We start from the raw sequence: 72,089 nt of genomic DNA, 5'->3' as shown, positions 1-72,089 counted from the left end.
TTTTAAGATATTTGATCTCGTTCTCTGGTTTTCCATAATTTTTTCTAGTTTTCCAATATTTTCATCTTGTTTCTGTCATTAAATGGTGCTTTAAAAAAAATCTAAATTTAACTTTAAATTAAAAAACGGCCAATTCACCTGACATGCATGTTTTTGGAATGTGGGAGGAAACCGGAGTGCCTGGAGGAAACCCACGCAAGCACGGGGGGAACATGCACACTCCACATAGGAAGGTTGGTACCTGGATTTGAACCCATATATATATATATATATATATATATATATATATATATATATATATATATATATATATATATATATATATATATATATATATATATATATATATATATATATATATATATATATACACAGTGCATCCGGAAAGTATTCACAGCGCTTCACTTTTTCCACATTTTGTTATGTTACAGCCTCATTCCAAATTGTATTAATTTAATCTCTTACCTCAAAATTCTACACAAAATACTCCATTATGAAAATGTAAAAAAGTTTTTTTTTTTAACTTTTTTTGAATTGATTAAAAATAGAAAACTAAGAAATTACTTTTATATAAGTATTCACAGCCTTTGCTAAATACTTTGTTGATCCACCTTTGGCAGCAAATACAGCCTCAAGTCTTTTTGAATATGATCCCACAAGTTTAGCACACCAATCTTTAGGCAGTTTTGCCCATTCTTCTTTGCAATAAGTCTTAAGCTCAATCAGGTTGGATGGGAGACGTTTGTGCACAGCCATTTTCAGATCTCTCCAGAAATGTTCGATCGGATTCAAGTCTGGACTCTGGCTGGGCCACTCCAGGACATACACGGAGTGGTTCTGAAGCCAATCTTTTGAGATCTTGGCTGTGTGCTTTGGGTCGTTGTCCTGCTGAAAAATGAACCTTCGCCCCAGCCTGAGGTCAAGAGCGCTCTGGAACAGGTTTTCATCCAGGATATCTCTATATATTGCTGCATTCATTTTTCCTTCTATCCTGACTAGTCTGCCAGTTCATGCTGCTGAAAAACATCCCCACAGCATGATGCTGCCACCACCATGCTGCACTGTAGGGATGGTATTGGCCTGGTGACGAGCGGTGCCTGGTTTCCTCCAAACATGGCGCCTGGCATCCACACCAAAGAGTTCAATCTTTGTCTCATCAGACCAGAGAATTGTGTTTCTCATGGTCTGAGAGTCATTCAGGTGCTTTTTGGCAAATTCCAGACGGGCTTTCATGTTCCTTTTACTAAGGAGTGGCTTTCGTCAGGCCACTCTACCATACAGGCCTGATTTATGGATTGCTGCAGAGATGGTTGTCCTTCTGGAAGGCTCTCCTCTCTCCACAGAGGAATGCTGGAGCTCTGACAGAGTGACCATCGGGTTCTTGGTCACCCCCCTGACTAAGGCCCTTCTTCCCCGATCGCTCAGTTTAGAAGGCCGGCCAGCTCTAGGAAAAGTCCTGGTGGTTCCAAATGTCTTCCATTTATGAATAATTGAGTCCACTGTGCTCATTGGGACCTTCAAAGCAGCAGAAATTTGTCTGTATCCTTCCCCAGATTTGTGCCTCAAGACAATCCTGTCTCGCAGGTCTACGGACAGTTCTTTTGACTTCATACTTGGTGTTTGTGCTCTGACATTCACACTCAACTGTGGGACCTTATATAGACAGGTGTGTGCCTTTCCAAATCATGTCCAATCAACTGAATTTACTGCAGGTGGACTCCAATTAAGCTGTAGAAAGATCTCAAGGATGATCAGTGGAAAAAAGATGCACCTGAGCTCAATTTTGAGCTTCATGGCAAAGGCTTGAATACTTAAGTAAATGTGATTTCTTAGTTTTCTATTTTTAATAAATTCAAAAAAAGTAAAAAAAAAACTTTTTCAAATTGTCATAATGGAGTATTTTGTGTAGAATTTTGAGATAAGAGATTAAATTAATACAATTTGGAATGAGGCTGTACAAAAACAAAATGTGGAAAAAGTCAAGCGCTGTGAATACTTTCCGGATGCACTGTATATATATATATATATATATATATATATATATATATATATATATATATATATATATATATATATATATATATATATATATATATATATATATATATATATATATATATATATATATATATATATATATATATATATATATATATATATATGTATGTTCTCCCCGTGCTTGTGTGGGTTTCCTCCGGGCACTCCGGTTTCCTCCCACAGTCCAAAAACATGCATTTCAGGTGAATTGGCCGGTCCAAACTGTCCCTAGGTGTGAATGAGCGAATGAGTTGTCTGTCCCTGTGTGCCCTGCAATTGGTTGGCAACCAGTTCAGGGTGTCCCCTGCCCACTGCCTGGAGATGGCTGGGATGGGTTCCAGCCCCCCCGCGACCCTAATGAGGATAAGCGGTACGGCTAATGAGATGAGATGAGATGAGATGATATATATATATATATATATATATATATATATATATATATATATATATATATATATATATATATATATATATATATATATATATATATATATATATATATATATATATATATATATATATATATATATATATATATATATATATATATATATATATATATTATATGCCAATATATTCATGATTTCATTTTCAATTTTTTAATAGTTTATGTTGTTTCTGTACTAAATGTACCCATGCGGGTGATATTGAAAGGCATAGCAAGCTTCATTTATACAAAGCAACAAATGATAGCAATTGTGGATAGCGGTAAACCATGACCTGCAGCCAAGAGGCTATAGTGGGTGGCAAGAGAAGCAAACAGTGGAAAAAAAGTAGAAGATAACCTCAATTACTACACTCGATGACAATCACATGCAGCGCTCAGCTGTGGCACGTGAGTTGCCTTTTAGTGCTAAAACCAGGACAGGCTATTCAGTAATTGCTATGAAAAAACATTCTTTTTCTTTTTCTTTATTGAATTTTTCCTTTTATGAAATGTGACAGTGATGGTGACAAGGCGTGTTTCTGACGTGACACCATCTCGCCTCAATAAATAAATATCAGTTCCTGTTGTCAATCTGCCATCGCACCAAATTTAAATGGTAATGAGACCGACCCGGTCGTGATTTTTACACAATTAATCCCTGTACGAATTAATCTCGTTGACAGGATTTATCAAAACGAAAAAACAAGAAAAAAAAAATAACGTCAGGCAGTTCTTGTCTGATTGGCACGATTGCTCTGTGAACTTTTCTTCACCTCTTAATTTTCCCTTTTAAAGTGGAGAACGTTGCGCCAAGGGAAATAGATCTGTCTAGAAAAGGGTCACAAAAATACGTCCCGGGGCCAATTGAATACTCGTAGGTGGCGAAATAAAGAGGCAGCTGAGATCATTGTCAGCCATTTTGCTGCTCCGGGTAAGGTTGACGTGGTTCAGTTGTAACACACTTTGCTTCCTCTCTCCCCATTTCAGAATATTTTGTGCTAGTCCTCTCAAACATTTATATATGGTAGACATCAATGCTCGAGTGCTAAGAAGCTACAAAAGTCTGTGACGGTCTCTCCAATAGCTGATTATCGGGCAAGTCGATTATCAGCACTGATATTTAAGAATTTGACGAATATCGGTATCTGTATTTTTTTCCCGATTATTTTTAAGTGACAGACTTTCGATCTTGTTTCTAAAAGCCATCTTTCCTACACTTCCCTCCCATCCTAACTACCTACCCCACGCCTTCTGATTGGATAAATGACTGGGGGTGGAGCCATTACATCACGAATATTAGAGCAATAGCTCTTGCGGACGATCGTTCGTTAGTTGAATTTGTTCGTAAGTTGCTTCAGTGCTAAAACCTACACGAGGGCAAGGAAAAACTTCAAAACCAAAAATAAACGTTTTATAGAATAATATGCTCAATCAAGATAAATAAAGTTCAGTTAAACTTACCTTTGGAAGATGAGCTTCAACAGTTAGGCCATTTCCTCCTCCGTGGTAAAAAAGTGGCCAGAAAAAAAGCCTTCCGACCATTTTCTTAACCGCATCAAGCTTTCTCATTCCACTTTCATTTCAAAAGAAACCGCTCGCCGCTTCTTTATTGCTGAGCATAATTTTTTTTCCTGCACTCTTCCTTTTTATTTAAGTGAAAGATTAGTCATGTTAGTTATGTTGAAATTGTAATTTTTTTCATTATTAAACATTTCTTACGGCAATTTTTACACGTTTATATCAAACAAATATGGTCTCCAAATATTAGTCATCAGCCTTCTCTTAATACTAGTAATCAATATTGGCCCTGAAAAACCCATATCGGTCGATCCCTAATACACAGTGTTACAACCGTACCCAGTAAGCTACCGGGTATGGTTGGACCACTACTAGTGTACAGTTGCAACTGTGTGATTTATTATTACAAATAAGCTTCATATAGTCCAATATTCGAAGAAGTCAAGTCAAGTCATGTTTATTTGTATAGCCCTTAATCAAAAAGAGTCTCAAAGGGCTGCACAGACCACAGATTATTGGAAACCACAGATTATTATTACACTATCCCCTGATCTAAAACCTACATGAGGGCAAGGAAAAATGCAAAAACCTCAACATGAGGAAAATGAAGAAACCTTGAGAAGGGACCTGAGGTAATCCCTCTTCCAGGATGACCAGGCTGCAGTGGATGTTGCAATAACAAATAATAAATAAATATTGTCAACATAAAATATAGGTTATTCATATGATATAGAATAGAAGTGTGTTTTAAGCTTGGATTTAAACATTTCCACTGAGGTTGCAGATCAAATCTCAGGGGAAAGAGCATTCCACAGCGCGGGGGCCCGAATGGAAAACGCTCTCGAACCTGTGCATCTCTTCTTGCCTCTTGGGATCAATAGTAGACCAGTATTTTCAGAGCGAGGACTACGGACCGGGACATAGTGGGAAATTAAATCTGAAAGATATGAGGAAGCAAGTCCATGCATGATTTCATATACTACCAACAGAACCTTAAAATCAAATCTTAAGCTAACAGGGAGCCGATGGAGCTTAGCTAAAATTGGGGTTGTGTGATCAAACTTTCTTGTCTTGGTGAAAAGCCTGTTTGCAGCATTTTGTACCAGCTGAAGGCTCTTGATTTTGGGGAGACCGGATAGTAGTGCATTACAGTGATCGAGACGGGAGGTAAAAAAACGCAAGAATTATAATCTCTGCATCCGACTAAAACAGCATGGGGCAAATTTTAGCAATGTTACGAAGATGGAAAAAAGCTGTTCTAGTAATATTCTACACGTGTGTTTGAAAGGACAGATTGGGGTCAAATATGACACCTACATTTTTGACTGAGTGATATTACATTTTTCAATGTCCAGAGCAGCTTTTGAGAACAAGTCACGGCATTTAGATGGACCAATAACTAACATTTCGGTCTTTTCAGAATTAAGGTGCAAGAAGTTGAGTGACATTCATTCTTTTATCTCAGTGAAGAACTCTTTATTTAAAGAAATATATATGGCAAGAGCATGTGCTTGTGTCTTATCCATCCTTTTGTATGGACAGCGTTGCTGATCAGAGTCTGACAAGCAGTGGCAGATGTAAGGCAAATTGCTTGCAATCAAAACACTGTACCCACTAGTCTTTTCTTTCTTGTCCTTTGCCGTTCCATTTATCCATACAGACTACCCAGAAGTTGTTGTTTTTGGATGTGTTACAACTGTCCCTGTCCCTATTAGCCATCATTAAGCTACCATTTTCCCGATGTGGTTGGTAACCAGCATGAAAAAAACAAATAAGATTGAAGCCAAGAATGTGGACATTACAGAAATGTGCCAGATATCTGAAACTCTTTAGCATATTTGACATTAAACTAAAAACAGTGAGGAAGATCAAATTTGAAATCATACCTGAAAATTAGTTTTCGGACCATAAAATTGACGTCATGTCACTCAGGGTCTTGAAATGTCTTAATTGAGTGAACAATGGAAAGGGGAGTACAGGTATCTATATTTGTGGCATCAATAAAACTCTCTTTCAGTTACCTATACCCGGTCTCCCTTACCCCTAAAAATGTTCTTTACTTGAATATTTGTTATCTTTTTTTCTGTTTTATGCTTTCTCTTTGCCTTTTCTCTCCTTATTCTGTTTTTACTTTTTTCTTTTCTTTTCTTTCTTTCATTTTTTTCTGCATGTTTCTGTTTTTCCTATTTTATTTTGTTTTCGTTTTTAAAAAAAAAATCCTTTTTTTTCTTTCTATCTTTTTTCCTTTTTCCCAGATTTTTTCCTCTTTTTTCCATCATTCCTTTCCTTTCATTGTTTTTCATATTTCTTTTCTTTTCTTTTTTAGTTCAGTTAATCAGCTGTATCACAAACCAAAACCAGGCCAGCATTTTGTATGGCGTCAACCAATAGCAGACAGACATCTTAGGGATGAAACTTTGCATACGCACGAACACAGCAAAGTTTAAATTGTATATTGTTCAGTGAAATAATTTTTTATTGATTTCATATATAGCAGTAGGGAAAATGCGGTAAAGAGAAGGCGGAAAAAAAACAACATATCCAACATCACAAAGTGAAAATTTTGTCAGGCTGGGTCACCATATCTTGGAGGTCTTCTGTATTACACACTGAAATAATTTTAGAAATTATGTGAACATTGAGTTTTAGAGATACTTGAACTTTCAAAATAATTTGCACGTACATAAAATTCAAACCATATACAGTATTAGTGATTGCAATTCAATCAATTTATACAGTATTGAATACAATAGGTATTGTTTACCAGGACTTCGCATAGGATTAAAAAAAAACATTTCACTTAATGAATATCAAAAATCAAGTACCAATAGTAAGACGCATTATACCAACATCAACAGTGGCCAGATGATGGAGGTACTGTATCTGAGTCAGTTCAGGAGGCTTCTCCCGTCACTGGTAACCATAGAATCCAGTACTGTCTCATGTAGGGAAGCAAACCCCTAGCCCAAAAATAACTACCTGGAGACTGATGGGCGCCGCCAGGCTGTCTCTGCCCAAGACACACCACAGAAAGGGTGCTCCTACGACACAGGGATCCGTAAACCACGAATGGCGGGTGTAGACATCCTAAGGTGGGAATGCCATATCCCTGGGCCTACTGTATTATACTACTGTTTTGAAGTTTTTCCTTGCCCTCATGTAGGTTTTAGATCAGTGGATGGTGTAAAAATTGTCTGTGGTTTGCAATCATCTGTGGTCTGTGCAGCCCTTTGAGACTCTTTGTGATTAAGGGCTATACAAACAAACATGACTTGTTGACTTCATATAGTAGGGGAAATGTCGCAAATAAGGGCCCAAAAACATCTTAATAGAATATTATCTGCTGTATTACACAATTGTGTGTTGATGATGTATAATGGGTAAAAATGCCTCAAACAGGGGCAAAAAAAAGCTTATTCTGCATCATAAAGTGAAAACATCATAAAGCTGGGACATAGTACATCGGGGGTCTACTTTATTGTACAATTGCAAAAAGTATGTTGAATTCGTAAAAGAGGAGAAATGGCATACAGACGGGCCAAAAAACATCTTATTTGACCTTGAAAAGCTTGGATTGCCGTATCCCTGGGGTCTATTGTATTTTCCAATGAAATACTTTTGAACATTTTGTCGACATTCTGGGTTTCAGACGACCTTGAAATTCCAAGATTACTTTCCCTTTATGCAAGTTTGGCTAGCTGTTTGACTTCCATGTGTATATTAACACCAACACGTTTACTGGTAGAAAATACGCAGAGGTAGTGTTTAGCCAATCAGAACTCAGAACACAACATATAATATAAATTAATAAAGTAGTAAAAAAGTGAACTGCGTTGTGGAAAAGGTTCTCTCTACCTACAACAGAGAAATGAAACCGTCTTTACATTCTGGACCATGTCGGAGACAGATAATTATGTTATAATTTCATGCTGTCTTCACTGATTACAGATACATGGCCGACTGATAAAACTTTGCCGGACGTTGCAATAGGAAAAAAAAAAAAAAGAAAAAAAAGAAACGCAATATGCTGCACTAGCACTTGTCCGGTAATAACCCTCCACAGGCCCAGAAGACTTTTTGCTGGGATTATTTGAAACTTTCTCCTTGTAAAATGACTTTATTAAACCTCCCATTGGGTTTGTTTCTCAGGAAGAGCAATAATGTCTCCGGGAAGATTTGAACCGTTACCATAAAAGTGTTGTAAAAGAAAAAAATGGCATTATTAACTTGATTACAGTGAGAATGATCAACTTTTTTTCCTCCTTTCATTTTCTTTTTTACGGTATAACATTTCAGCGATTAAACGTAAATGCACCCTGTAATACAGTAGTAGGAATGCACTGTAACTTCTTTTCGTACTGATAGCCTATAAAATCATGCTTTGGGGACCGTAACGATTACATTTTTGGTAACTACATTGTACAATTCGATTACAGTAACAAAAATAAACATGTGCAAAATCCAAGTATTTTACTGTGTTTCTTTATTTTTTGTTTACAATTACAATGACATGATACAGTTTCGCTAAACACAAGTAGTGTTTGAGAGACTAGAGCAATGGTCTTCAATGTGGTGCCCGCGGGTACCAGTGTGCCCCCAGAGGACAGCTGAGGTACCTGTTCAGAAAATATCTTACCATTTTTTGCTTTCTGTCTTCCACACCTCTTCCTTTCTCTCTCTTTTTCTGTTTCTTTTCTTTCTTTCTTTCTTTCTTTCTTTCTTTCTTTCTTTCTTTCTTTCTTTCTTTCTTTCTTTCTTTCTTTCTTTCTTACTTTCCTTCTTTCTTTCTTTCTTTCTTTCTTTCTTTCTTTCTTTCTTTCTTTCTTTCTTTCTTTCTTTAAAACGTCATGACTTGGCAAAGAAAAATATGTCCTGTATTCTTATCAAGTGCCATTATCATAGCAGCGATAAAATAACAGATTGGCAGCGATAAAATAACAAAATACATATACAAATTCAGATGAAACTATATTGAGTAAATTTAACGTTTGGCCAAATATGGCTGTACAAGTCTCTCACAGCTGCGTTAGTGAAGCAAATTTATTGATTTAATAAATGAAAATCAAAATATACACTAATGAGGAGCAAAAATGCTTAGAATTTTCCTAACAAGTAGGGTCAGCTGATTTAACTTCATAACATTGCATCAAGTGACTTGTAAGTTTAAAATATGCCACAGCTTATATTTAGTCATGACTAGATAATTTCTTCATTCGTATTTTTATCATTTATCTAATCGTGATTATGTCTCTTCAGCTGTGTTGTATTTTGTGGCTTTGGGCTTCATTGTTAAGACTATCACCTTATTTGCATGAATTAAAGATCACATCAACTGGAACTTTTGTCCCTGTTTACAGAATAGAATTGATTCCTTCAGGCAAAGGTTAAGCGGCTCGAGCAAGACTCACCCAAAAGGTGATGAAGTTATTGTGAATACAATAGTGCTCTATTCACCTGTATGATCCCATCAATGTTTAATTTTTAACTTTGTAATCGACTTACAATAAGCTTGAGGACCACCTTTTTTTATATAAATATGACGGTAAGCCACAGTTGCATTTGTAAATGTATACAGCCATTGTCTGTAGCTTCATCATCATCCACCCCAAGATCTGCCACTCCATCCATCTTCTAAAAGGCATTCTCAAGACAGCTTTTCAAGATTCTCACCACCCAAAGATCCCTTCTAATGTTTCCCTCTCAAGTGTTCTCTCCTCGGCAGCCATGTCCTTTATCATCAGAGAAGCTTTTTTTCTTTCTTGAATAAACAACCTTTGTCGAGGTTTGATCACATCCCTCTTTTACGTCTTCTTGTGTCCTGCATTTGGGTCCGTCTGAAATATTTTTCCATAGGGCGGCAGTAGCTCAGGAGGTAGAGCGCTCGTCTTGGGATCAAGAAATCGTAGTTCAAATCCAAAGTGTCCTTGGGTAAGACACTGAACCCAATGCCCCCAATAAGCAGGTTTGCGCCTCACATGGCTGCATGGCCGTTATTGGGAAATGTGAAGCACATTGTAAAGCGCTTTAGGAAGTCTTCATTGACTTGAAAAGCGCTATATAAATGCAGATCATTTCATTTCATTTCATGTGCATATCATTGGCAGTGTTGGGCACGTTACTTCAAATAAAAATTATACATACTCACTACTTCTTCTAAAAAGTAATTGTGTTAGTGACTGAATTATTCTATGGTAAAAGTAATTAGTTACCGGGGAAAGTAACTATTTCTGTTACTTTAAAAATAAGCTGTTGTACGTTGAATAGTTGTGAATTTTCTGAGCAGCATTCAAGTCAGTTAAATAGAGAAGACAGACATTTCATCTCATCTCATTAGCTGCACCGCTTATCCTCAGTAGGGTCGCGGGGGTGCTAAAGCCCATCCCAGCAATCATGGGGCAGTGGGCAGGGGACACCCTTAACTGGTTGCCAGCCAATCGCAGGGCACACAGGGACAGACAACTCACTCGCCCTTTCACACCGAGGGACAATTTGGACCGGCCAATCCACCTGAAATGCATGTCTTTGGAATGTGGGAGGAAACCGGAGTGACACAAACTCCGCACAGTAGGTCCGGTAGCTGGATTTGGACCCACACAGGAGGTTCCCAAGAACTTAGAACTGTGCCTGCACACGCGCTAATCACTGCGCCGCCGTGCTGCCCGAAGACAGACATACTTTGTGATATTTTTTGCACCTCACCAGCAACATATTGAGACTACACTTGATTGCAACGAATATAAACGGCAAAAAATATAATAAATAACAATCAGCAGTAAAAAAAAGAAAGTTAGTTCGTTAAATTGAATACTCTCAAAACCTGAGACAACTGGTCATGTAGATATTGTAGACATATGCTACTATACCTTTTTGCACAACAAAAGTAAACAGTAATAGACTAGTTTCCCCCAATTGAGAGGTTAAGTATTGTGAATTTAATGGCGCCCTTACTCCTAAAATGATTGTCAGACGTTCTCCATTGTATGACGTCACCACGAACGCACCGCATTGTTTTGTGTTATTGCAGATGGTTGCTGTGTTAGCTTGAATGAGAGCTGTGTTCACGTTCGCAGTTTGTTGGTCAATAAATGTGCTAAAAGCCTGACCAAGGCTGTCCTGCTTATCTTCTTTGCACACAAGAAGACTGCACACTCTGACATAGCCCTAACATGAGACAATGTGATGATTGATATTAGAAAAAGTAACGCACCACTTTTGACCGTCAGTAACGGTAAAGGCGGAAAAAATAATTAGTTAGATTACCTCGTTACTGAAAAAAAAACACCGTTTTGTAACAGCCTTATTTAAAACGGTGTGATTCCCAACACTGGCCATTGGTTATTAGGAGCAAGACAATTCTGGTTCTCGGTGAAAAAAAAAAAAAAGTGAAAAAAAATCGATATACTGATCACACTTATTAAGCCAAGCAAAAAGAAGTGGGTCAATTTGACCTACAACATAGATCTCCTATTGGTGCTCTCGAGTCACACGTTGGGATTTTTTCTACATTTGATTTTCTAAAACAACCCCAAAAGGCACATTTTTCCACATCTTTTTGAAATGTTCAACTCCTTTGTGTTGGTTTCCTAGGAACAGAAAAAAGGCCCCAAGTCAATTTGACCCAGCCCATGAAATGGTTATATAAAAAAAAAACTTTAATCTCATCACTTTTCACTGATAATACTTCAATTTTATTTTTCCATCAGCAATTTGTTATTAAAGGTTGAATTTATTCAAGTGGATGATTGTTTAAACGCAATTTGACTTTTTTAGATAGATCAAAAAGGTCCACCTTTTGTGTCAAAGTCAAACTGAAAGTCATGAGAGAGTAAAATATATTTCTTTTAATATCACACATAGGTAATTAAAAAGAAAACAAAAAATAAATTTCTATTCAACAGAACCATATATCTTAAAAATGACGTGTACTCAATTGGGTAGTCATCAATTCCAGTACTGCTAGTACAAAAAAATGACGCTTAAATCCATGCATCTATCTATCTATCAATCCTCACTAGGGTCACAGGAGTGCTGGAGCCCATCCCAGTTATATTTTGGCAGCGGGCAGGGGACACCCTAAGTTGGCTGCCTGCAAGTCGCAGGGCTCACTGGGACAGACAACTCCCTTGCTCATTCACACCTAGGGACAATTTGAACCGGCCAATTAACCTGACAGCCAAGTTTTTGGAATGTGGGAAGAAACCTGAGTTTCCTATTTTATGTTTCTCCATAATCATATGCCTAATCGAAAACTCCCCAGGATCCATCCAAAAGACTTTCTATTTGGACCAAAAGTCTCATCTCATCTCATCAGCTGCACCGCTTATCCTCAGTAGGGTCGCGGGGGTGCTGGAGCCCATCCCAGCAATCATCGGGCAGTGGGCAGGGGACACCCTGAACTGGTTGCCAGCCAATCGCAGGGCACACGGGGACAGACAACTCACTCGCTCATTCACACCTAGGGACAATTTGGACCGGCCAATTCACCTGCAAATGCATGTTTTTGGAATGTGGGAGGAAACCGGAGTGCCCGGAGGAAACCCACGCAAGCACGGGGAGAACATACAAACTCCGCACAGTAAGGCCGGGAGCTGGATTTGAACCCACTCAGGAGGTTCCCACGACCTCAGAACTGTGCCGCACACGCGCTAACCACTGCGCCGCCGTGCTGCCCTTGGACCAAAAGTGAAAGTTGAAAAATCTTTTTAAGACTCTGAATAGACAAAATTTGGGGGACTATTATTTGACCAATTCGCACAAGGTAAACACTAAAATGACCAAATTGAGTGATATATTTTCGTCAGCTAAGGAAGCTGTGACGTTAGTGGTATAATGTTTAGAAGTGACATGTATTTTAGTTATCGGTTATTGGTGACAGTCACCCAAAGCAGGATTTTAACGGTAATCAGTAGTAAAAACATGTATCATACGTCCCTAGTAAAAGCTTCGAAAATGTAAGTATTTCAGAAGAATTAAAGTACAGTTAGTTTTGGTCACACAATAAGCCGTGTAACTTTTATTCTTGCATTAGGAAGCCAGTAAAGATTTTAAGTGCAAAGAGTCTGGAAATTGATTTTTTTTTTCAAGATTGTATAACTTGAATTATGACTTGCCTAAAGTCAAGCCTTGACTCAACTCCAAATTTCCTGGACTGGACTTGATTTGTGAAGCAGTAAGTCGAGACTTCCTTGAAAGTTGAAGGTTGAGACTTGAGAGAGAGGGATTCATAATTTAAGACGATGACAAAAATGTGACTTGTCCCTACCTCTCAATGACTTTTTTACATGCAGGCAATAATCTGATTGGAAACACAAGAATGGATTTCTACACGAGTAATCTGATAACAAAAGATCTAACACAACCATATCGATCAGAAAACACGCTGTCAGCCTAAGGTCTGAATATGATTGTTGTGCAAGTTGTCATCATGGGAATACTGGCAATAATCCAATCGGATTGCCTTCATAATTACATATGCAATGACCCAGAAAAAGTGGAAGTCAGACAAAGACACAAGATTCTGTATATTTTACTCAGAAGCGTCAATGATTGTTCTAATCATCGGAAATGAGACCCCCGGACTAACCCAGCCATTGTGATCGGAAAACTCATTCTCGAACTAAAACCTTAATCCGATTATTGCACAGTTTTACATGGTGTTACATAACTGCAAAACGCACAATAGTCTGTTTCCAATTGGATTATTGTTTGCATGTTTCTCAGAAGTTTCAACGACCATTTTAATCATCGGAATTGAGAACCCCGGACTAACACAATCATTGTGATCCGAAAACTTATAGTTTGACTAAATCTCCAACCCAATTTTTCAGTCTGTTTACATGACTTTATGTAATCGGAATACTGTCAATTGCCCGTTTCTAATCGGACTATTGCCCGCATGTTAACATACGCAATGACCAAGAAAAAGTGGTAGTCCAAGACACAAAAACGCGTCTGTATTTCTCAGAGGGTCAAGATTTTTAATCATCAGAAATGAGACCCCTGGACTAACCCAACCGTTGTGATCGGAAAACTCATAGACCCTAATCTGATTATTGTACAGTTTTACATGACGTCACATAATTTGTAAAACTGTCAGTAGACTGTTTTCAATCGGATTACTGTTTGCATGTAAACACACCCAATGACCGAGATAAAGCGAAAGTCGAGCCAAAACATAAAAAGGCGGCTATATTTCTCAGAAGAGTCAACGATCGTTTTAATCATTGGAAATGAGAACCCCGGACTTACACAACCATTGCGATCCAAAAACTGATTGTAGGACTAAGACCTTAATCCGATTATTGTGTCTGTTTACATGGCTTTACGCAATTGAAATACTGGCAGTAGCCTGTTTTCAATCGGATCATTGCCTGCATGCAAACGTACCCAATGAGTGAGATAAAGCTGAAGTCCGACCAAGACACAAAATTTCGGTCATTTTGCTCAGAAGTGTCAACGGTTGTTTAATTCATCAGAAATGAGACCCACTGAACCAACCCAATCTTTGCAATCGGAAAACTGGTATTCGGACCAGGACCTCAATCCTGGAATACTGGCAATAGCCTGTTTCCAATCTAATTTTTACTTGCATTTTAACGTACCCAATGACCGAAATAAAGTGAGAGTCGAGCCAAGACACAAAAAGGTGATTCTTTTCAGAAGCGTCAAAGATTGTTTTAATCATCGGAAATGAGAGCGACACCTCAGCAATCGGTGACACAATCTCGAGCGTAAGGGAAACTCAATTAGCACATAGGCGAGGTAATGTAATGGCACTCCTCTTTCATTCTTAGATGAAAGTGTTTTCAGTCGCTTCGTAACAACGCTCTTATTTGCCGCGCCAGCAAAATCCGACAGCGGCAAGAATCAAACACGCCACAAAATAGCCCAAAAAATTGACGTTGGACATCAAAATGCTGCTTTAATCTCGGCAAAGACGACACTTGTGCGCTGTGCGCCTTGAAATTCTTTTTCATCTTATTAGCCGAGAGACCCGAAAGGGACGTCTCTGGCTCCCCCGTCCAAAAAAAGACATCAAAAGTAACAAAATGACACTTTTCTCTGTAAAAAAAATCCCTTGCCTAAAAGCTCCAAAGTAGTGGTACAAAATGTCCGTGGAGAACCCGGTTTTCTGTGACCCTGAGCTGCAAACACATTGATCGCCTCCGTTCCTAAATTTGTCCATGATGAGAGGTGACACTCGCCCCTGAAAAGGCTTTTGATGAGATTCCACTCTTAGAGCTGAAGCAAATAGTTTATCTTAAAAGAGCCATGAACGGTGCGGTGAATAAGTATTTGCCCTGTTCATGATTTCTGTATTTTCTGCATATTTAGCACTCACAAAGATTTCAGATCATCAAACCAATTTTTGGAAACGTCTTCATTTTTTTTAGTCGTTATTATGTAACTTAAGTTTTATTTTGTCGTCAGTAGTTGTCTTGAGCGCCATTGTTAAGGTATATCACCTTAGATTTTCGAATGGAATTTACAATCACAGGCACGAAACATCCAGCATAGAAGACCACTTGAAGTAAAGTCCACCTCTTTTCCTTGTTTACGAGATACAATTGGTTTTCTCAGGCAAATGATAAGTGGCTTGAGTAATACTTCGAGTATAACGAGCCTATATATATCGTAGGATATTCCTCTATTCAACTGCGGGATCCCTTTAATGTTTAATCTTTTTCAAAGACATTCATAATCAATTTAATGTGTTTATCAATTTGTCTCATTTCGAGACGACCAGATTGCAACACTAAAACCTTTGCAAATGGTTTTTTTACTTTGGCCAACTTTTTAGACATGGAGAAAGAGTTGTAAATGTTTGACATTCTCTTTCCAGGAGTAAAATCAATGATTGTATATACTTGCGCATAATAATGGTGTGTAAAAATAAATCGCAAATTGCGTTCAGCACGCTTTTTTTGGACTGTGACTTGAATACACCCCCGGAAAATGGCATACTATTAAATTGGGGATTTTATTGGCTAACCAATCACCATTCGAATTGGTTACTAGAGGCTGAAGATATTGGGGGCTACAGGTTTTTCTTTTTCACGTTTTATCAAACAAGCCCGAATAGGCTAATGCAGGCTGTAGACCATGAAAAATAAGGCCGCATTGGCCGAGAGGGGTGTCAATCGAAAGACTAACGACCATATTGGGGATAATTTACGAGTATGTTTGTTTTAAAGGGGAGTTTTGGAGCGGAGCGAAACGCTTTGTCAGTTTTTTTAATCTCTAGGCATTATCATGTGTGTTGGAGTATTTTTTCACACAACTGTATTGTCTTTGTTGTCCGAAGCAATTTTTGCGGACATTTTAACTAATTTGATGACTGCCAGGGGACGTAAGAGTTGAAGTACGCTGGCCTTGTAGTATTCAGGTATCTTGTTTCAGACTGATCTCAACGTTTCTGTGATGAGTCCATTTAGAAACGGTCATCATTTCTTGAATCCCAAGATGTTTAGCTTTCCAGTGATATGTAACATGACGTATTTCAGTGACTGGTGACAACGTACAAACAAATCTTTTTTTTTTAATCCGTCGGAACGTTAAGGGGTTAAATTGTCCCTGGAAATCCAATTTTTCTACAATGTTAATAATGAATAGTTACATTACAGAAGAAATATCTCTTTATGCTATGGCCCGTTAATAAACGTGTTGACGGCCCACAAATGACCCCCTAATATTGAAGTTGGGACACCAAACTAATCAAATTAAAAACCGTACCGTAATTACTGCGGTAACTGAGCATGAAGTTTTGCACCACTGCACAAACTCAGAGACGCCACAATCAGGGGCATCCCTGGGCAAACAATTTAAAAAAACACTTAGCCGTAATACCTTCTCTTAAATATATCATTAGCCTCCTCGCACTTCATTAACGTAAATGGAGGGCAACGGAAGACTCAGACATCGTCTTCCTTAGAACTCCTAGCTTTCTGTGACCCGTACGAAATAGTGATTGGAATTCCGGCTCCTTGGCGAGAATCGGGTCTTTCGGCCGGCTCACTAAAAAGAGCTGGGTCTTTCAGCTCTCAAACGACTCTTAAGATTTATTTTGATGCTTAAATCCTTGTGTTAGGACTTATCATGTAACCATATGCACAAATAACTTTAAAAAATAGTAAAAGCAAAGCAGAGAACGACAAAAAATTGTCTATGCCTTTGAGCAGTATAACTTGAATTTCAACCCAACAACAGTTGCAGGAAATGTATGTATTGGATTTTGTTTTCTTCATCCCACTCCCTCTCAGGCATTGTTTTATGCATTGAAGTTATATTTACATGTGAGCACATATAAAGTAACGGCCTGGAATGGATTAATAGATAAATATAAGAAAGGAAGGAAGAAAAAAATAAAAGAAAACGGTGGAAAAAGAGAAAAATATTTTTAATCATCATTTTTTGGGGGGTTGGTTTTCTAAAGAAAAAAGATATTTGCAGGTCTATAACATATATTTGTAACAATTTTTATCCATCCATCTATTATCTGCACAGCTTATCCTCAGTAAGGTCGCGGAGGTCCTGGAGCCCATCTCAGCCGTCTTTTGGCAGTGGGCAGGGGACATCCTGAACTGTTTGGCACCTGACATGTATTTGGAATGTGGGAGGAAACCGGAGTGCCCGGAGGAAACCCACGCAAGCACGGTCTCAGAACTATCTCAGAATTATGCTGCGTACGCGCTAACCACTCATCCGGCATGCCCCCTATTTTTGGTTATTGTTGAGCTATTTGACTCTTGTTTTTTTTTTTTTTTTTGCTTTATATTATAGAATATATTATTACTCTCTGCACTATTTTTTTCTGTCCAAAGCTGTCAAATAAAGAGAAATGTGTTATTTAAACCGTCACCCTCTATGTTGGTGTCTTAAATCAGCTGTAAAATACAATAAAAACTATAATAGATAATCTTTTTTAATATCTTTAAAGATATTAATATGAACTTAGAATAATTATATGGATACATAAAAGTTTATTTTGCTACATGACTTTAATTTAGCGGCATTACAACTTATCGGATAAATACAAGTTTTTTCATTCTAATATGACTTACTGCGATTGACTTACGCCGCGATTGACATGGATGGATGGTGTCATGAGTGCACTGCAGGAAAGAGCTTTAAATATAGTGGAAGCTAGAGCTCTTGTTGGTGATAGGAATGAGTGGAGAGGTGTTGTAAAAGGATAGTGGGATGTTTAGACGCATTCTAAGGGATGGGCTGGGGACCCGTATGATGTGGCAGAGGTAAACCAGTGAAATCTGTCGGGCCCTGCTGTTGAACAGAAGAGAGTGTTGTGTCACCCCGAACCGAGTGACATGGCCGCTTTCATCTTGAGGGCCGAAAGCATGACCAATTTGGGTGCCAAGGTGCTTAACTTGTTTGGGCCTTTCGGTTGGCCATGGTCCAAAAATTTTGTGTGTGTTTTTGGCTACTTTTTCCCTTTTGTTTAATTTCTTTGTTTTTGTATGTGTTTGTCTTGCTGTCGGTCACCCCCTCAACGGATATCACCAGGGTAGATGGTTAGATGGATAATGACATACTGTATATAGAGTTAGTTTCGTTTTGACCTATAGATGTTTACTTCTAGATCAACTCAAAAAAAATCATTTTTAAATGCGTATTATTTGACACTAGATGACATTCTGTTGTTCGGTGCATGCAAGGGCCAGTAACACAGCGGACAGCGTGGGGGCAGGATACCGGAGTAGTAACATGGCGGCGACCTAAGACGGGGTTCTACTGTATAAAAGAAAAACAAATTCCTCAACGCAAAAAAACTTTTCCTACCGGCTGAGTAAAAATACAAGAGTGGCTGTGGGTCCCTTTTATCGGGATGCACGAAGCTAATAAATAATATGGCTAGCAGTAGCCGTTGGAAAACAATGCTTAAAACAAAATGGTATATAATTTTCTTCAAAACACAAACACACAATACTCTTACCGGTGCGGCGACTCAATGCTTTCAACGGGGATCTCTTTGTGGTAGTATCTCCATGTGTCAGACTAAACGGGAACTTCGCCAAACACATAGCAGATATAGTCGCTTTGAGTGCCCATAGCAGCGAGATCAGAGGTAAAACCCCTACAAGGCACTATATGACTTCAGTTTTGACTGTAGGCAGTATTTCATAATCTCGTTTTTAAAGAAAAATTGAAACTGATCCTAACCATTCAAATGTAACACTTTCAACTAAAGCATTTTTTTTTAGCGTAATCGGAAAAAAGTAATCGGCGGATTCGTTGATTATCAAAATAACCGCCAGTTGGAGCCCTCATTTACTTCAGAAAAACGATTCATTTGTGAACAAAACATCACTCGTACAAAATAAAACAGTCAGTATTTTGTGGAGCTTTCAACGTCGAAGCCGTCCAGAAGAAAAAAACGTCCGAAAACCCTTGGTCGCTTTTATTGAATCTTCCGTTAAATGTTCCGTCAGGAGCTAGCGTGTGAGCGCGTCATGAGTAGCTTACGTAAGCGGCGAGATCTCCTGCAGTCGCTCGCACGGAAAATGTTGATTTGAGCTCGCTGAGGCGTGCTAGGCCATGACAGACATTACTTCTGCTTCCTTGTACTACCGAGAGTGTAAGTACCGTTTCGATGACTCCCAAAGCAACAAAGTGCTCATAAGACTGCAATTAATTTTATATATATCTATATATATATATATATATATATATATATATATATATATATATATATATATATATATATATATATATATATATATATATATATATATATATGTATATGTATGTATATTTACATGTACATATATATATATATATATATATATATATATATATATATATATATATATATATATATATATATATATATATATATATATATATATATATATATATATATATATATATATATATATATATTCCTGGGACCGTTTCCGGTGGACAAAATTATTAGTCCATCGGCAGTCCGCCTGCGCCTGCCCAGCACCATGAGGGTTCCCCCGACGTTTCATGTTTCCCGCATTAAGCCTGTCCACCAGAGCCCCCTGGTCCCTGAAGTCCCTCCCCCCCAGCCCCTCGCTTCCTGGATGGTGACCCTATCTACACCGTGCGACGTCTGCTCCGCTCTTGTCGTAGAGGACGTGGTCTCCAATATCTCGTGGACTCGGAGGGATATGGCCCGGAGGAACGATCCTGGATCCCCACCCAGCAGATCCTGGATCGCTCGCTCATCTCCGAGTTCCACCGCCAGTATCCAGATCAACCTGCTCCTCGCCGAGGTCGTCTTAGGGGTGTCCGGCCAATGACTACATCTCCGCCGGGTCCATCATCGACTACGCCGCCTGAAGACGATGATGGAGCATCGGTCCGCTCAGAGGAGTTCTAACTGGCCAGCCTGTCGGATTATGTTCCTGCATGTCGGATTACACTTTTGCCTGTTGGATTATACTCTTGCCTGTCGGATTCTTTTTTTTTCCTTTTTTCTGGGGACTTTTGGAGCCGTCCCTTGAGGGGGGGTTCTGTCACAATCACCCGGATCGGGAAAACCTGTGTTCAGGATTTGGCGCTAACAGCCAGGACAGCTGATTGGCGCACCCTGTACATTTAAATCCCCAGCTTCCGGTAACACTTGGTCTGATTGTACTATGCGATCTGTTGCCATCTGCTCAGAAAGCCTGTACCTCCGACTCTTTGCCTGCCTCCTGTTTTTCTACCTGATTTCCGTTGCCGACCCGTTTCCGAATTTGCCTACGACCTGCCCTGCCCGCCTGACTCCTGATCTCTCTTCCGAACACAACGACGCCCTTCTTCTAAAGCCCCAACCAACAACACGACGACTATGCCTGTCCACGACCATTCCCGCCAAGCCTTCACCCGCCTGTCAAGTCTCGACAATCCGTCAAACAACGGATCTAAGGGGCCGGTCACACAGCCGTTTGCGGCTGAATCACGGCTAAAATTTTGCGGGTTTTTTTTGCCCGTGGTTGCCCGCGATGGAAAATGCGCAAAATTGGCCAACCCGCTGTTCATCAGTGGTATGCCCGCAAAACAGACGCCGGCGACTGTTCCGCTTCCTCATCGCGTCATTTCTGAGTCATTTTCTCGTGTGGACCACGGGTATGAAAGCTCCCGAGCCGGTGTTGTGCCCAAATCCGACTCCTACGCAACACAACAACTGACGTGTGCTCGGCAAATCGCGCTGTATATACGCGGAGGAAGGCGTTTGACTGTCACACGCGTAACACACTAATTTCACGTAATAACACCGCGATACAGGCGCAGAACATGCTATTACCATGCTCCACCCACGATTACCCGCTGAAATTTCCCGTCCTACCCATGTGTAACCACGCCCTGGCCGCGGCAAGAGCACGTCGTACCGCGTCATTTCCGCGTCATTACCTCGTGTTGACTACGTGTGCGGCACGCGGTTTACCACGTGCTCAAACTTTTGAGCAGCTCAAAACTTTTTCGCGCGGCCAACCGCGTGTGAATTTCCGACCGCGAGTAAAGCACTGCTGTATCTCGTCTATATGGCGGTCTCAAAACGTCCAACAGCGCCCAACAGCGTCTGCTTCACGACCAGACATTTCTGGCCGTGGTTCAGCCTCGATACGCTCGTGAAAGGCTGTGTACCCGCGCTCTGAAGAATTGAGCAGCACAAAACTTTTTCGCGCTGCCACCCGCGCGCGAATTTCCGACCGCGTGTTAAGCACTGCTGTATCTCTTCTGTATGGCGATCTCAAAGCGTCCAATGATTCAGCCGCAAATGTCTGTGTGACCGGCCCCTAAGATTCACGTCTTGTCATTCCTTCCTTCCAATAAAAACCAAGAAACGAGTGCAAGTGATCTCAGTTTTCCTTCCGTCCCGCCTGACAGAAGATGGCAAGCAATAGCTGCCTGAATCACAGATGACATGATGTCGCTTGCATGTTCAGATGTGGAAGGCGAGCAGATATAACAATAGCAAAAGCTGGCTATGGTTAGTGGCTAGAGAAAGAAACCGTGGAAAAAAACTAAAGACAACTACATCACGGAACTCAGAAACGCTCCTTTGCTTAACGGCTGTTGTACGTGAGTGACACAAAGAACAAGCAGGAGCAGCAGACAAAAACAATAGTGTCTTGTGGCAAACAATGGCCTACAGCCAAGTGTCTAAAATCAATGGCTAAAAAGAGGAATCAGAGGGGAAAAAGCCGAAAATGCCTGAAACAGGACTCTGGGATATTCGCTTGTATGAGTAGTTATGAAAGTCAAGTGACACTGAAAGGCAAATCAGGAGCAGCAAATAACAGCTATAGCAGCTGGCTGTGAGCCATAGTCTTTAGCCAAGTGGCTAATTAAAATGGCTAGAGAACAAAACAAACAGAAAGGACACAGAAACTTACATAAACACACACAAAAACAAACGGAAAAACACGAAAAAACGCCTGTAAACACCCACAAAAAATGGACTTAAATACGTACAAAAATCTATGTAAACATGTACAAAAACATATGAAAACACACAAAAATGTACTTAAATACACACCAAACCGTACATGAACACACACACACACACACACACACTCACACGAAAACGTATGTAAAAATACACAAAATTGGACGTAAACAAACACAAAAACGTATGTATTGCACTGCGTTTGACTGGCAGTAACTGAAATGGTGTGGTAACGGCGGAAAAAATAATTCATAAGATCACCTCATTACTTAAAAAATACATAATGATGTCATTCCTAACACTCGAAAAGACTGGGGATTACCTAAAATCTTCTGAATGTTTCTTCATTTTGAGTTTTACCTTGCCCTCATGTAGGTTTTAGATCAGGGGATGGTGAAATAGTCTGCGGTTATTAATAATCTGTGGTTTGTGCAGCCCTTTGAGACTCCTTGTGATTATAGTGATTATATTACAGTGCACATTAAGGCTTTGACTATTTTGCGGCCATTAAAGACCCACCCCACCCCAAAAAATGACTTTTTTTTTTGATTTACAATACATTCAAATTGTAAACCGTGTTTGACGATGTTTCTATTTTATTTACAATGTGACAGTTGTAGCAAGCTAGCAGTCTCTTTTGTTTATGCCATAAAATAAAAACAGAAAACGTTTCCTCTGCACCACACAGAGACGATAACATTTGATTTTATGGCGATGAACATTTGTTTATGAGCAATAAATAGCTACAAATTTAGCAGGTGTACTTTTGTTTTGGCTCCGGGCGGTCTACCAATGATGGGGAAAAATTTGCAAGTGATGAAATGTGGAGTTGTTGTTGAGCGGAATTCCACATCAAAACAGATTCAGATCCGTAATTAGTTTGGCGACGTTCGTCCAAATGTAAATGAGATATCTGACTTGTGATGGAGAGAAGATTCCCACGGTGATGCCTGGCAATGGAACCTTTTTGCTATTCCGCTTGCGACAGCACCTTTTTTTCCCCTGTTGTTTAAGTGCAATATTTAATTTAAAGTATTTTCCGGACTATAAGTCGCAGTTCATTTCATAATTTGGTCATGGGTGAGACTTACACTCCCCTGAAACGTATCTGTATTTCCATTCCATTCCATTTTACATGTTACTTTCACACTAAACCGCAAGCAGGTGTTCCAGGCCTGTGTTGATAATTTCAACCTCTCCTTGTTACACCGTTACTATAATTAACAGGCATGTCAGTCATTTAACGTTTGTATACCGTGCGAACTTATTCAGCCTTTTATTTTTTTTAATCTATATTAAATTCCCTTCCAAGATTACATGTATGTGAGTGTTATCAAAAACGTTTCCCCACAAAATGGGGTGCAACCTATATACTGTATGTTTTGTCCTCCACCTGGGACAGTCTGTTCACCTCTCATATTTTTGGCCCCGGCATACACACCCCTCAGGTGGCAAACAAAGGCCAAGTGACAGACCAACATCACCTGGCCTGACGACGTCCTCCCCAGATTCCTGCTTTGAGCAGACACAGTGGGACGCTTTCCATCATGAGGACCCGGCCACATTCACAGACACAGTACTGTCGTACATAAAGTACTGCATGGGTGATACCACTGTGTTGAAGACCATCCAGGTGTACACGAACCAGAAGCCGTGGATAACCAGCCAGGTCAGCTCACTGCTCCAGGCTCGTGATGCAGCCTTCAGAACTGGCGACAGAACGCTCTACAGCACAACTCCAGAACATCGTTGGGAACTTTGCAGACGAAACAGCGGTGGTGAAGCTGATCACAGGGGGTGACAAGGCGGCCTACAGGGATGAGACCCTGACAGTTAGTGAGTGGTGTGCCCTCAACAACCTGGTGCCGAACATTGACAAGACTAAGGAATTCATTCTGGACTTCCGTCGGAATTTATTGTCAATATTTTCTTATTCCTATTTACACGTACACTTGTGGTGGAGCTTAAGTTTTGTTATACTTGAATAATGACCTAAAAGACATTCAATTCAATTCAATTTAATTCCTTAATAAGGCATGTTTTGGCTGGTGCAATTTATACTCTTATACTCCTTTTGTTTACTCTACTTTGCCTCAATTTACTATGTTCCACTGTACTTCAGTGTTCACTTTGCTTCACTTTATTACACTTTACTTTGCTTCACTTTACTTAAGTTCCCTTTATTCTGTTTCTCTTTAATCTTTTTCACTTTACCTTGTTTTCCTGTGCTTCAGTTCCTTTTAATTTGTTTCCATTTAATTGTATTTTTTCCCCCTTGATGTCACTATTACCTATTGCCCTCACCTGTGCCCGCTCGTTTGGCGCCAGCTGTTGCTCGTTGCCTTATTGATTCCCCTCCTATTTAAACTCAAAGCTTCCATTCACTCCTTGTCAATCTGTCAACCTCCGCTCATACAAGGCAAGCACTATTTGACTCTGGCTTCCCGATTGTCTCTGGCTCCCTCCCTGACTTTCTCCCTCCTTCGACAATGCTCCCGACCCATTTTTGCCCACCGACCCTGCTCTGATCTCCCGTCTCGGCAACTCAACTCGTTTCCGCCTTCCGACCACACTCCGATCCCGTGGTGCTTGTTTTCCCATATCCTAACTTCTCAGCTTCCGCAATAAAGTTTGTTGTGAAACCTTACACGTTTGGGTCTACCAGCTGTTCTGATTCTGACACTATACATCAGTGCACTTGTCATTGCTCCATTTCACTTTTTTTATTTCATTTTACTTTGCTTCAATTTACTCACTTTGCTCCATTTTATTATTTCTTTAATTCAGTTTATTCAGTTCACTTTGCTTCACTTTATTACACTCTACTTTGTTTTACTTTACTTCAGTTCCGTTTACTCTGTTTCCCTTTAATCTGGTTCGCTTTACCTTTTTCCCCTGTACTTTAGTTCGCTTAACTTTATTTCAGTTCCCTTTAATATTTTTCTCTCCAATCTGGTTCACTTTCTCTTTACTTTGGTTTCCTTTCATTTTTCCCATTTACTTCAGTTCCCTGAAAATTGTTTCCCTTTACTTCAGTTCAAGTTCCTTTGCTTCACTTTACTTCACTTTATTTCACTTTGCTTCACTTTACTTTAAACACTTGGCTCCATTTGATTATTTGTTCACTTTACTTCAGTTTTCATTTACTGCAGTTCACTTTGCTTTACTTTACTTCACTTTATTTCACTTTACTCGGCTTCACTTCACAATAACTTTATTAAGTATTCCCTTTACTTCAGTTCCCTTTACTTGGTTTCATTTTACTTCAGTTCACTTTAGTTTAATCACTTTGCTTCATTTTATTATTTCTTTACTTTATTTCATTTTACTTCAGTTCACTTTACTTTAATCACTTTGCTTCATTTTATTATTTCTTTACTTTATTTCACTTTACTTCGCTCCACTTATATTTACTTTAATCACTTACCTTCATTTTATTTTTCTTTACTTTATTTTCTTTACCTTACTATATTTCACTTTACATAGCTTCGTTTTACTCAACTTTGTGTCCCTTTGCTTCACTTCACTTGGATTAACTTTTTCGCTTCACTTAGATTCACATTGCTTCATTTAGCTTCACTTTACGATTCACTCTACTTGTCTTCACTCTACCTCCCTATATACTTCACTTCACTTAACCTGCTTCACTATAACTTCACTTAGATTCACTTTACTTCACTTGAATTTGTTTCACTCTACTTTGTTTTAATTGGCTTAACTTTACTTTACTTAACTTTATTTTAATTCAATTAATTTATTTCAATTAACTCTTCATTGCTTCACCAAACGTACCTTCACTTTGCTTCACAGAATATTATTGCTTAAGAGGCCACCAACCGGAAATGTCAAAGATAGCACCAGAGCCTAATCGGCCACTAAATTTCAATTTTCTTGTAAGAAAAGGAAATAAATGTTTACGATATTATATATGGACTACGTATATTTACCTTGCAATAAAAATAATCACAAAAATAAATAAAAACAAAATTCTGGCAGTTTATTAAATTTATAACAAGATTATTTTAAGGTTAAAATGCACCACCCCAAAAGTACACCATCCCTGAAAACATGATTGATATCATTGTGTATGCAAATATTAACCAATGATAAAGAATAATCATAATAGTGTTGTAAATATATAAGATACATGATTTATCTCCAAATACATTTGAAATTCAGAGAGATCATAAAAAGTTGACACACTTCTAAGCAATTCGTTCCCAAAAGTGTTGGGCATGTTACTTTAAAAAAATATAGTTACTCACTACTTTTTCCAAAAAGTAATTGGGTTAGTAACTGAGTTACTGTGTTGTAAAAGTAACTAGTTACCAGGGAAAGTAACTATTTCCTTTACTTTAAAAAGAAGTTGTATGTCAAAAAATTTGAAATTTTCTGAGCAGTACTGGAGTCAGTTCAATAAAGAACAAACAGGTACAGTAGTTGCATTATAGAACCTTGTAATATTTATTGAATTTCAACAGCAACAGATTCAGATTCAGATTCAGATTCAGATCTACTTTATTGTCATTCTAGTACACGTGTATACAGAACGAAATGTCGATGCATCTGACCCCCACAGTTTCCTTGAATGTACAGATATAAATAATGTTGTATTGTATTTTGGCTACGTGTAGTATTTTACCATAGTGCCGATAGTGCAAGAAGAGTAGCTAACCAGATGTGCAAAATGGGCAGTCAGGTTAACAAGTCAGGTACACAGTAACATTAACACTGTAACAACTGTAACAATAACAATAACGCTGTAATTACAATAGTGCAGATTTATCCTACGCTTGGAGTGCAACAAAAAGAAACATATAAAGTGAGTTTTGATGATTATATCTAACTCGAATGGTCCGTGATTAAACTGGGAATTCCGATGTTTTTAGAGAACCGGCGTTTTTAGCTTGCCTCACTAAAAAGACGGCTCTGTCCGGTCCCAAATGGCTCTTCAAGTTATTTTTTTGTTGTTAAATCTATCTACTGTATTACTATTTATTATGTGTTATTATGAATCACATGTCAAGTCAAGTCAAGTCAATTTTATTTGTATAGCCCTAAATCACGAAGAGTCTCAAAGGGCTTCACAGATAATTACACTATATTACACAGACTATTTTTCAGCCGACGAGAAGAGTAGGTTATTCATATGCTATGGAGTAGAAGTGAGTTTTAAGTTTAGATTTAAACATTTCCACTGAGGTTGCAGATCGGATCTCAGGGGGAAGAGAGTTCCACAGCACCGGTGCCCGGATGGAGAACGCTCTCGAACCAGCAGAACACTTCTTTGCTCTTGGGATCACCAGAAGACCGGCACTCTCAGATCGTAGGCTTCGGACCGGGACATAGGGGCAAATCAGATCTGAAAGATAAGAGGGAGCAAGTCCATGTATGATTTTGTATAATACTAAGAGAACCTTGAAATCACATCTAAGGCTAACTGGGAGCCAATGCAGGTTAGCCAAAATCGGTGTTATGTGATCGTACTTTTTTGTCCTAGTTAAAAGCCTTGCTGCGGCATTTTGTACCAGCTGAAGAGACTTGGTTCTAGACTTCGGGAGACCAGAGAGTAGTGCATTACAGTAATCGAGACGGGAGGTAACAAACGCATGAATTATAATTTCCGCATCCGACTGAGACAGTATTGAACGGATTTTAGCAATGTTACGAAGATGGAAGAAAGCGGTCCTAGTAATTTTCTTTACATGCATTTCAAAGGATAGATCAGGGTCAAATATGACACCTAAATTTTTAACTGAGTCACTCTGTGTGATGTGACATTTGTCAATGTTCACAGCAGTTTTTGAGAATAAGTCACGGCATTTAGATGGACCAATGACTAACATTTCGGTCTTTTCAGAGTTAAGACGCAAGAAATTGAGTGACATCCACTCTTTTATCATAATGAGGCAGGCCTCCAAATTTCCACAGTTTAGTATGGGAGATTCCTCCAACGGAAGATATAGTTGAGTGTCGTCTGCGTAGCAGTGGAAGCTGATATTGTACTTGCGAATAATATCACCTAATGGAAGCATGTAAATGCTGAAAAGAAGGGGGCCAAGCACTGAACCCTGTGGAACACCGCAGGTAACATTAAAGGGCTCAGATGTCATTTCACCATATTTAACACAGTGCGTCCTATCTGAGAGGTAGGATCTGAACCACGAGAGGAAGGTTCCTGAGAGACCAATCCATTTTTTCAACCGTTCTAGTAGGAAATTGTGGTGCACTGTGTCAAAAGCAGCACTAAGATCCAGCAGCAGCAAAAGTGATGAAGCGCCAGAATCCATTGCCAGTAGGAGATAATTTGTTACCTTGATCAGAGCTGTCTCAGTAGAGTGGTTAGCCCTGAATCCTGATTGCATGGATTCAAAAAGGTTATTCTCGGATATGAAATCATTCAGCTGCTGTGCCACTACTTTTTCAAGTACTTTAGAGAGGAAAGGTAGGTTTGACACAGGTCTATAATTACTTAAGATTTCTGGATCAAGGTTGGGTCGTTTCAGTGTGGGTTTAATAACGGCGGACTTAAAAGCTGCTGGAACTACAGCTGAGGAGAGTGATATGTTTATAATATTTAGAACTGAAGGTCCAAGGACGCCAAAAAGACTTTTAATATGTGAACCAGGGAGCGGGTCGAACTGGCAAGTTGTCGGTTTGGCCGCATTCACCACCTGTTTGAGATCATCAAGTGACAGTTCACTAAAACCGGACAATTTCCCAGGACAGCTACCCTGTCGTGCATCTGTAGATTTTAGCCCTTTAATAAATGTGGTATTAATAATTTCTTTAGCAATTTCTTCCTGTATGCATTGAATCTTCTTAGTAAAGAAGACCATAAAGTCATGAGCAGAGTGCGTCAAACTATCTGCGATAGTCTGTTGCCTTATAAGCGATGCTACAGTGTCAAAAAGGGCTTTGGGATTGTTCTTTTGAGACGCAATCACCTTCGAAAGGTAGGCCGATTTTGCAGAGGCAAGGGCCGCTTTATACTTTAACAAGCTGTCACACCAGGTTTGATGGAAAACCTCAAGCTTGGTAGCCCGCCATTTTCTTTCCAATTTCCTGCATTCTTGTTTAAGGGTTCTAGTTTCATCAGTAAACCAAGGTGTGCGTCTTTTAGGACGTGATTTTAGCTTTATGGGCGCTATTGAATCCAGTACACTAGTCAGGGTGGTATTGAACTCATTCATGAGTGAGTCAATCGAGCCATTGTATGAAGGGAAGGACGCAACTGCTCCAGGAAGGAGTTCAAAGAGCTCAGAAACTGTGCCAGTGCTTATATTGCGTCCGCTAAATCCTTCAGCTTTTTTAACACTACATTTAGCTACCACCTCAAATGTAACTAAATAATGATCCGAGATAACGGTATTACACGGTAACACCGTAATGTTTGAGGTTAAAACTCCTCGAGTCAGAATCAAGTCTAGCGTGTTTCCATTTTTATGGGTTGGCAAATCAACCAGTTGATTAAAACCAAATGCATCAATTAGAGACCTAAACGCAATAGTAAGTGAACTGAGTGGGGAGTTCATATGAATGTTAAAGTCCCCCATAATTATAATTTTGTCTGCATAGGTTACTAGTTCAGACAAAAGTTCAGCAAATTCGTCTAAGAAAGTTGTGTATGGCCCAGGTGCGCGATAGATAGTTATTACATAAATTGACAATAGAGAGGACCACATCACAAGAGCCTCAAACGCCTTGTAATTATTAGAGTTACGAGGAGTAAATTTGAGCGATTTTTCAGAAATGAGCGCGACACCGCCACCCTTTATAAGTTCGTCCCTACTGTAAGTATTTTTGGCCACACATGTGTCCAAAAGTGAAAGCAAAAAAGACAAGAGAACGGCAATAAATAGAAGATTAGCTGGAGAGCAACTAGCCGCAGCATCAATGCGCGCCGCCATGTTGAATCCAAGATAAAATGTGTAAGAAAATAAACAAAATTAACACTTACTTGTCAACAATTAAAAACACAGAAAACATATATTAAATATTAACAAATTCAAAACGAAAAAAAAAAATACAAAACAATTTGAACCATTTATTACACTCAACAAATTGAAAGTCAACAGAACAGAATTCCTGAAAAAAAAGCATTATCGATCAATCAAAGAGAAAAAACTGGCGTCTTAAAAGAAATCGGCTCTCAATTGGGGGGTTTACCGTCTCCCACTTCTAAGAGAAGGCTCATGAGCCATTTTGTTCACTAACGACATAAATCGGTTGCGGCATTCGCCACTTCGCCTTTTCTCTTGTAGTAAATACTGTATTCGTAAACACTATCCAAAAATCTTGTACTGTAGTCGCTATTTTGAATGGTTACGTGATCCCAAAAGACGTGACGTGAATAACTCAAGGAAAAGCGAAAAAACGCACAGATGAAGAGGCCGTGAGGTGTGCGAGGACACGCCGCCATAGGTGTTGTGCAGTCAAAGTAACGCACCGCTTCGTCAGTAACGATAGCGGCGTTGTAACTGCAGGAATAAGTAATGAGTTCGATTATCATGTTAAGGTAAAAATAACGCTGTTATTCCCAACACTAGTTCTCAACTGGCCTTACTTCAGGGCCCACCATGACACCCAAATTACAAGAGGCAAGCAGAGGTGGGTAAAATAGCCACGAATTTGACTCAGTACTGTTACTTCTGAATAATATGACTCAAGTAGATGTAAAAGGTAGTCATCCAAATAATTATTTAAGTAAAAGTTAGAAAGTAATTGGTGAAAAATTTACTCAAGTACTGAGTACCTGTAGCAACGTCTTATTGATTTTTTTTTAAACAACGATTCAACCAGATAATCAAAGTCCATCCCGTCAACAATAAATTACATTTAATGTATAAATGAATTATAATAATCAAAGTGAAATCACATTATAACACTTTAAATCAAATAAATAAATGAAGCACGTGTAGCACATTTAAAACCCTAGTACTTTTTTAACAGGCTCTGCAGGCAGAACATCAATCCAGCCCAGGTGTCGGCAACCCAAAATGTTGAAAGAGCCAAGTGTGGCAATAGACAAGCAAACGCATCTTCACTGAATAAAAAGATCTTTATTTGGTGTAACGATATTGTACAAACAACAAATTGCACCATTTTAGGGATTAGAATAGGGTTTAGCTTTTCCAAAAGAAAATAACCCTCAATTTACATACACATGAAAACGTAAAGAGGCACTTTGACTTTACTTTGAAGTGGCAATATGCAAGATTTTAGTGCTGGTTCATTTGGCAATATTGCCCAGCAGTTACAGAGCAAGTTCATTAAAAAATAATAATCATACAGAAATTAAAAAAGGCAGTAGATGGAGAATTGGAAAGTATGCAGATACAAATTTGTTTAAAACATATGTTTTTATGAGAAATACAAATGAAAATGTAATCATGTATCGAGCAGAAACATAAATTAATCATGAAATGTTTACGAATTGCAAATTTGTAAATTGAACAACCCTCCATCTTCATTTTTTTCAGTGTTGGATGCAGCACCCTCCTGAGAAATATGACGTGACTACTCTGTTGTATGATACCGCCTCAACTTTAACTCCATTACTATATTAATGAACTACGAAATGTATAATTGTTTTGACAAAATTTAATAAATGCAATTAAGCAATCAAATTTCTGATGTCATTTTTATTTTGAGAATTAGGGACATCAACAATCAGCAACTTTTTGAAAAGTAAATAAAATCACATTTACACATTTCATTTCTCTGCAGTTTTCTTTTTCTTTTTACCTTTGGGGCCAATGGCTTAGATAATTTTTTTTGTCCAATATGGCTATTTCAACATTTTGGGCTAGCCTGCTGTTCAGCCTGCAGAGCCTGTTAAAAAAAAAAGTACAAAGGTTTTAAATGTGCTATTTGTGCTAAATCTACTTCTTTGATTCATATTTTCCCTCTTTTATTGTTCATTAAAGAACTTAAAATTACCTTAAGTATTATAATATATTTTTAAATTAAATGGAATGTATTGTTAATTGGATGGACTTTGATGATTTGATGATCTGTTTGAATGGTTGTTTAAAAAAATGTATCGTTGTTTGCGGAAGTACTCATGGATGCTAACAATATTGTGCTACTGGAGGCTGAATAGAGTTGTCCCCACCAAATTGTAATTACATCCAAAACCCCTTTTTTTCTCCATTGAATCCTTTCCATCTTTTCGTCCGCCATGGTGAGTTGATTTCTACGCCTTGCGAAGAAAATGGAAACGGAGCACCTGCGAGAGAATTCGAGATTAATGACTCAAAGGTTCGTTAGTGGAGGAAACTGAAAAATGAACTCTGAAAACATTTTATCTGCGTGTTTTAATTCGGGATTAATACTTAAATAAATCACAACAAAACTCAGTTTTGCTCCCGATGTACACTATTTCAAATAAACACTTGAAAGCTATGTTATTTTAAGTCAGCTTCAACAGAGGGCACCCGTGCCATAGCGTGCAGTGCGCCCGGTTTGTATTAAATACAGAAATAAAACCAGATACAGAGACTTGGCCTTTTAACACGGTGCACTCGATGGTTGTGAAAATTGTATTTTTTAAAATATGTGTATTTTTTTTCCCACTGAGGGTTCACTCAAACAAACTGAGTACACAGACTTACAATCACACAGACTTGTAATGTATTACTGATTGGCTGGACTTTGATGAGTTGATGATCTGATTAAATAGTTATTTTTAAAAAAGAATCTATAAAAATCAATAAAAAAGACAGTTACTCAGTACTTTAGTAGTTTTTTTTCACCAAGGGCTTTTATTCAAATAAATATTTCGGTGAATTCTATTTTTACTTCTACCTAAGTAATATTATCCTGACGTAACAGTACTTTTACTTGGGTAAAATTTTTGGTTACAGGACCCCCCAATTGACAAACACTGTCCTGAACAGTCCCCCCTTACCTTCCATTTCGAAAATTGTCCGTATTGACAGGGCTCGTAAACAGATTCCAGCTGGGCACTTTGCAAAATGTCGCCGTTGTGATTTTGACAGGGCCAAGGCGGCTGCTTCGGCCAACGCTTAATCAATCTTGGCAAACTTTCACAAGCTTAATGAATGTCCCTGACAACTTTCATAAATGGGGATCAATTACAATTGATTTGCCAGTCTCATACATTTATTAAAGTGACATCCATTTATCTGATGCCTCACCTGCCGGCTGGTCGACTAAGGCAACATTTCCTGCGTTGTTCGGAGGATCGTGTTTGCATATTTGTGCCGTAATTGCATGAACATTCAATTTTCTGTTTGTCAAAATGTTTGAATTTCTGTATGATTGGCCCTAAAAACATGAACTGTACTTTCATCATGCTATTGGTAAATTCATACCTATCATCCTCAGCCAATCACGCCCTTTATTAATGATTCAGGGTCCTCACACCTTTTTCAGGGCCAAATTCAAAGACTTTTTAATTTATCCAGAACCATTAAAAGAAGAAATCCGGTGTGAATCATGAATTTAATATCTTTATTGTCATTGATATCAACAATGTGAAACATTGTATGCATCAAGATTACACACGGCACTCCAGGGTAAAAATGTAATAATTATTAGAAAATACACCTTATAGTGCAACCTGGACACAACGTCAGTGACTCTCCCAGAATCATAGGGTGTTTCGGGTCTTAGTCAGACACCCTCGCCCAGGCGACCCAGCCGAGGGTGATGAATCCCTCGAATGGAATCCAGGTAGTGCATTGCGCCACGCCTCTCCCCTCCTCAACCAGAGCCAGCGTGAAGCTTTTTCATCCGCTGCCATGATGTTGTTGATAGCTCTTTGCTTATGCAGTCCACAAATACCAAGGAGCCTGAGGACAAGGTGTAAGAACCTGCCTGAAAAGCTCCTGCAGTCCACCCTAAGTAGGCTCGCAGCGGGTCCTCCACCCATTCCTCCGGCATTCAGCCACAAGATCGGCATACTTTGCCCTCTTCCTCTCCTGCGCTTCATCTCTCCGGCCCTCCCAGAGGACCGTCAGCTCAAAGAGCACAACCTGTTTGCTGGCTTCAGACTTTGGCACAATATCTCTCCGGAGTGTAGCAGCTGCGATGATGTCTGGGAATCGCAACTGCTTCCCTATGTCCACCGAGAGCTGCCAGTTCCTTGCATTCGTGAGCAGGCCCCCATCAGTCTTCTTGGAGGGTTAAGGTCTCTCATACTTGGACAGAGGAAATCATGCTCTGGGTTAGATGTTGACACTTGCTGATGTTGACGCCAGTGCAGATCGTGTCTGCTATTGCTCGCTGGACTTGGTAGTGGCGCCACCTATACCTGCCATCTCCCAAGGCCATTGAACAACAGCTGTTCTAATGATCCTATTTCCTGACAAAGCTGACAGGAGAATCTATTAGGCCCCAGATGAACAGATTTGGCAAGGCTTGGGACGACATCATAATGTACACCGATTTGACAAGGAATTGAAGTGGTGTGGCTCCGTTTTCCAAAGTTCAGTCCATGTGATCTTCAGGCCAGCAATGTGTTCCCACTTTGTCCAGGCCTCTTGGTTGCTCATGCCCACCACTCTGCTGAAGTGCTCCTCTTCCACCTCAGCACAAACCTCGTCCTGGATAAACTTTCACCTTTCCTTGCCTTTGGTTCTTCTGTAGCATGGTTTTGGGTTGTTACCGAGCCCGGCCCGGCATGTAGCTCCAGTTCCCATGAGGGTGCTGTGCCTCCTGGACACGCCAATTCCTCCATGAGAGCAAACAAACGACGTTTTAATCAAGTGAGTGCGAGTGCGCAAGCCTACTTTCAGGAGACTTCGCTCTTCAGTGTAACAGCGCTCTCACTTGGTGAACACGCGTTACTGCACATGTATGATGTGGATGTTTTTTTCTTTTTTCCACCATCTTTCCCTATTGGGTTTTCATGATAAATTTAGCCTCTGCATATCCCCCTATGTCTGGCAGACATACACTCTTAAATAAGCTCCCGAGCACGCATTTGTTTTTGAAGGCAAAAGGCAGTTGAGAGCGTCTCCTCGGAGCCAATCTCTCTTTCTAATGGAGGACTTTTACAAACTCGCGTGAACGCGCGCGTATATGCACGAGCGCGCATTCACGCTATACAGAAAAGGGTTTACCACCATGTCAACACTTGATGAGGTGCGTGACAGAGGTGGGTAGAAAAGTACAAATTGTACTCAAGTAAAAGTACAAGCTAGCCCCGGGGTCTGCATCCCAAAATGTTGAAAGAGCCACATTGGACCAAAAATACAAAAAAACTAATTTGTCGCAAAAAGAAAAAAAGCTTCCATAAGTCTTATAATGAACTCATGCGTTGTGTACTAATGTTAGCTATATTAGCCTACTTTCAAAATGGCTAAGTTGGATTCAGCACATACTGTGGAGGATGAGGTGACTACTCAGTTGAATGTTACCACCTTAAGTTTAACTTTTTTGCTTTAATAATTATCTGTGGAACGTTTAATTGTTTTGATAAAATAAAGAAATACAATTAAGAAATCCTATTTTTGATGTCATTTTTATTTCGAGGTTTGGAAAGAAACTGCATAGGTGCATAATATGTCAATTGGGAAGTTGGGCCAGCGGAGAAAAAGAAAACAGGCCGATAAGATATAGGCATATCTACGTGGAGGGGATTTAAGTAACAGGGTCAATGTAGCCTATCGTGGCGGAGTAAGAGTATAGTTTCTTCTTCATAAATCTACTCAAGTAAAAGTAAAAAGTATAGTAATTTCAAATACTCTCAGAAGTGCAAAATATCCCAAAACTTACACAAGTAAATGTAACGGAGTAAATGTAACTCGTTACTAACCATCTCTGGTCCGTGGAGCAGAAAATATGTACGTTTGACTTTTAAAAACGACATTTACTGTCACCGGTTTGGGCTGTTTTCGTTGAAGTCTGTGAAGAGTATCCATCAAAGTAGCAACGTTTAACACTAGTTAAAAAAATATGACTGCTTTTCTTTTTGTGTTCTACTTCTTGAACAGGGGTCTCAAACTCGCAGACAGGGGGCCAACTGTTGACCCCAGGACAATAGTGTGAGGCCACCACCCTTATACGAAAGATAGAGAGAGTGTGTATTATTTTCCCACTGGATGTGGTTGTGTTCTGGCATGCCACCCTAAACCAGTGCTAAAAGCACAATGAAAGAAGACATAATACGGAGATTCAATGTGACCAAAACGCACCACCTTTTGAAAAAAGGAGAAATAAGAAAATAAAAAAGATAAGATAAAAAATAAAATCAAAAAAAGAAAGAAACTATTAAGATGAAGTGTAATGTGATTAGAAAATTACAAAAAAGAAAAGAAAAAAAGAGAATAATCTGTGGTCTCTGCATGAATAGACATGACTTGACTTGACAAATGCATTTTGATTGTTTTTTTTTGTTCTCTTTAATTAATTTATTTTCTTTCTTTCCTTTTGTATTATTTTTTCTACAGTTTTCTTTTTTCTTTCTCTTCCCCTACTTTTATTTGTATTCACCTTTTCCTTTTCCCCCTTTTCCTATTTCCTTTTCACTATTTGTTGTTCATTTAAAAAAAAACTTTTTTTTTTCCGAAAAGCTGGGTAAAAGCTTAAAAAGGGTGCTTTTTGCTCAGTTTCGATCTCCCCAGTTTGTATTTTTCCTTGGACTAATTTTTGGTTGCACTACAAATTTAGCAACATAAAGTGGACGAATATAAAAACTGTCCCTATAAGAACATCGGAATGTTTTTATCAGGGCTGTTTTGGTGAAAAACCCCATCTTGCCGAACCTCACCCGGACCCTTGCCTCAGCGGCCCCAACTCAATAGAGTTTGAGACCCCTGTTCTAGAAAGAGCGGACCAGTGCCGAAATAAGATAAGAAATACAATGCTGCTCTCTAGTGGTAAATGTTAAAACAACCACGAGTGTTTCCATTGTAATTCATCCAGATTCACAAAATAGTTCATTCCAGTCCAAAAAAGATATGGTCATCGTGATTGATTAAATAACATATTTGAAAAAAACAATGATCTATGTATAATATATTTCCTCTTTTCACCGCATCACACAGTTGAATGTGCGCCCAATATGCGTGCAAGTAATCAAAGGCAAATTTGTTTTGAAACATTCATTATTAAAGCCAAATAATTCATTTGGGCACGTAGTTAGAAGATACGTATACAAAAACTCCTCTTTTGCACGACTTTTGATAAACTTTTACACGATATAGACAATTTCAAATACAGAAAAATGCACATTTAAGAATTTATACTAAGAATGGCATTTGCGTGACTTGAATTTTACACAACTTAATGCATTTTTATTGAGGAGAAGAGGTCCTTAAGGAAAAGAAGAAATTAAACGACCACAATTTTTGGTTGTAGTTTAAAAAAATCAATGTTTAGTAAACTGGAATAAAATGCCTTACTGCCTGCAGTATGTAACCCAAAGGCCATAGTTTACCAACCCGTGATATAGATGCTATACTTAATATGATCACTGTTGGTTTCAAGTCAAGTCAAGTCACATTTATTTGTACAGCCCTTAATCACAAAAATGTCTCAAAGGACTGCACAGGATTACAATGACACCATCGCCCTATCTCAAACCAACATGCGGGCAAGGAAGAACTCAAAACCTAAGCGTGAGGAAAAAAGAAACCTTGAGAAGGGGCCTCACAAGTTCTTTGAAAAAGAATTGCTGTTTTGAAGATTAAAAGCTACAATTTATACGATGACTTTTTTTCAGATGCACTTAATGCAGGTGTCAGTATCGGTTTGAAAATTGGGTATTGGACATTTTTTTTTAGAGCTAAAATGTCTATGATGTGTCCTTTTTTCCCACGCAATTAAGTCCTCGTATCATTACTGGTCTGATAAAATGTGGTTATTGAACATTTCTCTTAAAAGCTCAAATTTTATTATGTGTGTTTTAAATACACTTTAGTCCCTGTATCAGTATTGGTCTGAAAAAAACAGCATGGTATCAAACATCCCTATTAAGAATAACATTACTATAATGTGTCTTTTTTTCAGAAGCACAGTCCAGGTATCAGTAACCATCCCAAAAATTGCGATATTGAACATCCCTATAAAGAGCTAACTTCTATGATGTGTCCCTTTTCAGGTTCACTTACATCCAGGTATCAGTGTCGGTCTGACAAAATCCTAGTATTTAGCATGACTCTTATTTGTATGATGTTTTTCATATACTTTTAGTCTGGGTATCAGTAGAAATCTGAAAAAAAAAAACGAATCAGACATCTCTTTTAAGAGCTAAAGTTTCTATGTTTTTTTTTGGATCCACTTTATCCCGGGTATCAGTATCAGTCTGAAAAAAAAATGTGGTATCTTACATGCTTCTTTGAAGGCTAAAATATCTTATATTGGTCCACGTATAGGTATTCATCCGAAAATAATGTGGTATCGAACATCCCTATGTAGCATTTATAGGATGTGTCATTTTTCAGATGCACTTTTGTACAGGTATTAGTACCGGTCTTTAAAAAAACATGGCATTGAACATCCCCATTTACAACTAATATTTCAACTATGTTTCTTTTTTAAAACGGACTTTAGCAAGAAATCGATATCTCTGAAAAAAATGGTATCAAACTTCTCTCTTAAAGTTCAGTAATGCGTCTTTATTTCGGATACACTTTAGTCCTGGAATACGGTAAGTATTGGTCTTTAAAAAACATGGTATTAAACATTTCCAATAAGAACAAAAATGTATATGATGTGTGTCTTTACAATTGCATTCTAGTGAGCTAACAGTATCAGTCTGGAAAGAAACATGGCCTCGAGCATCTCTTATGATTTTATATTTTTTCTGATGCCTTTAGTCTTGGTATCGATATTTTACCCCCCCAAAAAAATGGTATTGAACATCCCTACTCAGAGAGTTTTTATGATGGGTCTTTTTGCAGATGCACCTTATCCAGGTATCAGTATCAGTCTGAAAAAATGTGGTATCTTACATCCTTCTGATAAGCTCAAATTCCTATGACGTTTTTATTTTCAGACACAGTTTTGTCCAGGTATCGGTATTCACACGATAATAATGTGGTATCGAACGTCCCGATGAAGAAGTAAAATCAAGATGATGTGTCATTCTTCAGATGCATGTTAGTCCAAGTATTAGTCCATCCATCCATTATCTGCACCGCTTATCCTCAGTAGGGTCACGGGGGTGCTGGCGCCTATCACAGCCATCTTTGGGCAGTGGGCAGGGGACACCCTGAACCGGTTGCCACCCAGTCGCAGGGCACACAGAGACAGACAACTCACTCGCTCATTCACACCTGAGGACAATTTGGACTGGCCAATTACTGAGTATTTTTCAGGACCAGAACAGAAACAGGACCCACTTGCGTAGCGTTTACCACAAGTTTTTATTGAAAGAAAGAGGAAGGGCCACGCCCACGATCCGATGTTCGCTGGACGCGGGAAGCAAGTCGCTCTCAGACTCGGATTGTGATCTGAACACGGAAGTGGATCTTCCGTAGCGAGCGATGGTGGTTTCAGCGTCGGAAAAACTGGTCAGTATCCTGGGAGAGCAAAGTGTGGTCGCTGTCAGAAACGAGTCGTAAGCCAGGATGGGAGAGTAGACGTAGTCGGGATAAAAAACGGGTTGTAAGCCGGAGACAAACCGGAGCAAAAACATGACAGGCGGGACGAAAAATCAGCCTGAACAAACTGGTATTGAACATCCTTCCTAAACAATAAAATGTAGATGATCTGTCTTGATCAGGTATACTTTTGCCGTGGTATCGGTCTGAATGAAAATAGTATTAAACATCCTGCTTAGTAATTAAAATAAAGTTTCCCCCGATAGTGGCTCAGGGTTACGCAGTTTTCCGATGACTTGGCGCAGCATATTGTTGCAAAGCGCCGCGTACGGGTTGAGCAGAACTGCCTGCTGCCGGGCAAAGCCGCTTCCGAGCTCTGCCGCCTTTTGGAAGTCTTGGAGCGCCTTGTCGTTCTTGTCCCCTAGCCTGTGCAGGAGGCCCCGCTGCACTAGCGCCCGGCAACCCGTCCGACCTCGGCCCTGGCTAAGGGAGATGGCCCGGTCCAGGTCCACCAGAGCACCTGAAAGCGAACCAGAATTTTTGGGGGGTGATCTGAGATTTATTATGGATGAGTAAATCCAATAAATTGCTGCAAGTACCTGCTGTGTTGCCAAGCAGTCTTAGCGTCTGTGCCCGGTTGTTATAGGCAGAGGCCCTCTGCGGCAGAATTTGCACGGCCCGATCGAACAGACTCAGAGACTCTTGTAAATTCCCGGCCTCGGCTGCGGAAACTCCGCGAAATTCCAAGTCTTTCACTTGCCTCAGGGAGTCGGTGTCAAAGACATCATCTTGGAAGGGGATGGGATGATCAAAATGTTTGGCAAAAATTTCAAGGTATGGTCAATGACATTTTCTGTGTGAACACAACCTTCAGAATTGTACTGTGTTTGTGTAAATATAAAGTGATAGTGTGCACTGATTACCCACTCGAGGTCGCTTTAGCTTAGAATGGAGCTGAAGCATGTGCATCTGAAGAGGTTACGCCGTGTCAGCCTGAAGGATACTACTATACAAAAATTAGGAGCCTAATTCAATATATTTTTGTGTGACAAAGGAACAAAACATGAAAGATGGCATTAATTCTAGTGAGCAACATAAGAAAATCGAGTGAGTTGGATACACATGGAGCAGCTGAAAAGTGCCGATAACTAAAGAAGGTCATGGCTGGGGAAAGAGGCTAACTTTATCAGCTATTGAAAGAAGAGACTAAAAAGGCCAGTAAAAGCCTGAATTAAGGAACTTGGAGACAATTTCTTTAATGGGTAGCTGTGAAACGTGTGAGTGACACTGAAAGACGTAGCAGGGGCAGCCAAAAATAACAACACCACCTAGCAGCTAGCCTGCATAGCCTGCTGCCAAATGGCTAACATGTGTAGTTTGAGAAGAAAATAGTGGAAAAAAGTCAAACATGCCGGAATCACGTAACTCAGCGTCATTTGCTTGGGTGAAAGGCAGTGGATATCGAAGTGACACTGAAGGAAAAAGCAGGACCAGCTAACATTAACAGTAGCAGCTAATAGCTTGCCCTAGCCTGCAGACAGGTGGTTGACATGGGTGTTTAGAGAAGAAAATAGTGGAATCAAAGTCAAAAATGCCTGAATCACGGGTCTTGGCATTGTTCACTTGTGTGAGCACTTGTAGAAAACAAGTGACACAGAAGAACGAAGAAAGATAAGCTATCAATGATAACAGCACCTAACGACAAGCCATAGCCTGAGCAAAATGGCTAACATGAGTGTCCAGTGAAGGAAACAACGGAATAAAAGTTGAAGATTCCTTAATCATGGGACTCAGCTATTTGTGCTGGCGTGAGCAGCTGTGGAAAGCAAGTATCACTGAAGAACAAAGCAGGAGCAGCTAACTTTAACTGCTAGCGATGAAACGTAGCCTGCACCCAAGAGGCTAACATGAGTGACTAGAGAAGGAAAAAGTCTGAAAAAATGGAAGTTTCTTGAATCACAGGAATCGGCAACCATCAGGCTTCGGCTGTGTGTGGTAAGTGCTAAAAGAACCTGCGGGACAAACTACCTTGACAAAATAGTCCTTCAGACTTCCGTAGTATTAAGTTGGCGTAATATCATTACACATTTCTAACCCTAATATCATATGTATGAGATAGTTCACATGTTTTTTTTCTTATCATTTGATTGAATATATTTTTACACCACTTGGGGTTGCCATGTGATGCACACTGGTGCTTTGATTAAAAAACAACAAACATACTTATTTTGTTGCACCACTCGAGCTTCAAGCGTAAATTGGAATGTATATTTTAAGGATGAAAATACAAATTGTATTCTACTATTATTGAACTATTCTCATTGCAACTTTATGGGCAGGCTCCTAAGCTAAAACAAGAAAGGTTTGTCTGTCCCTTACCATCATCTGTTGGTTCCTGATCCTGGTTCAGACCGGGGACCTCCCCAAATGGGCTGTTAGGACTGAAGATGGCCTGCAGGACCGCTTTGTCATGCTCGGACGCCATCAGGATCAAGTTGAAGAGAAGTGTTCTCGAGTTTTCGTCAGGAGGATAATACTACAAAAATGTGCAGCTAGCCAATCGGGTGAGGGGGTGGGAGAGGAGGTGGACTTTGAGCACATCTGTGTGCAGTTAGCTGGAAATACACTACATTGATGGTGAATATTTAGGAACTGGGACAAAAAAGAAGGTGGTGTACATATTGTTTTCCCATTAGGATTGGTTGAAAGTTGGGAAACTACTGCAACATCGATTCAAAGAAGTAATGCTATGGATGCTTGCGATATTATATTAAAACCAGAGGTGGGTATCAGGAGTAAAAGAGCTGTTACTTCAAAATAAAATGACTCAAAAGAAAAAAGAAAAAGTAGTCCTTCTACTAATAACTTGAGTAAGAATAAAAATGTACTGGGTGAAAAAACTACTCAAGTACTAAGTATCCATAGGAACATCTTATTTATTGATTTTTTTTTCAAACAACCAATCAGATCATCAAATAATCAAACTCCATCCAATCAACAATAAATTAAGAGTCTATGTACTCGGACAGTTTTTTGGAGTGAACCCTCTGTGGACTAAAAAAAAATATATTTAAAAATTGACTTATTTACTACCATAGGGTGAACCCTTTTAAGAAGCGCCTCCGTAGCTGGATCTATTTGAATATATAACATATAGACAGGGTTCACCGCATTACAGGGCACGGGTGCCATCTGCTGTGGCCGCCTTACAACAACATAGCATACAAGTGTGCATATTCAAAAAATATACAGGAGCAAAACTGGGTTTGGTAGTGGTTTATTTAAGTAAAACACACGGATACAAACTTCTCAGAGTTTGTTTTTCAGATTCCGCCACTTGCGAACCATTGATTCAATAATCTTCACTTCTCTCACCGCTGCTTAGTTTCCATGTTCTTCCATGTAGCATGTAAATAAACACACAACGGTGGCTGGAAACACGGAAAGCATTCAATGGGGGGAAAGTGCGGTTTTGGATCTAATTAATATTTCAGAGGACAACTCTGTTCAGCCTCTGGTAGCACATTAACTTTCAAATTGCTGGATATGCTACGGCATTAGAATCCATGAGTACTTCCACAGACATTGCATTGCGTGTGACATCAAGTATCTTCTTCTCTCTCTCTAAATATGTACCTTTGCAGAGACAGACAGACACATACATTACATACTGAACATGGAGAAGATTTAAGTAACATCTTCTATGTGCCCTTATGTAGCGGAGTAAGAGTACAGTTTCTTCTTCACAAATCTGCTGGAGTAAAAGCAAAATATATAGTGAATCAAAAATACTCCCAGAAATACAAAATTTCTCAAAAATTACTCAAGTAAATGTAACTGAGTGGATATAACTCGTTACTACCCACCTCTGATTGACACTATTGAGTAGTCATTAGGTCAAGGGTATCAAACTCTGAGGCCACATGATAGAACAAACATTCTCATGGTGCCCATACTAATAAATTTAGAGCATAAAAAGTATGCCTGAGCTGGAGGGATGGGGGTCTTTTCGGAGGATAACAATTCAATTTTGACTTATGGATGTAAGATTTGATTTTAAAACAATAATTTAGTTTTTTCCCTGAATATTTTTCTTTCACTGAGATTTAGTCTCTTGTAGTGTTTATAAACAGGGCATTTGCAAATAAGTAGCAATACGTCAAGTCAATTTATTTCCACTACAGTTTAATTAACTTTAACATAAACACTGTATAGGTGTCAAGGATAGCATACAAACACAGATTCAAATGATTGATTTAATTATTCAAAAAACTTTCTGCTTTTTATTTTTTGATATAAAAAAAATGCCTGAAAATGGGATCCTTGCTGTTGGATTCTGTGTCTAGATTTAGACTGTATTATTAAAATCCCAATGTCCATTCATACATGTGTTTGTGTTCATATGGTGCTTGCAAGCTTTAAAAAAGGCTAAACCAATATTCGTGAAAAATTACACAGTAGTACTTTAGGCCTCTGGGATTGTCTTTAGCCAAGTTTCGTGTCAAGGCACCCCCATTAAATCCTACAAAATTCATAAACATCTGCTTTTGTGGTCAAGATGTTCTGAAGCTTCATGTCGTCATACTTCTTTGTGGCACTCTCTATAGGCTCCCTTACACTTTTTAAACAAACCAGTGCCCCAAAACCTCGCTCAAGTACAATGCCCATCAACGCCAAGCTCGGCAACGTCAAGCTCGGCAACGCCAAGCTCGGCAATGCCAAGCCCAGAATTGCCGGGCCATTATCCTTGTCTATTAAAGAAAAGAGATATAGCTTCTTTAAAAATCTGATAGACATCAAGGTGCTATTTTTTTTTAATTGCCTTTACAATGGGCCTGCGACTTTTATTTTAAGAAAAAGTAAATGGGTTTCCTTAATGATCTCTGGTTGATTAATGGTAATCAGCAAATACAGTGGGTGCTTTGCAAATTGCGCCTGGCTTTGGTGACATATTTAAAACTGTGATTCATTGTTTTATGCAATGCAGCTCATTTTTGCTTGTATTTATCGCAGCCTTGTCTTACAGACCACATAAGATAATGTAGCAGGCTACATTTGGCCCGTGGACTTTAGGTTGACAAATATGCATTAGGAGGGCATTGTGTATTATTTCGTGCCTCCTTGTAGCAAAACAACTCCATTGTTAAGAAAATATATATCTACTGATTTGAATAATCAAAATACATAATATATCATACAAATGTGCATTCCTTGACACTCGCGAGTCACGTAATCACTACGAGGGAGCTGAATGATTCCCTGCCACTTTGCTGCGATGGCTAGCCCAAGAACACAAAAAAACATGTTAAAAGTTGGGCAAAAAATATTATAAAAGTGCTGCAGTTTGATCACTTTGAATATTTTGTATTCATCCTTGTGTTTTTAGCACTTATTTTTGGTAGCACGACACAATACAGCAACGTCAAACAGTCTAATATTTTACCAAGTGTCCTTTTAATTTCCTAAGCCGCTCCCCGCTCCCCCTAAATAACACTCCAATTGTACATGAAGAAAATTACAAGTAAATGATTTCTAGGAATTTAAATTATTAAACATTCGAAGCGGACATATTCACCGTGACATAATTTTGTCATCACGTCACATGGCCAATAAACAGTGTATGTATGTATCGATTGCCAGGTTAGTTTGCGACATAGAATGAAATATATATTGATATTTAACGACATTAATATATTCACTCATTTCATATTCATTTCTTACATAAATAACTATATTACACAATATACATATATTTTATTACATTTCACAACTGTATTTTTTGAACAGTTTTTACTGTATTAGTTACTACTGTACTGTATACTTATTTATCCATTCATGTCTATAGTTGAAGTTAGTTTATGTATTTTATTGATAGTATTTGAATTTTCTGCTGTGATATCTCCCTGCAATTCCTATTAATACGTGAAGAAATAAATACACGTTTAATGAATTGTTGTAGTAAAAGTATTTTCAGAAATTCACGAATAAATAATACATAAACTAACTTAAACTCCAGACATGAAAATTTATGAAATGTAATAAAATATATGTATACTGTGTAATATAATTATATATGTCAGAAATGAATATGAATTGAGTGAATATACTAATGTAGGTAAATATCAATATATATTTTATTCTATGTCGCAAACTAACCTGGCAAGAGATAGATACAAACGCTGTTTATTGGCCACGTGACATGACGTAGATATATATATATATATATATATATATATATATATATATATATATGTATGTATATATAAAGACAACCATTGTGATATATCATGTTTCCATTGGAAGGTTTCCATTACAATTATTGTGCATCTTCTCTGCAGACTTCCTGAAGGCCCCAGAGGGCCACGGGCTCCGTGCGAAGTTCCCTCAGGTAGAAGGGACAGGTGAGCAGGTGGACAGCCATGGAGGGCGCTTCATTGAAGCGCCATCGCTCAACCGGGCAAAAGAGTGAGCTGAACTCCCAAACCTGAAGATCACAATGCATGACCAAAATTATGGATTTTTATAGGGTACTCAAATGTCTTATGCTAGCTACATCCATTAAAAAAACGGAAATAGATAAAGAAATAAAGAAATATTTTTATTTTTTTGTGTGTGTGCAAGTTGTTTTATGTCATATTTTCTTATATTGTATTGTATTATATCATATTGAACTATAATATACTTATTATACTGCATTATAATTCATTATATTATTCTGGATTGTATTATGTTAGATTATATTGCAATGAAGTATATTGTATTTCATTGAATGGTTTTATTGTAGGATGTTATATTATTTGATGTTTTATCATATTAAAATGTGTTTTTTTAGCATTTTATTTCAACATGGATATATTATACTGTTTATATCATATTAGAATATATTTTTATATGTATTTATGTTGTAGTCTATTGCATTGTATTACATGTTATTGTCTTTTATTATATTGTAATGCAATAGATAGTGTTGTGATATGTTGTATTGTATAACCAAATAATACATAATTTTGTTATAACCATCCATTATCCTTACAAATCATCCACACTAGTGTCGGGGGGTTGGTTGGACCTATCCCAGCCATCTTTGGGCAGCAGGCACCCTGAACCGATGCCAGTCAGCCAATGGGCACAAAGAGACAGATAACACGCTCACTCATACCCAAGGACAATTGATAGATCCGACATGACCAGTAAGCCTCGCCGACCATAGTTACGCTGGCCATGTATCACACGCGGAGCAAATAGAGCGACTCTTTAGTCGCTATTCCTGATAACATTTCTTCCTTATTGTGCAAACTATTCTCAAAAGATAGTAAAAACAGGTCTCCATTATTACATACAGTTATATTTAGGTCCCAATATCATGTGGTGAGAGACAGAACTGGAATAGCAGTGGAATTGAGCAAGCGTGTGGATATGAGAGTACTCGGTTGGTTTGGACACATGGAGAGGATGGATGAGGAGCGAATGTTGAAGAGGATTTACAAATCATAAGTAAATGGAAGGAGACCAAGAGGAAGGCCACGATTGACTTGGATGGATAGTGTTATGAGTGCACTGCAGGAAAGAGGTCTAAGTATAATCATACCTATCAACTTGTACGGTTTTGCCGTACAAAGTACGTTTATTATGCATTTTAAGACGTGTACGACGTACGAGAAAATCTGTACGGAAAAATGCGAATTTGTCAATTATGGGTACCATCCGGTATACACTGACTATCACGAAACGGCAAATCAATCAAGTCAAACGAGTTTGCCGCAGAAGCCTCTATTTCGGTATTGTTTTTTTTGTTGCAAACGAAGCGAGCCGTTTGATGTAGTGAAAGGAAGTCCGTCTCTTTTTAGAGAACCGGCTTTTTCAGCTCAACTCATTAAAGAGAGCCGGCTCTCAAACCGCTCACTTGCTTTTTTGATGCATTAAATTACGAATTAATATGTTGTATAAGTTAAGAAAAAAAGGAAGTATTAAATGAGAAAATTAAAAAAAGACAGGTTTGTGGTTATCCCTTTATTCAGTATATTATCAACAATAATTTAATACAGAAAATGAATTCATAATTTGAATAAGAAAATTTATTATTCTACTTAATTATATTTGCATGTATTTTTTCCTTCTACAGTGAACGTCCAATGTACTTAATTTTTTAACTTTTTTTATAATAAACCTCATTCGTGTCGAGCAACTCAGGATCTAACAACAAATTGTTAATTAACAATACATATGATATAACGAAACACATGCACAGTATAACATGTTAAACTACATAAATAAACACGTTTGAAAAAAAAATATGGTGTAAGATAATTTTGTAGTTTGTAAGGGAAACTACGACAGTTTGTAAGGGCATGGAGTTGTGGAGGTTGACAGGTATGTATAATGGAAGCTCGAGCTCTTGTTGGTGATAGGAATGAGTGGAGAGGTGTTGTGAAAGGATAGTGGGATGTTTGGACGCGTTCTAAGGGATGGGCAGGGCACCCGTATGATGCGGCAGGGGTAAACCAGTTAAAGCTGTTGGGCCCTGCTGTTGAACAGAAGAGTGTGTTGTGTCACCCTGACCCGAGAGACATGGCCGCTTTCTTGTGTCCCCTTTCATCTGAAGGGACGAAAGCATGACCAACTCGGGTCCCGAACTTGTTTGGGTGTTTAGGCATTTGGGTTGGCCATAGTCCAAAAATGTTTGTGTGTTCCTTTGGTACTTTTTTCCCTTTTTTATTATTTCTTTATTTTTGTATGTGTGTGTTTTGTTGTCGGTCACCCTTCCTGAGGGATATGACCAGGTTAGATAGTAGATATTTAGGTCATCAAGGTGTCTAAAGATGCTAATAACCTTTTAAGGGTTATTAGCACATTAAATTCACAAAACGAGTGCTTCCATCTCCACCAATTCTGAGTCTCCGGCGAGGAACTTAGTGAAACTACATAATGAGCCTCACAATCCCGATACACTGGATCACAAACTGAACATACTATTTTTCCCATAATTTACAAGTTTTACTTTAATTGCAAAATGCCTCGATGGCCTTGGGGGTATGGCTCTAGCCACCTCCCACTAGGGGGATATGGCTGTGGTAAATATATATATATATATACAGTATATATAACAAAATGCCTCCTTTGATTGTATTCCTTTTTCGCATATGCTGACGAAGGCGCAGTGATACTTCTATCACTGACAAGTAACCGACCCAATAGCAGCGTAATGAAAATAAAACTCTTACTGTAGAACAAATAACTTTGTTTCTGTTACCATCGATCCTATGCACGTTGAGTTCATCGTGAAGCTGCTAGCATGATATGCATTGAGTGATACAAAAAGGGGCAGGGCTATTGTCTGCTTTGCGTTCTGATTGGCTGAAAACAGGCACTGTCGGATCTATTAAGTGCGAGCCACCAATTAAACTGCCATGAGAGAGGAAACCCTCACAGGCACGGGAAGAACCTGCAAACTCCACACATTTTTTTAGTCTTGATTGTTTTCATTACCAAGCTGAAAACACACTGGATACAAGTAAGTTAAATAGGTTTAGAAATGTTTTTTTCTAAAAAGTTCAAAAATAAAAATATAATAAATTTGAAAAACGGTTATAGTTGTCAGAACCAGAACGGAAACAGGACCCACAAGTTTAATTGAAAGGGAGAGGAAGGGCTGCACGCAGGATCCAGAGTTCGCTGGGCTCGGGAAGCAAATCGCTCTTGTACTCGGATTGTGATCCGAACACGGAACTGGCGGTGTCAGGGGCGGAAAAATGGTTGGTAGCCGGGATTGGGAGCGCAAGACGTGGTCAGGGTCGGAAACGAGTCGAAAGCCAGAACGGGAGAGTAAACGTAGTCGGGAACAAAAAGGGGTCGTAAGCCGGGAGAGTGGACGTGATCGGGATCAAAATGGGTTGTAGCTGGAGAAGCACGGAGCAAAAACGGGACAGACGGGGGTCAGGGTCGAAAAAGGCTTGCCTTGTATACACGGAGATTTGCAGATGGACTGACAACAGGGGATTGACAGGACTAGGTTCAAATACTGACAGGGAGCCAAGAAGAATCCGCGGCAGTTGGCGCCAAATGAGCGGGCACAGCTAAGTCACATCAGTAATCACGACAATAGTACAGTATATCATATTTTATTTAAGTTACTGTACGATTTTATGATTTAATCTTTTAGTTCAAAAGTCCAGTTGATGTTGTGAAGAAATAATTTAAATAATCGGTGGAAAAATGAGCAACATTTTTTGTCCATTGTTTACTCTATTTTTTTATATGTATAATTCAGGTTAGGAAAGAAAACGTCAAACTTATTTACTTTTTTTTCTAATCATTTTTTTTAAATATACTTTTTTTAGAACATACATTAATAAACAAGAAACCTCCTTAGTTGGTTGGCTGTAGATATAAAAATTGTCCTCACCCTGTCAGTGCACTTTTTTTTTTTGTGTCCCCATTTCAAAAGGTTTTCCAACTTCGGTTCAGGATCACATTCTCAGCTGTCGGCCAGGTCAACTCTTGTTGTCAACATTTCCGTGAATGATTAACTATTTGGCATCACAAGCTTCTCATCGTGTGATCTATACATAAATAAACCGCATTTGCCCTTCAAATCTCATAAAGAAGCCCTGGCTGCACTTCAGTACGTTAATTTATCTCAGTGGTTCTCAAAAAGTGGGGCGGCGGGCAAGGTAACGGTGTTAGGGAATCAGAATACAAAAAAATGGAATTGTATTCCGTTACAGATACATAAAAATACGTCATCAAATTACAGATACATTTAGGTAAAATACAGATTTATTTGCAGGATTTAATTTCTATCCAAAATCATACTTACATGCACTTAAATACGAATTGTGTCATAATTCCAATTACTGATACGAGAGCGAGATTTTACCAGACGTCCACCAGACAGCACGCCGGTGAAGATGCTCGCCAGTGATGCGTTTGGTGGATTATATTTTTTTCTTTTTGTTATGTTGTAAAAATAATTAACTTAGTCCAGTAATAAAGAGCAGCAAGGCAGCACAGTGAGTAGCGTGTATGCGGCACAGTTCTGAGGTCATGGGATCAAACCTCCCTGTGTGGTGTTTGCATGTTCTCCCCGTGCTTGCGTGGCCTTCCTCCGGGCCCTCTGGTTTCCTCCCACATTCCAAAAACATACATGGCACTCCGGTTAAAACTACTGTACTGTATACTACGTGGTTACCACATTATCATGCTGATAAGACGCTTGAGGCTTTTCTGTAACGGAAATGTGCCGAAAGGTGTAGATCTGGCATGGACAAAGGTATAGTGTGATCACTTACATCGAGCAATAGTTGTTTTGTCCCCGTATCATATATTATTTCGCTTTCATTCGAAAAAAGATCGAAATACAACAAATTATGTTAGAAATACCAAAATAATACTACTGAAATACTACAAAACATATAATTACAGTGATATTAGACAGCTACTAAATAAATACCATGAAAATACTATTGTGGAATAACTTCAAAAACACGTTTACAGAAATATCACAACAGAAATGCTACAAAGATGGAACTACATTAACATTAAGAAAATACTAACGAGAAAATTGAAAACTAATACGATGGATATACTTCAAAAACACCTCTACAGAAATACTATAAAAGTACAAATACAGTAATACCACAATTCAAAATTACTTCTACTGAAAAGATACAACAGAAACGCTACATACGACATAAATACTACTAAAATACAACTACGGTAATACTGAAAAAAAAAAAAAAAAAAAAACTACAACTGTTGAAATACTACCAAATAAGAATACAGCAATTATACAAGAATACTACAGAAATACCACATAAATGCAACGAAAGTAAAATTACAAAAAAATCTAATAAATACAAAACTAATTCTATGGACCTTCTACAAAAACTCTACTATAGAAATACTACAAAAAAGCATACATGCACCTCTATGGAAATACCTTAAAAATACCTCTATGAAAAAAATACAAAAATCCTACAACAGTAAGACTACAAAATACTATTATAAAAATACTACCAAAAAAAAAACTACTGCAGAAATATTACAAAAATGAAACTACCGGAATACTCTACAACATAATTACAAAAAATAGAACTACATTAATACTACATAACTAAATATAAAATTGGGTGATTCAAGCAGGGACTTAGTATATTACGGTGCTTTAATAGTGAGTTTCAATACCAATTTGATGAAACTAATCTAATTAAAAATCGAAAATTAGGAAATATAACATAAAGATGTCTGCGTGTATACAGTATTTATTCAGAAATAAAAATGGAATAGGACTCTAGGATCGGCCCCTTGGCCACATTTTTTAACTCAATGCGGCTCGCCACTCCAAAAAGCTGCCCACCCCTGCTTCAGCGCATATCTTTAAGTATGAGCTAGCCAGTCCTAAATTAGTGACGTGACGAAATGCTCCCGGCATAGTTTGTATTGTTGCAGAAGCTCGCCAGGAGTCTGGCTTGTGTTTACAATGTGGCAGCTGTTTACATTTTCCATTTTTGGAGGGGACGGAAGGCTAGACTGATTTTTATTTTTCATCTCGAGATAATATTTTAAAAGTGAGGTGGTGATGCAGCAGAGTAGTTGGCTCCTCTGGAATCAGGAAGTAGGATTAGCAGTTAGCTCAGGCGACGCCATTAACATTAGCTTACAAGCGATACAAAGGGACGTTGAGGCCATGTTTCTCTATATCTTTCACCTGGAGATTATATTCAAATGTAGTTGAGGAGTGAGCTCACTTGGGGTCAGGAGGTAGGCTTAGCAGCTAGTTTAGGCAATGCTTCTAACATTAGGAACTAGCCTAGCCAACACCGCTCGCGTGAGCTAAAGAGCCATACGTGTGGAGATTAAGCCCTGACTGCTTTTTATTTTACATGATATCCAAATGTAGCAGATCAGTAAACTTGCCATATTAATGCTGATAAAATTAGGAGGTAATTTAGCCGACAACGCTAACATTAGCTAGCATAAACTACAAAGGGAAGTTGAGGCCAGGACATCGAAATAAGGTCATTAGTTTACCCTAAGCAAGACGATTTCAATAAATAAATAAAGTAAGATAAGAACCTCATTCTACTGATCTTATCAAAACTAAAATAGTGTGTTTATGTACAACGTATTTAATTAATGGAAATGTATGTTTTTCCACAGCTTTTGTATGAACATTCTAAGTAGACTTCCTGTTACCATTCAATTAAGACCTTGCGGCAAACGATGCTCTAGGCCAGCACTCTGAAACCTTTTTGACCCAAAGAGCCATAAAAGCAAAATTATTCTGATTGTTTAGGGGAACGAGAGAGACATGCTAAATATTTTAAGACAAAATTCAACAAAACCTCTGAACCTGTTCTCCAGACAAAAGCCAATTCTTCAGCACATTTTATTTCACTATGTGATGTGATTTGATGATTTGATTTATGAAATAATAATGATGCCATAGCCTGTGTCCCGTATCAGTACAATTATACCACTTAAAATTCATCTTGCTCCCACAGTAATTTAAGAGTGTTTGGGATTATTTTGACATTAATTTTTGTCCTAATCAAGGGTTTCAAAACAGGGTGCAAGTAAAGTTATTTTGTACAAATGTCAAAAATTCTGGAAACAAGGATACCAACATATTAACCTTTAGTGCAGACGGCACTGGGCGAGGAGGAGTGTGCACGCTATGTGTATAGCTCCGCCCATTCCTACTGCTCACCCAATCAAATTCATCTCTGTGTTTTGCAAGAGTTTCTGAGTGTTTAAAGTTTTGGGGGGACTTTTTTCTTTTTTATCATAAAGTGTCTCAACAGTCAACATAGATTTTTAATGAGCTTCCATAAAATGGATTATTTAGCAATTTATAGCCAAAACAGTTGGCGTGACACCCAGACTGTAAACTGTAGTTAAAAATGTGTCCTATATATACTGGACCGAACCCTTGCACAGTTGGTATTATGTTGGCTTGTCTGACAATCAGCCATAAAAAAACTTTCAGCTTATGTACTGACTCCAAGGCATTGGAATTTGTGAAAAGAGAAATATGTTCTCGATCACTGCTCAAGCAGTTGCTAGGTATCTCTCTGCAAGACCCGGGGACAATTGCAGCGCGCCAGAAGATAGGTTGATACTTCCACTTTAACGTGAAAGTTTAATATAAGTATAGCTCAAACAATTCTGCATTCATTTACCACTGAATAATTAATTAACTTTTATCCATCATTTTGTACTCAGATCCTAGTAAAGTAAAATTGAGTTTGAGACCCCTACTCTATGCCAAGTGCTTTGAAAAAAGGGGTTCTCATTTTTCAAGCACAATAACCTAACCCCACTGGCTACGAACCTTCTTTCGACACCTCCAAGACCTGCCCCCGTGGGAATAAGTCTTCTTCTCCCACTTGAGCGACACCATCCCTCGAGTCTGCAGCAAGGTGGCACACACTTCCCTCATGGAACGCGACACCTGGGACAACTGTGACAAACTAAATGTGTCGAGGTGTCTGGCCACACGCAGGAGGATCTCCAAGGGAAGTTGACTTAAAAGATCCTGCTGATGTGACGACACAATACCATCGAGAGGTTCCTGTTGGATGTATGGCCTAATCACCAGTTTGTCGATGCTGGGGTGGTATCGCACCTCAGCTGCTAAACCGTCCGGGCGAAACCTTGTCTGGGTGAAAGTGCATCCGAGGTAAGACAGGGGGCAATGTTGCAAGAACCAATCCCCAAGGCCGGCTTGGATGTCGGCGTGTGCATTTTTGAAGTGCGAAGGGTACTCATCACGGCGGAAGAAGAGTCCACATGTATGAGTAAAGGCCGAGCTGCTCTTGTTGTGCCGCCTTGTGACCGATTCCGTTTCCGTCCGAACGTGCAGGTGTTGCACTCGTCCTGAAATCACATCGGCTAACGACGCCTCGGCCAGGAAGGGCGCGGAATCAAAATCGTGCGTCTGTGTTCCTACGCTCACGTAAAGCCCGTCTGATGCTGTGCTCTGGGAAATAGGGTTCCCTTTGAATTCTTTCTCCAGACAGCACAGCAGCGTGGTGCTGGCCTCGTTGTTTTTTGGGAGAAGCTCGCACCCCAGGTCGGTTGTATCCACGCCCAGGTGTGCCACCTTGACCTTGAAACTGGGGTCTTTGAGGTGAAAACGCTTGGCTCGGTAGCTAAGGGGAACATTGAAGGACCTGACCGACTTGACTTCGATGGGTTCCAGACTCCCGTAAACAAAGTCTTTTTCCCGAGGGGTGCAAGCTGCCAGTTGTCCGAAGTTGATGAGCATAGCTCCGTTGTGCACCAGGTACATGTTATACTCGCCTAAGTTGGCCTCCTTCCTCAACTTCTCCAAGACGCCATCCTGCCAGGGGGCCAGGCCTGATATGTCATTCTCGCACAGGGAATGTTTGCTCAGGGGTGATTCGGTTCGCGTCTTCTGAGCTTCGTTTTGTCTGGTCTGTTCAGAGCCGTTTAGCTTCTTCTTGAATATTTCGGTCTTGCACGAGGAATGTTTGCTAGGTGGCTCAATATTTGGCTTTTGAGATTCATTTTTGCTGGTCTGCTTGCAACCGTTCATTTCTTTCTTGAATATTTTTTCCCTGGACTTGTAATTCTGTAGGCTTTCCCCATCCAGGTAGCAAGGTACCTCCTCTGCCGTCTCTGTGCAACTTTTCTGCGCACACCCACTGGTTGCTAAACGTGAATCGTCCAACGTGACTCTAACATTTAAATCTCCATAATCCAACAGTGTCAACTCGGGAAAAACCTTTCTCATCTTGATAGACTTGAACAGCAGGTCTTGATCCCTCAGTGCCAAAGCAACATCGAGTGGTAGTTCGCTTTGTTGGAAAACGTTCCTATAGAACGGTGAGTCATTGTCCTGGACGGGCCAGCGGTTCCATTCCTGAGAGCAGCTGACAGAGCTGGCAGGGCACACCTCCAGGTGGCTAGCTTGTCGGTGCCGGAGCATGTTTAGCGGGCAGCCGTAGCCGACATTGAGGCAAGGGACCTTTTGGTTGGGGCACAGAAGTCGGTGCTCTTCCTCCTTGCAGGCATGCATAGAGGCACCGCAGTCATTGGGGCATCGGACCACTGAGCAGCCCATGGAAGCCCGCGAGGACGCTTGGCAGTGGACGGCATAGCACTGCTCGCAGTGCTCGTGACGGACTGTTGGCATCCTCCTGAAAGACAAATCCGTTAGAGTGGTTCAGTTTCAGTAGTAAAAGAAGATCAAAGTACTTCGTGACTAAGCTGAAGTATTTGTGCTACTTTTAAACCCGGTCGCGTGGTTGCAATTGACTCATGCTAACACTGGTTGTTTTCGTCACCTTTAGCTCATTTGGGGCGAGTTTAACACAGAGTTACAGTAAGGGAGTTTTTACAATGGAGAGAGGAAAGGCACCCACTAAGAACTCGTCTCTGGGGTTAGCCTTACAATACATTAGGATCTACAATACCTCTTGCTCTAAATAGAGAAGCCTTTCGATTTTGTTGTTAAGTTTTATTAGACAATATAAAGACAATAAAGACCATTCATTTGTTTAAAATAAGCATGGTCCGTTGAGTAGGCTAACTCTTTGAACTCTTTGACTTGCTTACTTTGGCATACCAGGGTTTTAGCTACTACATTATGTATGCACCCAGTGTGAACTAATTATTTTGTGTTAGCATTAGAAATCTTAGTAGCGCCCCTGGAGTAGGCTAACTCTTTAATTGCTTGATTGGTTGCTAGCTAGTTTTACCCCCTACATCCTGCATGATTAATATGAACTTTGCACTGTGACATTTGGTAGGCGGTGGACAACTCTCCTTCCCACTGTTGCTTCAAACTAAAATTGCCCACATTTAAGTTGTTAATTCAAATCATGTACAATCTAAAAAAAAAAAAAGTCAAAAAAAAAAAAAAATAGAATGTGAAGATAAGGTACACTTTTTCACTTCTGGTCATTTATCAAATAATAACTTCAAGATTAAAGGATTTTATACATTTGACTATAAAGGATTTTATACAATTGACTACAAGTTACATATATTCGGTTTAATGCAATAAAGATATTAATTGACTGCTTTAGTGCAATGTACAGTAACAGATCAGGGCAGGCTGTTTTGGAATGCATAATGTTTTGTCTAGTACTTTTGATAACAGGACGCGCAGAATGTACCAGAAATCAAGGCGCTGTGTGGTGGGATTGTTGAGTGCAAACAACTGCTTGGCACGCCCATGGGAGAAGCCGAGACGCCATCTTGCGGGGAGACGTGAGCCAATAAGAGAAAGCTAAAGGAGTTCAGAAGGCTTCCCTCACACTCCAGTGTGACTTCAGCGTTCTCCTGTTTACACTTAGTTTTTCTGTTAGGAATAATAAACCTCCGCCCCTGTGTGAAAATGCCGGCCTTCCTGGTCATTTTTTTCTCAAGAAACGAGCGCGCATAATTGTTGGATGAATATAGGTCGTGTTTGGTTAATGGAGTCAGATACCTAATTGGAACGATTAGGAAAACGGTAAATTTTGATGATTACTTCCCAACAAGATGTACGCATGCCTATGCTAGCTAACTAGTTTGTAATATTTTCAGATAAACTTTAAAGCATTCTCATAGCTGGTAGATCTATCTGTTCTATCTGATCTACCGGTTTTTAATTACATTTAGTATTCTTAGTGAGCCGAATTATTTAGTTACTTGTCCACTTACTCTGGTCAATTAGTGTGCCAAAGCATTTAGCAATTTTTATTTCACGTACACATTTCTGTGCAGATTCTTCTTTAATCTTCAAGCAAAACAGCAAACGATGGGAGGTATTCTTCATGTATCTCAACTTGAAGCCACTGATTCAAAACATTATGAACCAAAATATGTAAAATGAAGCCAATTTTGTCATGTCATGTTTTATACATAGTTTTGAATGTCGCTACAATCAGGTGTTAGGAATCAGTTGTTTTTCATATGCAAACATTATACAGTAAAATAGTTCTTTTTTGTTGTTGCACTAACGAGCATGCACTACATCAAACCGCTCGCTTCGTTTGCAACAAAAAAAAAAAAACAATATTGAGATAGAGGATTCCGCAGCAAACTCGTTTGACCTGATTGATTTGCCGTTTCGTGATAGTCGGTGTATACCGGATGGTACCCATATGCTGCATGCAGTGATAGTACGTACAGTGAACAATTAGCATTGTTATATTAGGTTAAACAAAATGTACTTCTGAAATTTTTTATTTAGATTTTTCTAATTTAATAATACTATGATATTTTAAGTAGTTTTTGATTTCTCAATATCTAAAATCATTTGTGCTATATACTTTTTAAATGTTTTTTTTAATTAAAATGGTCATCATTAATCACATTATTTCCATAAAAAACGCAAAAGTGTAAATGTAGCTACATACCTACCTATCATGCTGACTGTTAATCAGTTAGCCATCTGGCAATAGGTTATTTAAGAGAGCAGTTAGCCAGCAAGTAATTGGGTTATTTACAGTTTATTACCTTTCTACCTTGTTTATTTCATATACATTACCTACCTATTTCATATACATTACCTACCTACCTACCCACCAATATTTTCAGTTCATGTTCTCTACTTACCTACCCACCAGCCTATAACGCTAACTGCTACCCAGTTAACCAGCATTAAGTTATTCACGATAGCACTTGGCCAGCTACCATTAAGTTAATCCTTAGTATCATCTTTCTACATTGTTTACTTTTATATACACTATCTTCCTCCCTCCCTACCTACATACTCACCGAAACCAGCCCAACCAGCGACCCAACCCACCTACCTATCTTGCTGACTGTTAAGCAGTTAACCAGCTGGCAATAGGTTATTCACAATAGCAGTAACTCAGCAAGCATTAGGTTACTGACGGTTCATCATCTTTTCTACCTTGTTTACTTCCATATCGTCTACCCACCTACCTGCCTACCTACCTACCTACCTACCTACCCACCTACCCAACCACCTTCCTAACAGTATCTCGATAACAAAATGCGAAGTGTGAATTTGTCGAAACAATTCAGCATCAAAAACATTAACAGTCATAGCAAAAAATTCTCACCTTTTGTTCTTGATTTGCTGTCACCTCGCTGGACTGACCTCTTGCACAGTGTCTGCCCTTTATAAATAGACCGCCCCGGACCCGGGTAGGTGGGTCCTGACAGAGCCCGATTGTCACAGATTCTCAGGAGGGCCAAGGTCAAGTTACCGGCTCTCATTTCGTGTGTGATAAGCCTGTCACTAAGCACTTCACTCTCGCTTTGAATGCTGGCACCCAAGTGAAATTTTATTCATCTCATTCTTGGGATACAGTGGAAGACTTTTTCCCCTCACATTTCCAAAACAGGTTTCTTCATAGGAATAATTTGTATTTTATTTTTTTGTATTCAAACGAGGAAGGCTGGACGGAGGCTGAGTGGTTAGCATATCTGCGGCAAAGTTCTGAGGTCATGGGATCAAATCCTCCTGTGCGGAGTTTGCATGTTCTCCCTGTGCTTGTGTGGGCTTCCTCCTGGCTCTCCGGTTTCCTCCCACATTTCAAAAACATGCATATCAGGTTAATTGTTGCCCTGAACTGGTTGCCCTGCGACTGGCTGGCAACCAGCTCAGGGTGTCCCCTGCCCACAGCCCAAAGATAGCTGGGATGGGCTGCAGCACCCCCGCTACCCTACTGAGAATAAGCGGTGCAAAAAATGGATGGGTATTTAAAGGAGTGAATATAGACATGTGAAATTATGGTTGTACGTGATGAACAGACGTGTCTGAGGGGGTTTAACACTGGATTAATACAGTAGTTCCAGTATTATTTCATATACTTTACCTACCTACCTACATACCCTAATTACCTAGCTACCCACCTACCTAATTACCTCCCTATAGTGCCATGCAAAATTATTTGCCACCTTCCTGAACTCTGTGGTCATTGAATATTTATCACTCACAAAGGTTTCAAATCATCAAACCAATTGTAATTTAAGAGACAACCCAATGAAATACAAAATGCAGTTTTGAAATGTTGATTCCATTTATCAAGGCACAGATAAAAATACAGTAAATGCTTGTACTACTGATTTTCCACTAGAGGACAGTGTCTCACCATTAAAAGAAATGAGAGTGCCAGACTGCTTTTCCTCGTGCGATTTTATTTTTTTGCCGTTAAGATTCTGTAGGCAATTTATTTAATAGGTTATTTAGAGTATGGTGAAGAAAATAAAAACACAATGTAGCTGTTTCCAGTACTGCTTCAGTTCCTTAAAAAAAGATACAATTTCAAATTCAAAATTGTCAAATTCAAAATTGTCCTTAAGTGTGAATGAGCGAGCGAATTGTCTGTCCTTGTGTGCCCTGCGACTGTCTGGCAACCACTTCAGGGTGTCCCCTGCCCACTGCCCGAAGATAGCTGGGATAGGCTCCAGCACCCCTGCGACCCTACTGAGGATAAGCGGTGCGGATAATGGATGGATGGATATTCATTGTTAAAAACAAAATGTTGCCATTGACGCTAAATGGAATCAGACAATGGCTTTCTACTGTATTTTACTGATTATTTTTGTGTTTTGATTAATTGTAAATTTGTTAATTGTTGGGCCCTCATTTTTTACGTAGGGACACTCGTACTAATCTCCTTTTTGGAGCAATAGTTAAATTTTGATGAAGAGGGAAGAGACAACAATGTAGTATTAGTAAACATGATCTTGAATACAACTTTGATCAAAACGTGACATAAAAATAGATTATTGTTTCCATTATTTTTCCATTGCTTAAAACGAGGATACGAGCCCTAATAATTAAATAAAACATATTTCTATTACAGTTATTGTTCATTTCTTTCATTTTAAAATTATATTTTTTACCTTCCTATTTAGGGCAGAAGTTCAATTTTGAAGGACAACTGAAAGGCTAAACATATTGCAAGTGACCCTTAACGCTGAGACTTTAAGGTATATTATTTAATATTTGACCACTAGATATCACTCTATCGTCCAGTGCGATTGGAAACAAGTCCTACAAAGCAAAATGAAAACAGACTAACAACGGAGAGTCCAATGACCAAACAGTAGCCTTTAAATTTAGCAGGCCAGCCCTGTTAGCATAGCCTTGTCAGAATGCTCTCCACCATGCTATCCTATTGTCACAAAATTCACCCAAATACTGAAATAAGTCTGTCTTTTTTGTTACAACTTCATTCAGTACTCATTTATCCCTAGAGAAAGTGAGTGATATATGTTTAAACCAGTTTAATTCGTGAAAGAAAACAGCTACTGTTGTATGCAACCACTCCAAAAAATTGTGTTTTTGGCTATTAATTCGAAAGACTATACTCTAATGCAGATTTTTAAACCGATTTATATTGAACAATTTGGTTTTCAGTACTCCCCAAATTAAAACACCAAGTTTACAACGTTGTCAAATTTGTAAGCGAACCTATGTTTTGGTTTTAGTGGAAAAACCACACCACCTGATGAGTTATTTCAAGCTCCTGTGTTGGAGAAATAATCACTCACCCAGTTTACTTGGGATCCAAAGCAGAAAGTAAATTAATATTAGAATTTTTCTTAAAAAAAAAAAAAAAACTTTTGGGGGTCTGTCATTCAATGCCATAACACTAATTTCCTTGACCAGAAATATAACATTGAAACACATGTCAATCTCAACAGACCGTCACAACAAACAATAGGATGTAAGTCCTTTATTGTCATACAAGTTCAGATAAATTAGAGGGCTTCTCTTTTTAGTGCAATATAAAACAAAATAGGGCGGCACGGCAGCACAGTGGTTAGCACGTGTGCAGCACAGTTCTGAGGTCATGGGATCAAACCCTCCTGTGTGGAGTTTGCATGTTCTTCCCATGCTTGCATGGGTTTCCTCCGGGAACTCCGGTTTTCCCCTGCATTCAAAAAATATGCACGTCAGGTTTATTGGCTGGTTCAAATTGTCCCTAGGTGTGAATGAGGAAGTGAATTGTTGTCTGTCTCAGTGTGCCCTGCGACTGGCTGGCAACCAGTTCAGGGTGTCCCCTGCCCACTGCCCAAGATAGCTGGGGTGGGTTTTTTTTCTTACAGTGATGTGATGTACTCGTATAATTTACTTTCTTTTAATGCATAAAGAGTGTATTACATATCCAGTGTTAGGAATAACAGCGTTGAGAATAATGCCGTAACGTCATTATTTTTTCAGCATCGGGGTAATCTAACTAATTACTCTTTCCACCGTTACAACGCTGTTTTCGTTACTGTCTGTGTAACGAAAACAGCAAGTTGGGGGCCAGTTCCCTTCGAGACGCTTTTTTTTTCGAGGGTGATTGGTCGGAATGCTTTTTTTCCCCGATATTCTGTGTTGACGAATTTGTTGAGCATTTTGTTGTTTTTTTTTCTTTTTGAATGTATGGATATTTGAATTTATGTTTTGTGTTTTGGGGCGGCAGTAGCTCAGGAGGTAGAGCGCCCGTCTTGGGATTAAGGGATCCCAGTTCGAATCCCGGCTCGTCTGTGTTACATGTCGAAGTGTCCTTGGGTAAGACACTAAACCCCTAATACCCCCAATAAGCAGGTTAGCACCTTAATGGCTGCAAGGCCGCTATTGGGAAATGTGAGGCACATTGTAAAGCGCTTTGGGAAGTCATTGACTTGAAAAGCGCTATATAAATGCAGATCATTTCATTTTCATTGTTAAAGTTTAAGTGTTAATTTTGGTTCATTTTTCCACTTTTTAAGTGATTCATAATAATAATAATAATACATGATAAATTATCAGTATTAATAATACTGTATATGGAGTGGTCAGCGCATCTGCGGCACAGTTCTTAGGTCATGGGATCAAATCCAGCTACCAGCCTTTCTGTGTTGAGTTTTCATGCTCTCCCCGTGCTTGCGTGGGCTTCCTCCAGGCACTCCGGTTTCCTCCCACATTCCAAAAACATGCATGTCAGATAAATTGTCAGGTACACACAGTCCCTAGGTGTGAATGAGGGATTGCGTTGTCTGTCTCTATGTGCCCTGCAAATAGGCTGCCAACTAGTTGAGGGTATCACCTGCCCATTTCCCGAGGACATCTGGGATAGGCTCCAGCACCCCCGCGGCCCTACTGAGGATAAGCGGTGCGGATAATGGATGGGGGGATGGATTAAACAACAAAAACAACCTAAGAAGCCATTTCGGAGCCCAAAGAGCTGTCTCTTTTTGTGAGGCAAGCTGAGGACGCCGGTTCTCTAAAAAGAGTCAGAATTCCTAGCTCAACAATGGACCATTCGAGTTAGATTTGTTGCATATTCTTTTCTTCAAAACACAAACACACAATACTCTTACCGATGGGGCGACTCAATGCTTTGAGCGAAGACCCAAAATATTTCTTCATGGTAGTGTCTCATTGCAGACGAAACGGGAGCTTCGCCTAACACATAGCGAGTTTCGGTCGCTTTGAGTGTCCATAGCAGCAATACCCGAGACAAACATGGCGGCGACTTCTGGACAGCGATTCAACCAACTAAACGAAATACAATTTCTCAACCTATGATTTTTTGGGGGTGAAAAGGAACATTGGTATGATGGTTTATGTATTTTTGCTAGGTATTCAAATCAAATGTTTTCTTTTTATGAATGAAAAAAAAGTTTTTGTAAATAATATAAACCGCCCCTTTAAAGAAGTATTAAAACCAGTTTTAGTAACTCATTCTCCAGATTAAAAAAATGTTAGCTTCTAAATTGCTTTATGTTTTGATGACAATTAATAATATTAATTAACGGCACGCTTGTATGTGTGGGTGACATTATTATTTATGACTTCATAATGGCGGCAATGTTTTAATGTTTAAATCATAATTCAAGAATGTTCAGACAATACCTCAGACTAACAAAATATATTCTATTTTTTCAACCTTATGATAGAGTGATTCTAATGGAATCTTATCAACCTTTTCCATCCATCCGAAACTTATTCGGAAATTCATGTAATAGACATTAAATAGATATTAACATGTGCTGATGTTAACGCAATCAAATAATAATTCTGTGCCTAACATCCGTCTCCAGTGGTAATATAATTAATTTCCACGGTCATTGCTCTCGGAACACGACAGTACTAAAGAGGGATCTTTCAAAACCATTAACCCCTTACAGCTCCTGTACATCCATCCATCCATTATCTTCACCGCTTATCCTCAGTAGGGTCGCTGGGGTGTTGGAGCCCACCCCAGCTATCTTTGGGCAGTGGGCAGGAGACACCCTGAACTGGTTGCCAGCCAGTCGCAGGGCACACAGAGACAGACAACCATTCACTCCCTCATTCACACCGAAGGACAATTTGAACCAGCCAATAAACCTGACGTCCATGTTTTTGGAATGTGGGAGGAAACCGGAGTTCCCGGAGGAAACCCACGCAAGCACGGGGAGAACATGCAAACTCCACACAGGAGGGTTTGATTCCACGACCTCAGAAATGTGCTGCACACGTGCTAACCACTGTGCTGCCGTGCTGCCCCGTTCCTGTACAATTAGTCTGAAATCCCAATTCAGGACGTACCCGAAGGAAATTGAGGGCTGTTCTTGAACCGTTTTAAGAAAATGGACTCTTTTGAAAGACAACACTCTCAAACTTTGCCCCAAACTGTAATAATTACTGTAAGTGCTACTAAAATTGAGTAATCTGAGTTGGAACACACAGAAATTGAACGGTTTTCATCTCCGCCTGATTTTTTTTTTTTCTGCAATCAGATGCTGGAAAAAAAGGTGAGACAATAGCTTTAATTCTTACCTAGAACCTTGTCAAATTTGATCACAACCTGAGTTACTAAACATTGTTTTTACATATCTTTCTAATGGTAGGTATGAGCGTTTCCAAAAGTGGCTGTTTGGAGACGACCAGTTCACAACCCTTTACTTTGGCCAAATTTGAGACATTGTGAAAAATTTGTAAATGCTCGAATTCTCTTACTAGAAGTGAATCCATGATTGTGCACACTTGCACGTAAAAATGGATTCATAGCCTCAAGAGGTAGAGCGCTCGTCTTGAAATCAAGAGGTCGCAGGTCCGATTCCCGGCTCCCCCGTTGCTGTTAGTTAGTTAGTGTGTAAAAGGGAAAAAGTCTGAAGCACATTGTAAAGCGCTTTTGGGAGGTCTTCATTGACTTGAAAAGCGCTAGATAACTTTAAATGAATTACGATTGGCTTTGTGCACGTTTACCTTGGGTTCTGATTTGATTACAAACAGTAAATGTATCCTATTCATTGGCTTACCAATGTGTCAATCTTCATTTAAATCGGTCACTAACAGTTTTTAGGCTCAATTGATCATGAGTTTCTTTTTTTTTCTCATAAGTTGCAACAGGTCCATAAAAAAAGCTTGTAATTGGCCAAGAGCTGTGTCAATCAAAAGGTCATAAGCTAACGGTATTGAAAATAATCTGACAAGTCTGTTCATTTTTAAAAGGCAGCAATGAAGCCAAACAGACATATTTCATCGTCAAACAATGCAGATTTTTCAGATCTGTCTGCATTATGGTGTGTTTTGGGGGAAATATTTTATTCAGTTGGATTCACTGGACCTACTTGAATGTAACCACAACATATTTGCGGGAAATAGTGTCATGAGTAAAAGTTCCTAGCGCATTTGGGTGAGCTTTCCCATATTTTGTGGTTTTCGGGTATCTTGTTTCAGAATGATCATGATGATTTTCTGATGAGTATGTTTTAAAATGACCATCATATCTTAAATTCCAAGTGTTTAAGCTTTGAAATGATATGTGGCATGGCATATTTCAGTGACTGGTGACAGTGTGAAGACACGACTTCATCAACGTTCCAACGGCCCGCCGTTAAGGGGTTGTGTAAGCCCATTAAAGGGTAGTCTGAATTATTTGACCACTACATACCTCTGTATTGTTGATTGTAATGAAACGAATGCTAAAAAGCGCAAAGTGGAATTCAAACTACAGAGAATCAAAGTGATCAAAACAAAACATTTAACTTTTATATTTTTGCCCAGCCTTTTTGATACTTTTGGGTACCTGTAGCAGCATGATGGCAGACAGTTATGTCAGCGGTCCTAGTCTAGGTCATTTAATGTAAAATAATAACAAATTTCTTGACCTATGAGCAATGTGCCTTCTAATTTTCCACGGGTCTGAGCAACGCTTGAAACAACAGTGAGCAACAGCGACCCCAAGTGTGGCAAGATAATTAATTATCAAACATGTCCAAAACTTGACATCAAGTTACATTTTGCTGAGTTTCCAGCAATGCAAAATTATTTTTCTCTTTTGAATGATTTGACTCATATACTATTGCAAAGGTTGTACGGCCTACAAACGTCGTTTGTTCTTACAATTATTTCACAAGATATCCATTTCTTTTTATTTCCTGATATATTTTGTCGCATAATATTAACATTATTGCGGGCTTATTTAGTCGGTTGTAAGATACAGAACTGTACTTAATCACATATTTTAGTGAAGTACAATGTTGGCAACAAGATTTACATGATATAATTGGAAATTATTTGAATGCAACACAAACTTTTTCTTCTTTTTTCCGTGTTTTTTTTCTACTTTTTTAAAAATTCCTTTAAGAAAAATCTCATTGTGTTTTTTTTTTCCCCTGAGCTGTTACTTTTTTATTTTTGTTCTTTATTCACTTTTTTTCCTAAATTTCTTTCTTTCCTTTTTTCTGGATTTTTTTCTAAATTTTTCCTTCTTTTTTTTCTTCCTTTTGTTTTTTTTTTCTCAGCTTTTCACTACTTTTTCATTTTGGTATTTTTTTCTTTTTTGTTCTATTCCCCCCTTCCTTTAAGTCATTTTGTGCATAATTTTACATAATATTTAGTCATGTTGGGATTAAAGAAGCAAAAACAACCTGAATAGCCTTTTAGTGAGCTGAGCCGAAGAAGCTGGTTCTCGACAAACTAACTTTACTCAACTTCGTTCTACTTCGACTCGACTTCAAAATACCGCATTTAGGACACAACGTCAGGGGAACCCTTGTATTCTTACCTTCATGCACTGTAACTTTGACTTAAGTCGCTTCTTAGTTAGTAATTTTGAGCCCTCATTTTTGTGCGCTGGCTAGAATTTCTTGTGCGCTGAGAATGTGCGAGCAGTGCGCAACTGCGCAGCTTAGAGGGAACACTGTTATGAGTATTCAAAAAATAAACGCCTATTCGATATTTCATGTATTTTATCTTATTCAAATCTATAACTGTTATCTGATTAAAAAAAATCTTACCACTAGGTGGCACTAAACCTACACGATGTGTCACGCGTGTAATAGACAACCTTTAAATGTATTTAATATCTTGATAAATAAAATAAATACATGATAAGAAAAAAATGCAAATTTAGAAAAAAAGATAACAGATTTCTTGAGCCTACGGCGGCATGGGGGCTGGGTGGTTAGCTCGCAACCCCTCGGTGCGGAGGTCCAGGTTGTAATTCCAGATGCTGCAGGCTACTCGTATGGAGTTTGCATGTTCTCACCATTCGTGCGTGAGTTTCCTCTGGGCACTTTGGTTTCCTCCCGCATTCCAAAGACTTGCATGTCAGTTTAATCGGCCGGTCCAAGTTGTCCCTAGGTGTGAATGAGCGCATGTATTGTCTGTCTTTGTGCGCCCTGTGACTGGCTAGCAACCGGTTCAGGGTGTCCCCTGCCCACTCCCCAAAGTTGACGGGGATGGGTGCCAGCTCCCCCATAACCCTACTGAGGATAAACTATGCAGAAAATGGATGGATGGGTGGATGGATGACTGACCTTTGAGTATTTTTCTAAATGATATTATATTCAAGTATTTTTGCTTATTTTTTGACATGTAGGAGCTACTAAACAATATTCACTGCCTTTTTTCCTCTAAAAAGTTATACTTTAAATGAGCAAATATAATCAGCAAGTGGAAAAAAATCCTTTACAGCTTTCTCTTTCTTTCTGTCCTTTCTTTCTTTCTTTATTAAGTAAAATAACATATTTAAAATTATTTTTTATTATACTTTTATATATTTCCTTAAAAAAGAACAAAAATAAGTACAATGAGCAATCTGCAGTGGAACTACATTTTTTTTTACTATGCTTTAACTTTTTCATAGTAAAATAACAACATATTTGAAATTAGTAAGAAAGTAAGAAAATATTTAAATTCATCAAGACTTTTACTATACAGTGTCATTGTCTTATTTTCCAACAAATTAAAAAAATATGAGAATTTTATCTCGGTTATATTTTTTTCAAATGAAATAGGAAAATATTTCAGCAATATTTTTACTATATGTGTCTTTTGTTTCTTATAGAAAAATAACAAAGATTAAATTTAGTAAAAACTATTTACTAGGTGGACAACAATGTTTCACTATGTCCTTACTTGATATGGCGACTGCGCATGGATACATGCTTGCGGCGAGCTCTCCAGCTAATCTTCTATTTATTGCCGTTCTCTTGTCTTTTTTGCTTTCACTTTTGGACACATGTGTGGCCAAAAACACTTACAGTAGGGACGAACTTATTCGGTTGGGTGGGCGTCTAAATTTCGATTATTCGGGCACTTTTTATACCGCCCATGATATACCGAGCGAACTTCAAAGAGACCCGGCATCCTTGTGGACAACTATTCCTCTTAAAAAACGGCGGCGGCGGCCCCGTAAAGAAAGAAAGCAGAAACGTGGTTGCCGTGCAGGTAGATGTGTGAAGCGTGTGAAGTCCAAGCAGCAAGATGGACGCGAGGATGTAACTATTTCCACCATTCATTCCTCGCCGGACAACCGACGCTTTGAACTCAGCGCTCACGAGCGGCCACAACGCCGGGAGCTTTTGAAGATCTCGACAAAGACTACAAAGAGTTCAGCTAAGTCAAATGATTCAGCAAAGCTGAAATTTGGTCTGTTAAATATTAGATCGCTTGCTCCAAAAGCTTTACTTGTTGATAACATTATTCGTGATTATAAACTTAACTGTATGGGTCTTTGTGAAACGTGGTTACGCCCGGATGAGCACTTAGCGCTAAATTATGCCTCTCCCCCAGACTACGAGAGTAGTCATATAGCACGCACGCTGAAAAGAGGTGGTGGTGTTGCGCTAATCTCTGAAAAATCGCTCAAATTTAATACACGTACCTCTAATAATTACAAAACGTTTGAGGCTCTTGTGATGCGGTCCCCTCAATTGTCAATTGATGTAATAACTATCTATCGCGCACCTGGGCCATACACAACTTTCTTAGACGAATTTGCTGAACTTTTGTCTGAACTAGTAACCTATGCAGACAAAATTATAATTATGGGAGACTTTAACATTCATATGAACTCCCCACACAGTTCACTTACTATTGCGTTTAGTTCTCTAATTGATGCATTTGGTTTTACTCAACTGGTTGACTTGCCAACCCATAAAAATGGGAACACGCTAGACTTGATTCTGACTCGAGGAGTTTTAACCTCAAACATTATGGTGCTACCGTGTACTACTGTTATCTCTGATCATTATTTAGTGACATTTGAGGTGCTAACTAAATGTAAAGTTAATAAAGCTGAGGGATCTAGCGGACGCAATATAAGCACTGGCACAGTTTCTGAGCTCTTTGAACTCCTTCCTGGAGCAGTTGCGTCCTTTCCTAAATACAATGGCTCGATTGACTCACTCATGAATGAGTTCAATACCACCCTGACTAGTGTGCTGGATTCAATAGCGCCCATAAAACTAAAATCACGTCCTAAAAGACGCACACCTTGGTTTACTGAGGAAACTAGAACCCTTAAAAAAGAATGCAGGAAATGGGAGAGAAAATGGCGCGCTACCAAGCTTGAGGTTTTCCATCAAACCTGGTGTGACAGCTTGTTAAAGTATAAAGCGGCCCTTGCCTCTGCAAAATCGGCCTACCTTTCGAAGGTGATTGCGTCTCAAAAGAACAACCCCAAAGCCCTTTTTGACACTGTAGCATCGCTTACAAGGCAACAGCCTATCGCAGACAGTTCGACACACTCTGCTCAGGACTTAATGGTCTTCTTCACTAAGAAGATTCAATGCATACAGGAAGAAATTGCAAAAGATATTGTTAGTACCACACGTATTAAAGGACTGAAATTTACAGATGCACGACAGGGTGGCTGCCCTGGGAAAATGGCCGGTTTTAGTGAACTGTCACTTGATGATCTCAAACAAGTGGTGAATGCGGCCAAACCGACAACTTGCCAGTTCGACCCGCTCCCAGGTTCACTTATTAAAAGTCTTTTTAGCGTCCTTGGGCCTTCAGTTCTAAATATTATAAATACATCACTCTCCTCAGGTGTAGTTCCAGCAGCTTTTAAGTCCGCCGTTATTAAACCCACACTGAAACGACCCAACCTTGATCCAGAAATATTAAGTAATTACAGACCTGTGTCAAACCTACCTTTCCTCTCTAAAGTACTCGAAAGAGTAGTGGCACAGCAGCTGAATGCTTTCATATCGGAGAATAACCTTTTTGAATCCATGCAATCAGGATTCAGGGCTAACCACTCTACTGAGACAGCTCTGATCAAGGTAACAAATGATCTCCTAATGTCAATGGATTCTGGCGCTTCATCACTTTTGCTGCTGCTGGATCTTAGTGCTGCTTTTGACACAGTGCGCCACAATATCCTACTAGAACGGTTGGAAAAATGGATTGGTCTCTCAGGAGCTGTCCTCTCGTGGTTCAAATCCTACCTCTCAGATAGGACACACTGTGTTAAATATGGTGAAACGACATCTGAGCCCTTTAATGTTACCTGCGGTGTTCCGCAGGGTTCAGTGCTCGGCCCCCTACTTTTCAACATTTACATGCTTCCGTTAGGTGATATTATTCGCAAGTACAACATCAGCTTCCATTGCTATGCAGACGACACTCAACTATATCTTCCGTTGGAGGAATCTTCCACACTAAACTGTGGAAATTTGGAGGCCTGTCTCACTGAGATAAAAGAGTGGATGTCACTCAACTTCTTGCGTCTTAACTCTGAAAAGACTGAAATGTTAGTCATTGGTCCTTCTAAATGCCGGGACTTATTCTCAAAAACTGCTGTGAACATTGACAAATGTCACATCACACAGAGTGACTCAGTTAAAAATTTAGGTGTCATATTTGACCCTGAACTATCCTTTGAGATGCATGTAAAACAAATTACTAGAACTGCCTTCTTCCATCTTCGCAACATTGCTAAAATCCGTTCAATACTGTCTCAGTCTGATGCGGAAACATTAATTCATGCATTTGTTACCTCCCGTCTCGATTACTGCAATGCACTACTCTCCGGTCTCCCGAAGTCCAGAATCAAGTCTCTTCAGCTAGTACAAAATGCCGCAGCGAGGCTCTTAACCAGGACAAAAAAGTACGATCACATAACACCGATTTTGGCTAACCTGCATTGGCTCCCAGTTAGCCAAAGATGTGACTTCAAAGTTCTCTTAGTATTGTACAAAATCATACATGGACTTGCTCCCTCTTATCTTTCAGATCTGATCTGCCACTATGTCCCGGGCCGAAGCCTACGATCTGAGAGTGCTGGTCTTCTGATGATCCCGAGAGCAAAGAAGTCTTCTGCTGGTTCGAGAGCGTTCTCCATCCGGGCACCGGTGCTGTGGAATGCTCTTCCCCCTGAGATTCGATCTGCAACCTCAGTGGAAATGTTTAAATCTAAACTTAAAACTCACTTCTACTCCATTGCATACGAATAACCTACTCCTCTTGTCGGTTGAAAATAGTTTGTGTAATATAGTGTAACAATCTGTGAAGCCCTTTGAGACTCTTCGTGATTTAGGGCTATACAAATAAAAATGACTTGACTTGACTTGACTTGACTTACTTGTGTGTTTTTTTAACCAATAGTGCTAAAAATAAGCAGAACAAAAACATGTTTTACTATCCTTCTAACTCTATTTTAATCCATTTTTTTTCAGTAAAATAAGAAATTATTTAAGGTCAGATAAAATGTAACTAGATTTTTATATTGTTTCCTCGAAAAATAACAGAAACAAATATATCTGCCAGTAAGATTAAAAAAATGTTTTTACGAGTACGCTCTAACTTTTCTGTGTTTTAATTCAAACAATCTGTTTAAAATTGTCAAGATGTTGTCTTTATTTGATCTATTTCTGTCACCATTGCCCATTGCCCTCACCTGGGCCCGCTCGTTTGGCGCCAGCTGCGGCTTGTTGCAGATTTGGCTCTCCTCCTATTTAAACTCTGTGCTCCCATTCACTCCTG

At 39.1% G+C, this 72,089-nt stretch overlaps 2 protein-coding genes across 2 annotated transcripts; both read right to left on the bottom strand.

Moving 5' to 3' along the window:
• Positions 1–39,720: 39,720 nt before the first annotated feature.
• ttc36 (tetratricopeptide repeat domain 36) lies at positions 39,721–42,457 on the bottom strand. The gene is made up of 3 exons (XM_088346350.1): positions 42,296–42,457; positions 40,516–40,704; positions 39,721–40,436 (listed from the first exon to the last, which is right to left on the bottom strand). The coding sequence occupies exons 1-3, from the start codon at positions 42,399–42,401 to the stop codon at positions 40,159–40,161; spliced, it is 573 nt and encodes a 190-aa protein (XP_088202476.1). The 5' UTR covers positions 42,402–42,457; the 3' UTR covers positions 39,721–40,158.
• Positions 42,458–46,232: 3,775 nt separating this feature from the next.
• On the bottom strand, positions 46,233–56,075 carry LOC148357563 (F-box only protein 40). Its single transcript, XM_088346080.1, has 3 exons — positions 55,435–56,075; positions 54,249–55,350; positions 46,233–46,400 (listed from the first exon to the last, which is right to left on the bottom strand). Exons 1-3 carry the CDS (start codon positions 56,073–56,075, stop codon positions 46,233–46,235), a joined length of 1,911 nt encoding a protein of 636 aa, XP_088202206.1.
• Between the last annotated feature and the right edge of the window lie 16,014 nt (positions 56,076–72,089).

The sequence above is a fragment of the Urocampus carinirostris genome, chromosome 10 (assembly GCF_059441175.1).
Source record: "Urocampus carinirostris isolate Australia breed hairy pipefish chromosome 10, RoL_Ucar_1.0, whole genome shotgun sequence".
Taxonomy (NCBI): domain Eukaryota; kingdom Metazoa; phylum Chordata; class Actinopteri; order Syngnathiformes; family Syngnathidae; genus Urocampus; species Urocampus carinirostris.
The sequence above is the reverse complement of the archived record's forward strand: the minus strand, read 5'-3'. Positions and strand labels throughout refer to the sequence as shown.

Excerpts from the sequence above, each read along its gene's own strand:
- LOC148357563 (XM_088346080.1), bottom strand. The coding sequence starts at position 56,075 with ATGCCAACAGTCCGTCACGAGCACTGCGAGCAGTGCTATGCCGTCCAC. Across the intron at positions 55,351-55,434 it reads AGCAAAAATGAATCTCAAAA|ACAAAACGAAGCTCAGAAGA; the intron begins GCCAAATATTGA and ends TGAACAGACCAG. Across the intron at positions 46,401-54,248 it reads CTTGGAGGTGTCGAAAGAAG|GTTTGGGAGTTCAGCTCACT; the intron begins GTTCGTAGCCAG and ends TGTGATCTTCAG.
- ttc36 (XM_088346350.1), bottom strand. The coding sequence starts at position 42,401 with ATGGCGTCCGAGCATGACAAAGCGGTCCTGCAGGCCATCTTCAGTCCT. Across the intron at positions 40,705-42,295 it reads TCAGGAACCAACAGATGATG|ATGATGTCTTTGACACCGAC; the intron begins GTAAGGGACAGA and ends TCCCCTTCCAAG. Across the intron at positions 40,437-40,515 it reads ACTGCTTGGCAACACAGCAG|GTGCTCTGGTGGACCTGGAC; the intron begins GTACTTGCAGCA and ends GTTCGCTTTCAG.